Source organism: Loxodonta africana, chromosome 24 (genome assembly GCF_030014295.1).
Source record: "Loxodonta africana isolate mLoxAfr1 chromosome 24, mLoxAfr1.hap2, whole genome shotgun sequence".
In the NCBI taxonomy this organism is placed as follows: domain Eukaryota; kingdom Metazoa; phylum Chordata; class Mammalia; order Proboscidea; family Elephantidae; genus Loxodonta; species Loxodonta africana.
The window spans coordinates 37,510,204-37,577,398 of record NC_087365.1 but is presented as its reverse complement, the minus strand read 5'-3'; the positions used below and the strand labels follow the sequence as shown (position 1 = coordinate 37,577,398).

At 44.8% G+C, this 67,195-nt stretch overlaps 1 protein-coding gene across 2 annotated transcripts; it reads right to left on the bottom strand.

The window, feature by feature from the left end:
• Positions 1-13,743: 13,743 nt before the first annotated feature.
• On the bottom strand, positions 13,744-64,999 carry BPI (bactericidal permeability increasing protein). Of its 2 annotated transcripts, XM_023550243.2 has the most exons (15): positions 63,607-64,997; positions 61,577-61,691; positions 43,175-43,303; positions 41,120-41,281; positions 39,575-39,638; positions 33,874-33,937; positions 32,116-32,207; positions 28,771-28,947; positions 27,649-27,708; positions 26,525-26,692; positions 25,161-25,228; positions 22,350-22,392; positions 17,687-17,750; positions 16,385-16,461; positions 13,744-14,512 (listed from the first exon to the last, which is right to left on the bottom strand). In XM_023550243.2, exons 1-15 carry the CDS (start codon positions 63,713-63,715, stop codon positions 14,471-14,473), a joined length of 1,434 nt encoding a protein of 477 aa, XP_023406011.2. In that variant the 5' UTR covers positions 63,716-64,997; the 3' UTR covers positions 13,744-14,470. The 2 variants fall into 2 exon arrangements, with proteins under 2 accessions (XP_023406011.2, XP_023406010.1); XM_023550242.2 differs by lacking the exon at positions 13,744-14,512 and having other exon boundaries at positions 16,192-16,461; positions 63,607-64,999.
• Positions 65,000-67,195: the final 2,196 nt, after the last annotated feature.

Here is a 67,195-nt window from a genome sequence, read left to right as displayed (position 1 = left end):
CTATTGGTATTTTTTAATTTTAATTTTTTCGTGGGGAGGGGGGGTCCTGGGCATATCCTGTATTGGTAGTACCAACAATCATGAAGATGGCACAGGATTGGGCAATGTTTCATTCTGTTACAGAAAAAGTCATCAGAGTCAGAGCTGACTTAACAGCAACTGATAAAAACAACAAAAAGATAATCAATACAATTTAATTTTGGAAAACAAAATTTATAGTGGGAATTGTGCATAATTCTCAGGGGTTCGCCCCAGCACTCCCTGTGTTTGTGAGATTTGTTCTTTCCCCCACCTCCAGGAAGCCTTCCCTGACTACCACCTCACACATGTCTCTCCTGGATTAGAGAAAGTTTCTCCTCTGAGGTTTTAGAGTCCTGTGCGCTTTTTCCATGGTAGCATCACCACTCTCTGCTTTTTGGTAATTGTGGTCTTTTAAAAATATGTCCACAAATTCTTTGACGCTCCTCCCATCAAAAGGTGAAAGGTGTGTCTCCGCCCCTCAAAACTGAGAGGTCTTTGTGATGATCTCAGCCAATAGAATGTGGCGGGAGTAAAAGAGTGACTTCTGAAGCACAGTCTTAAAGGCATTGGAATTGAGGTTGAGATCAGAACTTTGCATGTTGAATATGGAGAACTGGGCCTCTCTGTACCTCTTTACTGTGCTATTCCTGTCCATGGGGCTGAGGTTTGTCCTTGACTGTCCCACTCACCAGCCTGAGAACTCCTTGGGGGCAGGACTGGGCCTTTCTTATCCTGTGATGCCCCTGCAATCTGGAGAGAGCTGGATGGAAACTGATATTTATTGAGCACTTACTATGTGCCAGGCTCTGCGCTGGTTATGTTACATGTCTCCTCTTGTCCCTGCAACAGCTCTTTAAGGTGGCTATTTTAGTCTCATTTTGAGAAGAAACTGTGGCTCAGAAGGGTGAAGGGATTTTGGCCACAGCCACCCAGCAGGGATTTGAACCCAGGTCTGTGGGATTCCATTCTGAGATGATGGTCAGGGAAGGCCTCTCTGAGGAGGTGACATGCTGAGCTGAGATCCTAAGGATAAGAAGGAGCTGGCCTTTGGAAGAGCCACTCCAGGCTGAGGAAATAGTAAGTACAAAGGCCTGGAGGAAGGAAAGGGCTTGTAGTGTCTGAGGATCAGAAGGGCAGTTCTACTCAAGGGAGGTTTTATCTCCATTTTAGAGATCCAGTATCACAACTCAGAGAGATGATTTGACTTGCCCAAGGTCACATAGTCCTCTGATTCCACAAGGATCCTCTAATCCACCACTCTCCTCTGATGGATGAAAAGGGTAATGCATTAGTCATTTACATCCTGGTGAGAATTAGATTATGACCTCTTTGCCTTGGGAACAGCGAAATAAGAGAAAAATTACCTGCAAAATGGAAATCTAGAAGGAAACAAATGTTTCTCGAACACTTATATTCAAGATACTTTCAAATTTGATTTAAAAATAACAGGTAACATTTATGGAATGCTTTCTATGTACTGGGTATTACAGTAAGCACATTACAGCAAACCTATGAGCCAGGCCTTGTTATGAGGGAAGCCCAGAGAAGTTAATTAAATTTGCCCATGACCTTGGCATTCTGATCCCCTCTACTCCACTCTTTCCCATAACACTTTACACTAGCTAATAAACCAAATAACATACTTTTAAAAAGTCGCTGTTTATAATCTATATCTTCTCACTAGAATGCAAGGACAGGGATTTTTTTTTTTTCCTGTTGTTCTCTGATGATTTGCAAACATCTAGAATAGTGGTCGGAACCTAGTGTGTACTCAATAAATATGTGTTGGCTGAATGAACTTACCCAACACCATACAGCTAGTGGGTGGCAGAGCTGGGATTCCCACCCAGCCCCACATTTTGTAATTCTATACTGATTGCCCAACAATCCTTCCAGAATCTTTAGCCTGTTACACATGTGGAAACTGTACCTAATAAGTTAAATTGACCAAGTCATACAGCCAAAAGGAGGAGGAGGGGAAGGAGGAAAAAAAGGAGGTGGGGCTCAAGTCCAGGTGTTGCTCCCCTGAATGCTGCTCTCTGGGTCACATGCAAGGAGCCTGTGCCTCAGAGCTGTAAAGAGAGGAGGCTGGACCCACTGGACGGCATGGGCACATCCCCAGTGTGCCCAGGGCCATCTGCTTCCCGAGCCCCAGCCTGCTGAGGTAGAGAGGGGTCCCAGGCAGGGCTCTGACTCGGTTAGCCCCTGGCTGGCCATTGGTCCTGGACAAGACTTATCTTGGGCAAGACTTTTCTCCTTTCCGGGCCTCAGCTTCCCTCTCTTAAAACAAGGAGGACAGAGCAGGTAGCTCCGAAGGGTCTGCCAGCTTGGAGGATGGGAGAGGACAGAGAGTAGAAACCTCATAGTGACATGGATGTCACTCTTCCTCAGCAGGGAGGATGTCACTGTCTGGGACTATTTGCAGGGGTGGGGATTTAACACAGCAGTAAACTTCGGACCTTAATGCTGTCCCTGCCAGGGTGCCGTGTGGCACCAGGCCAGGCCTCCACCCCCACAGTTGCCTGCCCCCAGCTCGAAGTTCCTGCTGGTGACCCAGGACCTATCAGAGGCCCCTGGGAGTAGTGTGGCCCCAAAGCTGGCCAGACCCCTGAGCCATCCTCCTACCAGGCTGCCTCTCCACTTCCAGGAAAGCGACAGCTGCCACTGTCCCTGACACCACCCTGTCCTACACCTGTGAAGATGTTCCCTTTTAACAAGAATGGGGTTGAGTGTATTGATTGCAAAAGTGCTGGTTGAAGAGAATTTGGGAAATTCAGAATATGGAAACCACAATACCTGGAATACTGTCCAGCACATAGTGGAAAATTATTGAAAGAATGAACATAAGGCAGAAATGGTTTAACCAAATGTATGGTTAATTAAGAGCATGGATTCTGGAGCCAGGTGTCCTGGGCTTCAATCCTGACTCACTCACTGGGGGCCTTGGGCACTCTGTGACTCAGTTTCCTCATCTGTAAAATGGGGATGATAATAATAACTACCTTCTATGGGTGTTATGAAGGAGCCCTGGTGGTGCAAAGGGTGAAGCACTTGGTTGCTAACTGAAATGTCAGCGGTTCAAATCCAGCAACGGCTCTGCAGCAGAAAGATGGCGGCAGTCTACTTTCGTAGAGAGTACAGCCTAGGATGCCCTACGGGCAGTTCTCCTCTTTCCTACAGGGTCACTGTGACTTGGAATCGACTCAACGGCACACAACAGCAACGGTAACCTGGCTGTTATGAATATTAAATGTATTAATGTTTGTGAAGTGCTTAGAGCTGTGCCTGGCGCATACGAGTGTTAGATAAATACCACCTCTCAGAGGTAACAAAATGTATGGGCACACTTACTTTCAGAAATATTCTCTCTCTATATTCTTGTGATTTTAGTATTCTGTCTTTTAACCTACTGTTGCAGGTTGGGTTCCCTGGGAAGCAGACTCTGATTGCCAGATTAGCATATAAGACGTTTATTAGGGAGTGCTCTTGGGGTCAACAATGTGGGCAAAGGAAGGAGCTGGGCTGCAATGCAGTCTCAACACGGCCCCAGCCAACACCGTGGGGAGCTAGAGAGGGAGGACCAGGAGTAGTGCTGCCCAATCACTCGGATGCAGGCTGCCCAGGAAGGGTGTGACTTGGGCAAGGAGACTTTAAGCTGGGGCAATCCCGTAGGGGCCGACAGGTGAGGGAAATCTGCTGGCCGCACTCCCAGCAGTGGGAGAATTAGACCCGAAGTGGCACATCATAGGGTCTGCCACACCTGCCGTTATGTTGTGCCTGTTTCTCTTACCAAAGAGTTTCCCCCAAAACACAATTTTAAGGCTATGCAATACTCTACTCTGTGATTGTACTTCGATTTCTTTAAAAATTCTCCTACATTGGATTTTTCGTTTTATTTACCTCTATTTATTCATGTACTTAAGGAGCCCTGGTGGCACGAACACTTAAGCACTCAGCTGCTAATTGAAAGATTGGTGATTTAAACCCACCCAGTGGCTCTGCGAGAGAAAGACCTGGTCATCTGCTCCTGTAAAAAATTACAGCCAAGAAAACCCTATGAGGCTGTTCTACTATGTCACATGGGGTCACTGTGAGTCAGAATTGACTTGATGGCACCCAACAACAATAACATTCAGGTACTTAATTAGTCAACAAATATTTACTGAGCAACTACTATGTGCCAGGCACTGTTTTAAGCAGCAAACAGAACAGAGATAGCTGCCTGTGTGCAGCTTATATCCTAGTAGTGAGAGACTAAAAACAAATGCTAAATTCAATGGCAAGAGGTGCTAGGGAGAAAATTATAGAAGAGGGTAAGAAATGTTGGGTATTGTAATTTTAGATAGGGTGCTCTCTTAGTTTGGGTTCTCTAGAGAAACAAAACCAGTAAAGTATATATATAGATATAGATTTATATCAAGGAAATGGCTCACATGATTGTAGAGGCTGGCACGTCCCAAGTCTGTGAGTCAGGATAGAGATTTCTCCTGATGCACATAGCCACAGGGGCTGGCGAACCCAGGATCGGCAAGTTGGAGAGCAGAGCCCTTGTTCACGGGCTATGCGGATGGACGAATCCCAAAGACCGGCAGCCAAGACTGAAGGTAAGCTGCTAGTTCAAGTCCCAAGAACTGGAGATCAGATGAACAGGAGCCAGCTGCAGGATCCAGAATGAACAAAAGCTCACAAGCCTTGCCAGAATATCCATTTATATTCAGTGAAGGGCATACCCCCAAGGAAAATCCCTTTCACCTGATTGTTTACTCACAACAGAACCCATCATGGAGGTGATCACATAATATCAAATCGCATCATGAAAGTGATCACACCATGAAACAACTATCAAATCACCGACAATCACAGTCCAGCCAAGCCAGCACACAACCTTAACCATTAAAGGTGCCCATTCAGAAACTCATTTATTCATTCATTCAATAACTATTTGTTGAGTGCATACAAAATTTGCCAGATAGCTTACTTTTTTATTGGTACTATAAATAATATTTCTGTAAATGTCATACTGCTTAAAACTTTAGTCTCATTACTAAATATCTTCATGGAATGAATCCCTTGAAGTGGAACTATGAGGACAGAGGCAGAAATGTACCATCGTAGCCAAACTCATTTCTAGAAAGGCTGTAACAATTGATACCAACACTAACAATATGAATGTCAGTTTTAATATATCTTCGTCAGCATTGAGACTTCTGCTTAATTAAAATTTTTGTCATTTTGGTAGGTGAAAAAAATAAATCTGTATTAGTTTTCTATCTCTGCAGAACAAATCACCTCCCATTTAGCAGCTTAAAACAACACACACTTATTATCTCACAGTTTCCCTGGGCCAAGAATCCTTGCATTACTAACCTGGGTCCTCTATCATCATAGTGTCAGCTGGGCTACATTCCTGTCTAGAGTCTTGACTGGGGAAGAATTTGCTTCCAGGCTCCCTCAGGTTGTTGGCAGAATTTATTTTCTTGTGTTTGTATGCGTGAGGTCTCATTTTTCTTGCTAACTGTTGACCAAAGGACACTCTTGGCTCCTAGAGGCTGCCCTCAGGTCCTTGCCATGTGGCCCCCTCCTCTCAAAACATGAAAGCTCACTTCTTCAAGACCAGTAGGAGAAGCTCTGAGCTCTGAGAAGGCCTAAGCCCTCTTTCAAAGAGCTCACTATAAGGTCAGGCCCACTCGGAATAGTCTTCCTGTTGATTAACTCAAAATCAATCAATTGGGGACCTTAATTACATCTGCAAAATCCCTTCACTTTTGCCATATAATGTAACATAATCACAGGAGCGATAGCCCATCGCATTCACAGGTCTGCTCACCCTACAAGGGTGAGGGGCATCTTAGAATTTTGCCTACCACAATATCCATTTTTAAAAACTTGTCTTTTGAAATAATTTTAGAGTTAAAGTAGCAAAGATAATACAGAGTTCCCACATGCCTTTCACCTAACAACAGCAAGCCAAACCAGTTACTGTCCAGTAGACTCCAAATCATAAGTTGCAGACTAGAACTACTCTCCACAGGGTTTTCAAGCTGTGACCTTTTAGAAGCAAATTGGCAGATCTGTCTTCCGAGATGCCTCTGGGTGGGCTCAGACCCCCAGTCTTAACCGTTTGCACCACCCAGGGACTCCTGCCCTTCACCTAGTCTCTCCTAATGTTAATATTTAAGTACCCACGGTACAATTGTCAAAGCTAAGCAATTAACCTTGGTGCAATACTAATTATGAAGCTACAGACCTTATTCAATTTTCACCAGTTTTCTCATTAATGTCCTCCTCTGTTCCAGGATCCATTCCAGGATCCCATGTTGCATTTAGTCATTGTGTCTCCTTTCATCTGAGAGTTTCTTAGTATTTCTTTGCCTTTCATGGCATTGACACTTTGATGTCAGTTATTTATAGACACAATTATTTTGAAGAATGTCCTCTGTGCTGATTTTTTTTTCATAATTAGGTTTGTCTGATTTTTTTCTCATAATGAGGTTGGGATAGTACGTTTTTGGCAAGACTATCACAGAAGTGAGGTGTCCTTGGTGCATCACATCAGGGGGTTCACGATGTTACTATGTCTTATTGCTGATAATGTTAACCTTGGTTACTCAGTGAAAGTGACGTCTACCGGGTTTCCCCACTGTAAAGTTACCATTTTTCCTTTGTAGTTAATAAATATCTTAAGACTATACAAATATCCTCTTTCTCCTCAAATTTTGCCCCTGGGTTTTATTATCCATGGGTGGAATTTTACCTGCAAGCGTCATTACCTGATAGTACATAGTGGTGTTTTCATATCTCCCTGCTTCCTTCCATGTTCATTAGTTGGAATTCTTCTGTTAGGAACCGTTCTTTCTCCCCCATATATTTATTTATTTGATGACTTATTGACATCAGTATGGACTCATGGATATTTATTTTATTCCATATGCCTATTGTTTTCATTACTAGCATCTGATAATTCTCTGAATTGGTAGGTGGCTCAAACAGTTTGCACCTGACTACTAACCTAAAGGCTGGGGGTTTGAACTCACCCAGCAGTGCCAAGGAAGAAAGGCCTGGAGATCTGTTTCTGTAAAGATTACAGCCAAGAAAACCCTATGGAGCAGCTCTACTCTGTAGCACATGGGGTTGCCGTGAGTCAGAACCAACTTGACAGCATAGGGTTTGGTTTGGATTGGTTTTTGGTTATTCTCACTCATTTTCTCCTTCCACTCAGCTCTTTGCCCTGGGATGTTGACTCCTACAGATTGCTTGGCCTGGCTCTCTTGCTCACCAGTTTCTGGTAGGGTTCAGCCGAAGGATGTGGGACAGGAGATCAGAAGTCAGGAGGGGAGAGGGGTCAGAACATTTCTTCCTTGCTTTGGGTCATTGTGTTTCTGGTCGCGGCTGTGTTGTTCCTGACAACCCCATGGCTACAGCTCTCAGTGGGCTCTGATATTCTCCTTTCTTTGCCACTTGAAGCTAATCCCTGGGCACCTCAACATCCTTTGTTGGTCTCCTTAAGCCTGCGGCACCTCTATAAACAGCCCCTTAACTCAAATCCTAAGAACAACCTGAGTTGGACTCTGGTTTCCTGCCTGGACTCTGATTGACACAATCAGTAACATTTCTCCTGTGATTATCGGTCTTTTGGAGCAAATGCCATCCTCTTGCAGAAAGCTTTGAATTCTTTCCCAAAGCCTGTGCAAGGTTTTATGGAAGGGACAGTAGACTGCTAAAGATGGAGCTAAAAATACACTGCAATCCATGCTACGGCACCAAGGAAGTCTCGGGGGCAGGAAGGATACCAAGACTTCATAGAAAAGGTGACATCCCAGCTGGATCTTCAAGGTCAAATGAAGGTTTTGCCGAGGAGAGAGAGAGGAGCAGTCCAGGAAGAGGGAAACACAAGAGAATAAAATGTGAAGGGCAGGGAGCAAGCAAGTCTAGGCTGCGCCCCTGGCAGCTGTGTGACGTTGGGCAATCCACACCCCTCTCTGCTCCTCATTTTCTCTCCAATACAGATGAGGGCGTTGGACTAGACAGCATTTCTCAAACTGTGATGTGTATGCAAATCACCCAGGGATCTTGTTTAAATGCAGGCTCTAATTCAGCAGGCCAGAGTGGGGCCTGAGATCCAGCATATCTACCTAGCTCACAGGTGATGCTGATGCTGCCGAGCGGGCATCTAACTTCTAGAACAAGGAACGGTCTCCATCTTCCCACCATGCTCAACAATTCTACAACCGTTAACGCTTACTCTTAATGCAGCCTTCTCTGATGGCGCCCACTCCTGAGAGCATCGGCTCTTGTTGGAAGAGAACGATTTGTTACGAAGGCCCGTGGTTCTGGGTTTCTGTAGGCTACTTTGGAGTTAAGGAGTTGACATTTATGGCAGTTCTCCCCGACCCTCAGCCCCATTACCTCCAGATCTGTCCATACACACACTAACTCTCTCACACATGCACACGAGTAACGTCAGTGAAGACCCAGTGTGGTTTGAGTATTGTGTGTCATCTACTTGGGATGGTAGGAGACCCCTGGAGTGGGGCTGGCCATGTGGATAGACAACCCCTTACCCCAGGGGCCACAGTGAAATCTGAGGGACTTGAGGGCCCTCCCGTACCACCCTCCACCCGCTCATTACCTCTGTAATTGGCAGCATCTAAAATCTCATCAGGAGCCTCATTTCACTGGGTCTTGATGGCTTTGTTAGCTCCGAAGGGTTTCTATTAACATGAAAATTTCTCAACAAGAAGAGATTCTTTAATATTTGTCAGACCTTCTATTATTGAATTCCTTTCCTATAATTCCAGAAGGGCCTTTGTTTTTACAGATGGGGAAACTTAGACCAAGAAAGGGAGAGGGACTGGCCCAGGTCACACAGTGAATCCATCACTAAACCAGAGAGGATAAACCCAGAAGGCTGGCCAGCTGGGGGTTCTGATTTTTCAGTCAGGCCCTTCCAGGCATGCAGAAATGCACCACCCTGGGTCATGCAAACGTGGGTTCAAATCTTAGGTCCTTTTTTCCAATAAATATTTGAGTACCTACTCCACACTAGGCACTGGAATACAGCTGTGGTGAGCCAGATATAGTCTTTACGGAATAGTAAGAAGAACTGGGTTTATTACTATTTAGAGCTAACTTCCATGGATTCCTACTTGTGAGGTCCCAAACCACAGATTTCACACATTTTGATTCTCATAACGGTACCATGAGGTTGTTGTCAGTTGTCTTTGAGTTGATTCTGACTCATGGTGACCCCTGTGTGCGGAGCAGAACCACCCCACAGGGTTTCCAAGGCTGTGGCCTTTCAGAAGCAGATGGCCAGGCCTGTCTTCCGAGGTCCCTCTGGATGAGTTCAAACCTCCAACCTTTTGGCTAGTAGTCGAGCACTTAACCCTTTGTGCCACATGGGGATGTCAGGCACTATTAGCATTCCCACTTTGCAGTTGAGGAAACTGAGGCCCAGAAAGTTAAGTAGATGGCCCAAGGTCACACAGCTTGTAAATAGCACAGCAGGGGTTTAAACTTCAGTGTTTAAATAGCTCACACTCTGAACCACTGTGCCATGAGCTCATCAACTGTGCCACTGATTCCTCCCAAAAACCTCACTCCAGTGAGGTGGCCATGGTTTTTCTCTACTTCGCAGAGGAAGAAATAGCAGACCAGAGAGGTTAACTGACATTTGGAAAATCATGCAGCCCATAAGGGCCTGGGTTGATGTTTGAAACCAGGGCCAGGTTATTCCATAGCCCAAGCTCTGACCACTGGGCTTAGCAACCTTGGGAAGGCCACATAACCTCTCTAAGCCTCGGGCTCCTCATCTGGAAAATAGGACCATGCTGTCCACCTTTGGAGGTTGTCATAAGGATTAAATGAGATAACCGTGTAGAGGTTGGCCCAAGGCAGGGCAGCAATTCCACTCATGGCCACTGATGGTAGGTGACCGAATGGTGAACAAGGCTGTCTCCCTGTGAACCATTTTCCTTTCTCCCCCCATAGGTCCCCACTCCCTCATATTTAACAAGTATGTTTACAAAGCCTAGGTGTTTTCTAAGGCTACAGTCAGCATTTCCAAAAAGGAACCCAGAAGAAGGCAATGCTTAACCCAGAAAGGAAGCTGCTCTAATGGTGAGGTTTTAGGCAGCCTAGAGAAAGCAATTTTTTTTTTTAATTCACTCATTTAAGGAGTTCAGTGGTTTTTAGTACACTCATAGAGCTGTGCGACCATCACCACAATCTAATTTTAGAACATATTTAACACACCAAAAAGAAACCCTCTATACAGGAGCAGTCATTTGGAGCAGGCAATACTAGCCTGAAGGCAGAAGCTGCTCAAATAGTGGTTTTGTAGGCAATTTGGCAGATAATTTGGAGAGCACTGGGGAGTACTCCTCAAACCACAGCTCCCAAACTACTGCTTATTTCTCCACCGTTAAAGAGAGATTCCCGGGACATGGAGTACTTCACTGGCTAGTCTTTAGGGTCAAGAAATAATCGCCATTTTCACTGCTCATGTTTCACTGTCCATTTTTCTCTAAAGATTGGGACAGGGTTGCCTGAATGTTCTGGAAAAAAGAGGGTGGGTGTTGGAGGGGACCAACTACCTCCAAAGTGGATGATGGGAGAGGAAGCGAGAGTGGGAGAAGGCAGCACTATGCCCCATACTTATCAGCGCTGCCAGAGGCGACTTTTAAAACTGTGAATGGGATTGTGTCATTCACCTCCTCAAAGCTCTCCACAGGTTTCAATGATCTTTTGGAACAAAAGCCAGAGTCCTCAATAGCCTTTGAGGCCCCTTGACCTCATCCCCTGCTGTGCTCCCCCTGCCATCTTCCCTCCAGCTTCCTTGGCTTCTTTTCTGTTTCTATTCAGGGCCTCTGCTAGCCTTTGTGTAAATCAGAAAAAGGCTCACCCTCTTGGTGGACAAATTAGAAAAAAGGATTTTATTCCTTCTGCTTGGTGCCTTTTCACAGTGCACAACTTACGTAACTGCACACAGCCATCCTGTCTTGAATATGTTGTTTTTAGTTGCTGTTGAGTTGGCTCTGACTCGCGGTGACCTTATATATAATAGGGCAGAATGTTGCCTGGTCCTGTGCCGTCTTCGTGATTGTTGGCATGTTTGAGCCTGTTGCTGTGGCGATTGTTTCAATCCATCTCATTGAGGGTTTCCCTTGTTTTCCCCGACCCTCTACTTTACCAAACGTCATGTCCTTTTCTAAGGATTGGTCCTTCCTAAGGACCTGGCTTTTATTGTCCATGCAAAGGCATTATTCAACTGTGTGGATCATAACAAATTATGGATAACATTGCAAAGAATGGGAATCCCAGAGCACTTAATTATGCTTATGCGGAACCTGTACGTAGACCAAGAGGCAACGGTTTGAACAGAACAAGGGGACTACTGCGTGGTTTAAAATCAGAAATGGCATGCATCAGGGTTGTATCCTTTCCCCATCCTTATTCAATCTGTATGCTGATCAAATAATCTGAGAAGCTGGACTATGTGGAGAAGAACACAGCATCAGGATTGGAAGAAGATGCATTAATAACCTTCGATATGTAGATGTTACAACCTTGCTTGCTGAAAGTCAAGCAGACTTGAAACACTGATGAAGATCAAAGACTACAGTCTTCAGTATGGATTACACCTCAACATAAAGAAAACAAAAATCCTCACATCATTATGATAAACAGAGAAAAGTTTGAGGTTGTCAAGGATTTCATTTTACTTGGATCTACAATCAACACCCATGGAGGCAGCAATCAAGAAATCAAAAGATGTATTGCATTGGGCAAATCTGCTGCAAAAGACCTCTTTAAAGTGTTAAAAAAGCAAAGATGTTACTTTGAGGACTAAAGTGCACCTGACCTAAGCCATGGTGTTTTCAATTGTCTCATAACCATGTGAAAGCTGGACAATGAATAAGGAAGAATGAAGAATTGATGCCTTTGAATTATGGTATTGGTGAAGAATGTTGAATATACCATGGACTGCCAGAAGAATGAACAAATCTGTCTTGGAAGAGTACAACCAGAATGCTCCTTAGAAGCAAGGATGGTGAGACTTTGTCTCACATACTTTGAACATGTTACCAGGAGGGACCAGTCCCTGGAGAAGGACATCATGCTTGGTAAAGTAGAGGGTCAACAAAAGAGTGGAAGATCATCAATGAGGTGGACTGACACAGTGGCTGCACCAACGAGCTCAAATATAGCTACGATTGAGGATGGCACAGGACTGGGCAATGTTTCATTCTGTTGTACATAGGGTCACTATGAGTCAGAACTGACTCGATGGCACCTAACAACAATGACCTGTCCAAAGTAAGCCAGATGAAGTTTCGCCATCCTCACTTCTAAGGAGTATTTCAGTTTTATTTCTTCTAAGACTGATTTATTCCTTCTTCTGACTGTCCACGGCATATTCAATATTCTTTGCCAACACCATAACTCAAATGCATCAATTCGTCTTCTGTCTTCTTTTTTTCATTGTCTAGCTTTTGACTCATGTCCTGGATATGCCAAGCCCCAGACAGCCAAGCTTTTGGCATCTGGTAGAATGGAAAGAGCGCGGGCTCTGATGACAAGGCGGAAATCTCAGCTCAGCCACTGCCTGCTGTGTGATCAGGGGAAAGTGATTCAATCAAAGGAGTGAACAACCCCCACTTTGGGAGATGGGGAGTACTGTGAGGATTCAATGAGGATTCAACGGGAGTGCTGTGCTTGACTCCTGTGGGGGCTCCATCAATGCCCCTGCCTTCCCGTGTGACCCCGGGGTCTCCACTTCCATTTAACAGAAAATCAGTGATGTTGACAGAAGTGTGTGCATTTTTCTTAAAACAAAAAAATCTTTTCTCATCTTTTCCTCATTTCAAAGGCTTCATTCCATTTTTACCATCACCACCCTTGTTGAACTCTGAATGACAGCAACAGATTCCCAATTTGTGCCCGTCCCCTTCCATCTTGCCCCGTCCAATCCTCTCAGAAGTCACAACGAAATATTTTCAAAACAAAATCTGGTCATGTCATACCATACTTCATCCCCTGCTTCAAACCCTTCAGGTGTGTCATTGTTCATGCTTCTGGTCTCAGCCCAAATGTCAGTGCTCAGAGAGGCCTTCCATGACTCCTCGATCCATGTGAAGTCCAATGCTATTGTTGTTAGTTGCTGTCAAGTCAGGTCTGACTCATGGTGACCTTATGTATAACATAAAGAAATGTTGCCAGGTTCTGTGCTGTCTTTATGATTGTCGGTATGTTTGAGTCCATTGTTGTGGCTAACGTGTCAGTCCATCTCATGGAGGGTTTCCCTTGTTTTTGCTGACCGTCTACTTTACCAAATGTGATGTTCTTTTCTAGCGATTGGTCTTTCCTAGTGATGTGTCTAAAGTAAGTAAGTTGAAGTCTTGCTATCCCCACTTCTAAGAAGCATGGCCTGAGATAGCCCCATCTGATGTTCCATTGTATGAAAAGACCAAAAGACCCCAAGAAAACACACCAAGAGTCCAAGAAAATTCTGAGCTGATGATGTGGGTTCCATGTCAGGGTCTAAAGAGTCATGGAGAAGAGCCAAGAACGTGGCTGAGGCTGAAAGCCCAATGGCCTCTGTCCCCTGGCCGAGTTCTGCTTTGGGCACAATGCTGGGTCAGAAAGCATGGAGCCAAAGTGTGGGGCAAGGAAGACAGGTTGTGCAGGATAGCTGTTGAACAGCATCAGTGTGTGGTAGTGACAAGACCTACAGTCCCAGTGGATTGATGACTACACAGGAGAACAATGGGCTGTGCGGAATTACTGTTCAAAAGTGACACCATGTGGCAGTAATAGGAACAAGAGCCCAGAGAACTGACCCACTCTACAAACTCTGCGTGACATTTGGAAGCAAGACTCATTCCATTTGGACTAAGTAAAACCCAAGCAAGTACTCTTAGTGTAGAATGAGGGGTGTCCTTGAAACGTAGCAATGGGACTTTCTGCGAATGTAGGCTCAAGAGATTAATTACAGAACTAAAAAAGAGGTGATTATATCTGTGTGTCTGTGCTATATATTTGCACTGTAGGCCATACTGATAATAGCCAGTGAGGAAATGAATGAATGGACGCAAAACAAGAAAAAATACTAGCACTCAGAATTCCGCAGGAGGGGAAAAGCCCCAGAAAGTGTTTTTTTTTGGAAGCACAAACAGAAATATTGTGGTTACAACTGAAATTCAGTGGCTGTAGGAAATGTCTGTACGGCTTTAGAGCTTGAAAGAAGCTCACGGTAGCTAAAATATACGCAGTACACTTTTCCAGTGAATGAGGTTCCCTGTGTTTAAATCATCCTTGAATCTGAGTTCAGAGAAGTTTGCAAGGGCCTCTTGGTCAAGGTCTAGAAAGGGACGACTGGAGAAAGATGGCCTGGGCCCCACAGGCCTGTCAGAACAGGCGCTGAAAGCCTCCAGCATCCCTGGCAACTTTAGCTGTAGTACTGAACATCTGCCCCGAACAGCAGGAAACCCTAGGGAGAGATGGGAACACTGTCATCAGCTGGAAGTGCACCTCTTATTTGTCAATGTAGGGGCTGCTGGGCTTTCAAAATGGAAACCTTGGGAGCCTGCCTATTGGGAAGCAGAGAGCCGAGTGAGGCCTGTCTGCTGACAGACAGAAAGGTAGGAGCAGGCGGGGTCTCACCGCTGAAGCCTGCACACCAATGGCTGCCAGTGCCTGCGAATCTGTCAGCAGCTTCCCTGGCAGCTATTTCCCTCTCTGACGTGGAGACCCCTGGGCTGTTCTAGAGTCTTCATTTGTCATCCCTGCCTCATGGTAACTCAAGAGGACACTTGTTCTAATCAAGGCTGCAAAACCATTTCTCTTCGTTCCTTCATGTCCTTCACTCGGAATTTTCAGAAATGAAGAAATTAAATTGTGCCATGAGGTCAAGTTTGTTTTGTTTTTTTAAAAGATGAACTTGGTAAAATTTGGTGAACATGGAAGATACGTTTCCTCTGCTTTCTCAGCTATTTTTCTATAACCTCCTAGATCTATTAGCTCCCTGGTGTAGAGAATTGGGGCTTGATTGTCTGGACTTTGGGGTTGTAGGAGAGTGAGGAATTCTAGCAATGTGGGGGTTTCCCAGGAAGGCAACAGGGTGATCAGCTGAGAAAGCCATCGGCCGAGGTAAGGCACCAATAGTAGGTGATGGTTTTGTTGCAGAGATACCAGCGTCATTGGGACCTGCTGAGTCCAAGAAGCCTCGTAGGGGAGGCATTGAGGCAGCTGGCAGATGCAGGTCAGGAGCTTAGAAGAAATAGGAGGCTGGGTGGCAGAAAAATAGCTGTTAAGCCTAAGGGAATTGACGAGAGTGACCACAGAAAGCTAATTGTGGGGGAAATAAAGAGGCCAGAGAGGAACCCTGGAGAACTCCAGCTGGTAAGGGGCAGGAGAAACCCACAAGGGAGTCTGCAACTGCCCAGTGAGAGAGGTGGGTGGAAAATCAGGAAGGAGTCTTTGAAACTAAGAGAAGAAAGCCTTCCAAGGAAAGGGGTACTGTTATTATAGTTAGCTGCCATTGAGCTGGCCCCCAACTCCTGGAGACCCCATGCACAATGGAAGGAAACACTGCTCGGTCCTGTGCCATCCCCATTATCAGTGTGGATCAGACCTTTGTGATCCATAGGATTTTTATTGGCTGATTTTCAGAAGTAGACTCTCAGGCCTTTCTTCCTAGTCTGTCTTAGTCTGGAAGTTCCTCTGAAACTTGTTCAGAATCATAGCAACACACAAGCCTCCCCTGACAGACAGGTATGGCTGCACATGAGGCTTATTGGCTGGGAATCGAACCTGGGTCTCCTACACGGAAGGTTAGAATTCTACCACTGAACCACCACTGCCCCCAAGGAAAGGGGTAAATGGTGTTAAATGTGGCTTCGAGTTCAGGCTGGGTGAAAGCCAAGAGGAGGTAGTATATCTAAATCTGTCGATATTGACATTTTATACTGCATAGTGCTTTTTTTTTTAGTGCTTAGAATGATACTGGATGCTAAGGGGTGGCATGCAACATCTATTAGTCAAATATTTAAATGCATCCACCTTCTAAAGGGCCTCTCTGGCCACCAAGTCAGTTCTAAGCGCAGTGTGGGAACAATGCAGCCAATGGAGAAAAGCAGAGAGCCTGATTCTGAATGGAACTTCTTTTAATAGCTGTGTGGCCTTAGTCAAGCTATTGAACGTTTCTCAACCTTAGTCTTTCTTCTCTGTTTGCTAACCACATCCCAAGAGGGTTGTACGGGTAGAAAGCACGTGATACAGGGCTCGGCATGGAGAAAGCGTTTTGGCAAGAGGTTGCTATTGTTAGGGAAGATTTGGTGAAAAGAGGCTTTGAGGGACTTACCTGGCGAGGCTGAAGTACCACGTTGGAAAGCTGGATGTGGGCAGGCAGTGGGAGAGGGAAGCCTTCCTTCAGCCTCTCTGCAATGGACACCAATGATGAGGACCCGGGAGGAGAAAGTAGAGGGTGGGGACCTGGAAGAACCAGGGCCAGCAGCCTTCCGGAAGTGACAGCCTGGCTCCATATAGGGATTGGCATGGGCCTACACGCCTGAAAGGAAGGCTTCCCTGCAGGCCGCACCTCCCTCCTATTCACCACACCCTGTGCACCTGGGACCTGGCATTCTTAAGCCCTCTTGGTCTTAAGCCCACGTCTATCCAGGGCCTGTGCGGGCCTCTTCCCCACTCCTGAGAGTGAGTGTGCTGCTGGTGTCCATGGGCTGAGTGGCAGTCAAGGGCAGCTGGAGTGTGGACAGCGGTATGGACAGAGCTTGGGGTATCCACTTGTGTGCTCACAAAGCCCTTTGAAGTTAGGACAAAGCCAGAGATGGATCTTGGCCAGGGGTCAGCCCCTCTCATGCCACCACATTCTGAGGTGGAACTCCAGAGAGCCCAGGAATTCTAAATTCAAACCTGGTCTCCCAGGTCATTATGAAGCTGTATTTGTCCAGGTGGAAGGATAGATCATGTTCCATATAACAATGTTTGGGCTTAATTTATAATTTCTAAATAGCCTTGTCACATGTTTTGTAGGACTCTACTTGTACTCTTGTCCCTGGCTGTGCAAAGGTTAGGGGCAGGCCTGCCTGAAGCTCTTACCAGCTTGGTGATGATAAGCTCTTAGCAGAGGTTAGCAGGAGACTCCCTGGCCCTTCTCTCAGAGTTGGAAAAGACCACAAGCTCTGGCTTCAGAGCTGGAATCAAACCCAGGCTCCACCTCTCACTTGCTCTGTGACCTGGAGTAGGCCACTCTGAGCTTTTATTGGCTCCCAGGACAATTAGAGGTATCAATAATTCCCCATCCTCACAGGGCTATTGTAAGGATGAGAGGAGTTAACAGATGGGCACAGAGTAGAAACTAGACACATGTGGCTTCCCTTTTCCTGTCCCCTTTCTGGGTCAGATGCCAGTTGACGTAAGGGAATCATCTCCAGTACCCACAACCGGGGCCAGGTATTAGATGCCTGTAGGCTAGTTTCCCCACAATTTCCACCTGCTTGGGGCAGTTCTACTTTGTCCTATAGGGTCGCTATGAGTCAGAATCGACTCGACGGCAGTGGTTTTTTGGGGTTTAGGCTAGTCTCCCCACCATTTCCACCTGCTTCCACTAGGACTAAAACTTAATTGTATCTCCAAAGCTCCTTACCATTAACAATGGGAAGCACAAGAAAATGTATCAGATAATTCATGACGGTCTGCAGGGATCCAACCTAAAATCAAGAGGAAAATGGGACCAGTGTCAGGGCATGTGGGATCAGCAATTCTCTGTCCACCTTCCCCTCCCTGTCCCCAATGTCACTCAGCAGCTTCTCCCCACACAGCAGGAAAAACCACTGAGAGATGGAGGCAAGTGATGATGGGAAAGCTGCACCCTGATCAAGGTCATGGAAAGGATCGCTTTTGCTCTAAAGGCTCCAGATGTGACACAAGTTTTAAACTGTAAAGTGCAAGGCAGAGGTAAGGAAGGGCATCATAGTGCATTTAACCTTGAAAACCTTTGTGTGGAAAAATGCATCCTCTCAAGCCCTGTGAGCTAGACGGCAAATTGGTTCAAACTTTGCAAGGGCAATTAAAAAAGAAAAAAACAAACCCATTGCCATCAATTCGATTCCGACTCATAGTGACCCTATAGGACAGAGTAGAACTGCCCCATAGAGTTTCCAAGGAGCACCTGGTGGGTTTGAACTGCTGACCTCTTGGTTAGCAGGCACAGCACTTAGCCACTATGCCACCAGAGTTTCCGCAAAGGCTATTAAAACCAAGCCAAACAAACAAACCAAACCCATGGCCATGGAGCCTATTCTGACTCATAGCAACCCTAGAGGACAGAGTAAAACTGTCACCTAGGGTTTCTAAGGAGTGGCTGGTGGATTTGAACTGCTGACCTTTTGGTTAGCAGCCGAGCTCTTAACTACTGCGCCACCAGAGTTCCTATTCGTACTGACCCTATGTACAACAGACGCAACACTGCCTGGTCCTGTGCCATCCTCACAACTTTTGTCATGCTTGAGCCCATTGTTGTGACCACTGGATCAATCCATCTCTTCCAGGGTCTTCCTCTTTTTTTGCCGACCCTCTATTTTACCAAGCACAATATCCTTCACCAGGGACTGGTGCCTTCTGAAAACATATCTAAAGTATGTGAGACGAACTCTCGCCATCCTCGCTTCTAAGGAGCATTCTGGCTGTACTTTTTCCAAGACAGATTTGTTTGTTCTTCTGGCAGTCCATGGTATATTCAATATTCTTTGCCAATGCCGTAATTCAAAGGCATCAATTCTTCATTCTTCCTTATTCATTTTCCAGCTTTCACATGGATATGAGACAATTGAAAATACTATGGCTTAGGTCAGGTGCACCTTAGTCCTCAAAGTGACATCTTTGCTTTTTAACACTTTAAAGAGATCTTTTGTAGCAGATTTGCCCAATGTGGTACATCTTTTGATTTCTTGACTGCTGCTTCCTTGGGCGTTGATTGTGGATCCAAGTAAAATGAAATCCTTTAGGCAACACTTAATCGAAAGTCTTAAAAATGTGTGTGTCTTCCACTCCTACATATATACATGAAAGTCTTGGAAGCAGGGGCTCAAACAGATACTCGTATACCGATATTCATTGCAACCTTTTTCACAATAGCCAAAAGGTGGAAACAACCCAAGTGTCCAACAACAGATGAATGGGTAGACACAAAGTGGGACATCCATACAATGGAATGTTATTCAGCTATAAAGAAAGATGAAGTTCTGATCAATGCCACTACATGGATGAAACTTGAAAACATTATGCTGGCTGAAGTAAGCCAGGCACAAACGGACAAGTGTTATATGATCTCGCTTATATGAAATATCTAGGATAGGCAAATGCAAGACAGAAAATAGATTAGTGGTTACCAGGGGCTGAGGATGGAGCCCTGGTGGCTTGTGGTTAAAGTGTTCAGCCGCTACTCAAAAGGTCAGCGGCTCAAATTCACCAGCCACTTTGCAGGTGAAAGACGTGGCATTCTGCTTCCATAAAGATCACAGCCTTTGAAACCCTACGGGGCAGTTCAACTCTGTCCTGTAGGGTTGCTATGTGTCTGAATCAACTCCATAGCAATGGGTTAGGGGCTGCGGGCGAGAGGGAAGGGAGAAATGGTGGGTTCTTGCTTAAGGGGTACCGAGTTTCTATTTGGGGTGATAAAAAAAGTTTGGAAATAAAAAATGGTGATGGTTGAACAACATGGTGAATGTCATTAGTGTCACTGAGCTGTACACATAAACATGGTTAAAATGACAAGTTTTGTTATATGTGTATATTTTACCACAATAAAACTTAGAAAAAAAAATGTGTATGCCTTGTGGGCCAGCAAACATATCTCTAAGGAAAACTTACCTAAGGATAAACAAGGAAATGATCTAGGGTGTGGGTAAAAATTGAGATGCAAAGGTGCTTATCAAAGTAATACATTTAATCAAAATTATAAATCAAAAGCAACAAATCCCTGCCCTCCTCCAAAGAGCAACATACATGTTCAACTCTAGGGGAATAGCTTGGGGGAAGCGGTGGCACTTTGGTGTCAGGAAATACTATTATATTAGGTGATACTATTATAGAATTATAATTATCGACTTTTTTTTATGCATAGCAAGTGGTCAGGAAGGATATACTCTAATATATTAACTAAGTGGTAAAAATACAGATGGTTTTTATTCTGCTTGGACAATAATAAAAAAATAAAGTAAAACCCTCAAGATGATTGCTGGTAGGTGTGATATTTACAACTTGTAAATATGCATGTTTTTGTTTCAGGAACAATTGAGTTTCCTTCCCTGGGCTATACTTCCCTGGGTTCATCAAATGTGGTGCCCTTCTTGCCATGAATCCTGGGAATTAACATTTTTTATTTTCTGCAGAAGCAGAAGTTAGTTACCTACTTAGTCCAGCTACCTCGAGAGCCTTGGCAACAATAAATCCGTGGAAATAAAATGAGGTTGCTTTGGGTCTTTCTATTTTTTGCAATGTTATCAGGTGGAAACGACTGGCTGGATTTTCATCAGACTTGGAGGGGCTTTGGGATGGTTTGGCTTTGGAGCTGGTGGCTTACAAGGCACTCACTTGGTGGGGGACTTGTGGAGCATCTCAGTGATCTAAGGAAATGCTTTTCAGAGCAGTAGACGGTTCAACAAGAGGCCCAGTAGTAGGGTTGGCCCATGAATATTAAGATGCCAAAGGCAGAATCAGTGCACAGGCTCCTAACCTATGTCACAAGGGCAGGTGCTCTGAGTGGTGGGTGTTGATGGGCATTTGAGCTGCTGCCCCTATGGGCCACTCAACTAACTACCAGTGCCCCAGGTGAGGGCAGCAGGGGAGTCTCTTTACTGATGGTCAGCAGTGGAATCATCTACCCGGACTGGGTGGTCCCCGCCGCTGTCCTTCCCACCTGCCACTTCCTCATCTCAGTAAAGGTTCCATTCTTCACTCAGCTCTTCTTTTCCCCCCATTTGCCTTTGAGTCAATTCCAACTCGTGGTGACCCCATGTGTGTCAGAGTAGAACTGAACTCCACAGGGTTTTCAGCGGCTGATTTTTTTGGAAGTAGATCACCAGGTCTGTCTTCCAAGGCACATTTGAGTGGACTCAAACTTCCACCCTTTAGGTTAGCAGCCGAATGCTTAACCGTTTGGACCACCCAGGGGCTCCTACTCAACTGCTCAAGTTGAAAACCTAGGAGTCATTCTTGTTTCCCTTTCCCCTCACCACACACATCAAATCCCTCACCAAGTTCTGCCTAGTTCTGTTTCAAAATATGTCTCTATTATCCCCATCTTTCTCCTTCTTCCCGCATCATCTCTCACCTGGTCCCCACTGGTCTCCCTGGTCTGACTCTTGTCCCCTATATTTCATTCCCCCTACAGCAGCCAGAGGGCCCTGTTATAAAGATGTCTATCTGACCGTCTTGAGCCCTGCATGAAACAGTTCCCTGGCTTCTCACTGCCCTTGAAACACAACCTGCCCTCCCATCCCCTGGTCCAGAAGGCCCATGCCAGCCTCTCTGGCTGCATCCCCTTCTCCACCCCTTCCTTGCTCTGCTCTGGGCACACTAGCTTCCCTTCTGCTCCTCAAACATGCCAAGTTCATTTCTTCCACAGGGTCTTTGCCCCTGCTATTTTCCTTCTGACTGAAAATGATCTTCACCTGCTGGTTCCTTCTCATCCTTCAGGACTTAGCTCGAATATCACCTCCTTAGAAAGGCCTTTATTAATCACACCATCTAACTCTCAACTCTTCCCATCACTTGCTCTCTCACCCCTATTTTGTTTCTTCATAGCATTGGTCATGACTGAAATGATCTTTATTTCTGTTTGTCTTCCACCACCATGTAAGGCTCAGAGAAGAGGTTGATTCCCTGTCTTAGTTATCCATATCCCTTGGAACAGTGCTTGGCACTTAATAGGTGCTCAATAAAGTAATTAACTTGTTCATTCCACAAACATTTGTTAACACAGATTTTTTGCCCTGGATCATGCACATTTAATCTTATGTAAACTTCACCACATTAACTCAGGTGGAAGGGATATCTCGGATTTATGGGGAAAGTCTGAAGTTCAGAGAGGGGAAGTAACTTGCCCAGTGCCACACACAAAATGCGTAGAGCATAGATTCCAGCACAGTTCTCTCTGCCCCCAAAGCAACTCCTACCATTATTCACATGTGAATTATATTCAAATTAATCAGTGGCCTGCTAAAATTATGCCAGGAGCTTGGAGTGGCCCACAAGACAGTCCCCCCAAGGTCAAGGAAGGAAGGAACCACCAAGAGCCTCAGACTCACCGAGAAGAAGCCAACATCTGAGTGCTTCAGTTCCAAGCGCAGGCTGTGGGAAAGGGAGGGGGAGATTGAGACCACCATTGTCCTGACCTGTACAAGATCCCAGTTGCTGGCTGCAGGACCAGGCGGGAGAATGGGCCTGTTCCGGTGGACAACAGCTGGTTTTTCGGCATAGTATGCCTGCCCCCTTCCTCTGTTCATAGCTTCCTGACTTTTCCTTTGAGGGAGCCACCTATTTCCCACTCTTGAGCCACATTGTTTGAGTGCTGCTTATCCCACTCTGAGCTCTAGACCTGGAAAAAGGGCATAGTTCACCTCCCTTGCCACAGTGATTGTGTTAAGGATAGACCTGTGACCCATGCTGGCCCAATAAGAGTTGACCCCAGTACTTCCACTGGAATGAGGTATTCTCTTTTCTCCAGGAAAATTAGAAAGCTGCTGGTGGCCATTTTGCCACCACTTGGTGACAGCCTGCCAGGCAATGAAGCCAGTACAGAGGATAGCAGAGCCAAGAGATGAAGAGAGTCAGATTCCCAGTGACATCATTTGAGCACCTGGATCCACCCTTGCCTAAAATCTTTGGGCGTCTCAGTTACCTGAGCCAATAAATTCTCTCCCCTTTACAATTTTTTATGACATTTTATAGAGTTCCAAGAGCAAGGGTGAAATATGTGGCTGTTTATTGAACCCCTATCATTCTTTATGCTGGGTGCTTTATGCCATTGAATTCCTGCAGTGCCCCAAGAAGCAAAAGCCATCACATTCCCATTTTACAGATGAGGCAACTGACAGAGAGATCAAGCCACCTGCCCATGGTCACACAGCTAATGACTAGCAAAGCAGGATTTCAAACACAGGTTTCCCTGATGCCAAAGTCCTTGCCTTTAGTGTCTGACAAAGCTTGAAGATTTGCTCTGGTTCACCAAGAGTTGGGAGCCTTAGGACCCCTGCCCTCTGGATTCTCAACCCTCACCCACCCTTGCACATTTCAGTATGTCTGTCCTCAGCCTGAAAACCCTGGTGGTGCAGTGGTTAAGTACTACAGCTGCTAACCAAAAGGTCGGCAGTTCAAATCCACCAGATGCTCTTTGGAAACTCTATGGGGCGGTTGTACTCTGTCCTATAGGGTTGCTATGAATCAGAGTCGACTCAGTGGCAACAGGCTTCGTTTTGGTTTTGGGCCTCAGCCAACACCCAGCTGTATCCTCTCTGGCTTCTCCACTTGAGAGGCCCACAGGTGTTTCAAGGAAAATTAAAACCACATGTTTCCAGGAGAAATGAGCAGCATGTAAACCTCAGGAGCTGATCTCAAGGTGAAGAAGGACAGCGCTGCGCCAGAAACAGCAGGAACGTGGGTCAAGGTGCAATTTAAACAGTGTGGCCATGGCGAAGAGCCAGACACCCAGGTCTAGATGTCAGGGTCATCACATCTACTCTCTGAGTGTCGGCCTCTCTCTGTATCTTTGTGAGTCTCCTCTCTGTCCCCCTCTCCCTCCCTTCCTCCCTTTTTAATTTAATTTGTGTATGTGAAAATACCCATAATAAAACATATACCACTACAACAATTTCTACGTGTACAACTCAGTGACATCAGTTACATTCTTCAAGTTGTGCCACCTTTCTCAACAACTTTTTCCCAACTATTTCACCATCTCTAACACAATCTCACTACCCCCTAAGCTTCTCATCTATCCTTTTGAGTTGCTGTCATCAATTTGATCCATAAAGATAATTCTTAAAGAGTATAATGCTTGATGTAGATATTCTTTTCTAATTAGGCTAAACAATTACTTGGTTCAAAGATGACTTCAGGGGATAGTTTTGTTTCAAGGTTTAAAGATTTCCTCAGGGTAATAGTTGGCGGGGGGTCCTCCCTCCCTGTATGTCTCTCTGTCTTCCTGTGTCTCTCCACCTGTCTCTCTCTATTACTCTCTCCCTCTCTGTCTCTTTTCCTATTTCTTCCCTCCTTCTCTTCCTCCTTCCCTCTTTTTGTCTCTTTCTGTGTCTCTCCATTTGTCTGTCTCTCTTTCTCTATGTCTCTCCCTCCACTTCCTTATTTTCCTTTTTCTGTTCATCTCTCTTTCTCTTTCCCTCTTGCTTACTGAGCATTTATCACACCCCCAGAAGTGCTCTAAACACTTCACGCATATCCACACCTCACTTAGTCCTCATGATGATGCTGTTGATAAAGAGCAATCATGTGACTGTCAGGGAAACTAAAGCTGGGCAGATTTGGTGCTTGCTGAGGTGAGCTGGGCTCAGGTGCAGAGCCGCCTCACACCCGAACCCACACTCCCCACCACAGCCTCCACTGCCAGGATTCAGACCCGCATCACTTGGGTTCCAAACTCTTCCAGTAGGTGCAGGATGACTAAGTCCCAAGGATGGGATGTGAAGAAGTTGAAGGAGGGTTTCCAAGTGGCAAGGAAGGCCAGGAACGTGGAGCAGCTGGGAGCTGCGGTGGTCAGTGTGAAGTGGGGTCATCACTCTGTCACTTTCCAGCCAGGAGAGTTTGCCTGCGACTGGAAGATTCCCCAGGATGCAGGACTCCAGTGCAAAAACTGAGACACTTCCAGGCAAACTGATATGATTGGCCACCATGTGACATGTGACTTTGTGCAAGTCACTTCATCTCAGCATCAGTTTCACTATTTGCAAAATGGGGATAATTGTGCCTATCTGGCATCGTTTGAGGCTTCAATGTGATGGGTGAGCAGGAGCACAATGGCACAGAGCGTGGCACACTGTAGGGCTTTTGCTATCACGTGGGCACCAAGAACAGCAGGGCAGCCCCTCCTCCACAGGCTCACTTACCTGTTCATCATTAGCTCTCCAGTCAGCCTGTCGGAACTGGCACCAGCCGCCACGGAAATCTTCATGCTCTGCAGAGCAACAACCCAGAAGGTGAAATCGCTTACCCAGGAGCCAGGAGCTCTCAAGGCTTCCAAACTTCTGTGCGCCCCTGTCCACAAGGCCCGCATCACACAGGCTCAGCAGAGCAGCCCACACTGCTGGGCGAGACCCACAGAACCCATGGCGCAAGGAGTCCTCTTGCTTTGATGTTGCTGACAAGTCCTGGACTGTTAGCCAACTACGGTTTTCTCCTCCCTGTTCCCAGGATCATTTTAGAGTTCTCTGGTCACTTCCTGGAGGGGATCTTTGAGATGGACTGAGGTCAGCCCCAATCTTTTCATTCATTTATTCATTCAACAAGTGTTTATTGAGTCAGAAAACAGAGGTTCCCTCCTCAGCGTTGCTGCTCATTGTCTGCATGATCTTGGGCCAGTAACTCCCACAGGACCCATTTTATCTGCAAAGTGGGGATAATGGGTCTCGGTCCCAGACTCAGGCCTGCATGCATCACGCGGAAAGGCGATACCTCGTGGTGGGAAAGAAGGGCTGGACCACACCCCTATTGGTCATTGGGGGTGCTCCCAAGTGTTTGTGGGATGATGAAATGAGCAAATGAATGAAGGTACAGATCCACAGTGGAATGAAACTTGAATAAATAAAAGGCTAGACAAATATATGAATGAATGAATGAATGAACAAAGATATGCCTGGATGAATGGATGAATAAATGAACAAATACAAAAACGAATGATTGATTGAACAAAGGTGTAAGTGAATGGATAAGTGAATAACTGAATAATAAATTCATGTCTGAACCAGAAACAGTGTAGCATATTCCAAGTCGGAATAATTGAATGAATTAATAGTTGAATGAATAAATGGATAAATGCATGAACAAATACACAAAAGAATGAATGATCAAAGATATACATGAATGAATAAATGAATGAATGATCTAATGAATGATTGAATGATCAAAGATATGAGTGAACAAATAAATGCATATATGGATTGGAAATAGAAAATATTTCAAGTCAATGATGGAGTGAATAATGAACAGTTTAAAAATCGAGTGAATGAATGAAAAATTGAGTGGGTGAATAATTGAATGAACAAGTAAACAAGTACACAAATGAAGACTGAAAGAATGAATGCCTGTGGGAGCCAGGGGCAGTTGAATAATACGGTAGCTCAGGCCTGAATCTGGGCAGGATTCACACCTGGGCTTTCTGACTCTAAGGATGGTGTTCTCAGTGTTACCCTGGGCTCCCTGGCTGCCTGGGAATGGGGCTCACCTCATCTGCCCATATCTGGGAAGAGCTTACCAAGCCAAGCAGGAAGAGGGGGGCCAGAGAAGAGTTGGGGAAGACGACAAAGGTCTGGGCCTCCAGTTCAGGGACGAGGGTGAGGCCACTGGGGTCCACGGTGAGGTGTGGTGGGGAGGAGAGGGACAGGAGGAACTGCACCTTCATGTTCGGGAACCTCCTGGTCACCTGCAGCCCCCAGCGAGGACAACCAAAAACAGAGGTAGTTTTTATTAAGTGTTTCCAAATCCTATCAGGTCCTGCCCCTGCATAGACACCTCCAATGTCTTACCATTGTTCCTAGACTAAAAATGCGAATGGCTGTCAACCTGGCACCTGGCGCCCTGCCAACCTCACCCCATGCCTCTCCCATTTGCCCGCCACATGCAACTCCTTTCTCTTCCTTAAACAAGACAAGCTCTCTTCCTGTTGAAGATCCTTTGCACTCTGTTCCCTCTCCCTGAATGCTCTTCCCCACATTCCTCCCAAGTTTGGCTCTTCGGGTCTAAGCTCAACTGTCACTGCTCAGAAAGCAGTAGTGGCTTTAAAAAGGGGAACTGAGGAAGGCCTTTTGGTGATCCGGCCATATCTGCTAGCCTCCAGCTCTCCACCAGGTAAACTCCCAGCCAGAGTGAAAAATAATGTGATTGTTATACAAATTAGGCTTGAAGGCAATTCCCCCAGCCCCGCTACCAACCACCTCCCTCAATGTCTCCTATACAGAAATTTCTGGAGGTGCCACCACCAGAGAGGCCTAAAGCGACCTTATCAAACTGTTGGTTTCACGGTCACAGTCTGCTGTTCTTTTTTATTGTTTTCTGTATGTGAATAATATTTCTTTCTTTCTGCTGGGCTGTGAGCTCCAGGAGGGCAGAGACCTGGTCTGTTCTGTTGGGTGCCCAGCACAGGGCCTCGAGCACATGACGGGCACGCAACAAATATTTTTTGGATGGATGAGCCCCCAGGGTCTACACTTACACCTGGCCAGCTGGGTGCTTGGAACCTGTCTCTGTATGGGCGAGAGGCTGCATGAAGCTATTGCCACCCTCTCAGGGTGGGCTGCTCTAGATCTGGGGTTGGGGAAGGCTCATCAGGTAGCTCAGCAGAGCCCAGCCCACCTCAGCACCCCCAGGCCCTTTTCTTACCTGAGGTATGAGGGTTTCAAACAATTTGGTTGTCAATCGGAATCTGGATTCCTTTGAAATCTGTAGGAAGAGAAGAAAAAAGGATCTTGGGGGATTGTTATAGGTGCCCCTCCCCCCGGCAGATTCTGCATGGGTGGTGAAAGACTGAATACACAAAAGGACAATGGCCAGACCACAGATGACAACAGAACTCTGACCCACAACCACTGCTACAACCAGCCCAGAATGGTCAGGCCCTGCTCAGTAGCTGCCAGCTTCTCTACTTTTTGTCCCTGAGAAAGCCAAATATGCTCCTCGAACCAATCACATAAGATGCCCACTTCTAGTTAGCCCACCTCCAGCTCCCCAGGCCAACAGCCTCCAATCAGAGCACACCTGAAGCTTCCTCTCTTTCACTGTAAAGCTTCCCCTCTCCCTGCCTGCCTTTGAATCTCTGTCAAACAAGTGAGGGTGCTGACTCCCTTGCTCTGAATTAATAGCCCCTGTTTGTTCTCATTTGGGTGGTCTGTGTTTACTTCTACAGGGGATGTGGGGTGCTCAGCCTTCCTTGGGCACCCTGCAGGGATGGAGGACCTGGCATCTCTTCCAGGAGCCCCCTAGGATGAACCCATGAAGTTTGTGACCATGTTGGAATCAGGCTGTACCTACAGTCTGGAAAGGATGGCTATTTCCTCATTTTACAGATGGGTAAACTGAGGCTTAGAGTGGGACTCGACCATTACTATGTGACAGAGACAATAGAGGAGGATGACAATGGTGGTATGATTATAGAGTCTGGCGTAGGACAGGTATTCAGTCAACGTTAGCCGTTGCTTTTGTGATTTGGTGGGTATTTCCTGCATGCTACGTGTGTGCCGAGGGCTTCTCACGCACTAATATCGCATTTAATCCTCATTACATCCTTTTGAGGAAGATGCTGTTACTGGCATCTTACAGACAAGAAAACTGAGGCCTCGCGAGGTTGAGTCACCCAGCAGGAGAGTGGTGGGCCAGTATTCGAACTCAGGGCTGGTTGGCTCATCATTGTCATCACCCCCAGTAAGAAGAAGTTCTCGAGTCCAGGAGGTCTGCTGGACTCTGAGTCCAGCGCTCCTCCCACCCCCAACCCCAGCCCGGCCTCACCTTCTCATCCGTGAGCATCAGCTTCAGGACCCCAGCTGCTTGGTACACAAGCCCAGCAGTGTTGAAGAAGTAATCCGAGATACCCAGGTACACCATGCGGTCGTGTTCAGTGGGAAACGCTGCCACTGATGGGGAAATGGGCGATGGGATGCGGTTGGTCCGACTGAAAAATTCTCCCTGGGGTGGAAGTAACAGAGTGAGCCTGAGAACCTTTCAAGGGTAATAATTCTGCATGCCCATCCCAGGAAAAAAATGGGGTGAGGAACCAACAATTCATTCACAGCGGAAAAAGCAATGGCCGGAATCTAACAACAATATCACCTAAAGCAACAAATGCCTCCTACGTGCTAGTTTCTAAGCATCTTTCAGCCAACCCTGTGAGGTAGGTGTAATTAGGCTCATTTTACAGGCACAGAGAGGCTAAGTGACTTTTCCAAGGTCACACAGCTGGTAAATGGCAAAGCCAGGAATTGAACCCAGGCACCCAGAAATTCTTAACCACTCCATTGGCTCAGCCTCAGACACCCTATTAGAAGGACAAAGAAGTTCTGTTTTGCTTTTTCGTCTATCGAATTAGAAGATTTTTAAAAGAGAGAGGTAAACCATCTTGAGGGTGTGTGTTTTAAAACGATGCGATCCAGTTTTTGGTGAAAGTGTTCATACGCTGCTGGGGAGATGTAAATTTATATGTTTCCGAAGAGCAATTTAGCAACATGCTGCAAGAGGTGATCATTTGTTTAGCTACAAAATTGTTGAGTCAAAAAAAAGCAAATTGTAGATAGATACATATGGTACGATACCATTTATGTAAAATTTAAAGACCCATAAAACGATACTATGTAAGAATTACTGACATACATAGATATGTAGCAAAGACGCGCAAGAAGGACACACGTCATTGTCATCACTGTGGTTACCAGGGGTGGGGGGCAGGTCTTAGACAGGGGTGTCCAAGGGGGCATAAGGTACTTATATGACATTTTATTTGAAAACCAAAAACAGAAGCAAATATAACAAGATGGTAACATTTGTTAAATCTGGGTGGTGACTACATCGGAGCGTGTAATATTCTCTGCATCTTTGAATCAACTCATCATTTAAAATCAAAGAAGACGACATCCGATATTATAGAATATCATACTCTTAAAAGATAGACTTACAGGGTTGACATGAGTTGGAATTGGCAACTGGTGGCTGGTATGGACCAACCAAGAACCATCTCCAGTCAATATTATTAGGTAAGAAAAGCAGGTGGAAGAACAGTGTATATTTATTCACGTACACAGTGTTATCAGTAACATCTAGATGGGTTTTCATGTATGTGTTCGTGAATGCTTAAAACCAAGGGACTAGAATGCTAATACAGCCCATGCTTGCCTCTGGACAGGAGCCCAGGAGGTAGGGAGAAGGGGCAAATGGGACCTTCCTATTTTGCCAAGGATAATTATGATGTGTTGTTTCAGTCTTTTACTTTGTGATACCACTTAGATTTTTTTTTTTAAGCACATTGTTTGGCCCAGCAATTCTGTTCAAGAATGGACAGAGATACAGCTACACTGATGTTAACTGCAGCTCTAGTTCCGTTTGGAAAAAAATGAAAAGAGCCTAAACGTCCCAGGAGGGGACACTGTTCACCACTCACCAAAAGACTGACAGCGGTAAAACGGCTGCAAGAGAGCGTTTCATGGACAGGTGGGAAAGATACTCACATTACATTTTAAGTTGTAAAACAGTACGTATACTATAACTCATTGGGTGAAGGTATTTGTTTCCACATTTCTATGTGTATTTTGTGGGTGTGTAAGGGGAATCTACTTGTGTGTTGATAGTGCTTCTCTCTGGGATGTAAGGTGTGGTTAATGTTTTCTTACCTTTCTTCCCTCCCTACTTTCTTTCCTATTTATTTATTTCTCTTCTTTTCTGGAGTTTCTATGTTTTCTTTTCTTTTTTACATCTAATGTGTTTTGGTTTTGAGTTCATTTATTTGATTACATGGGCGGAGACTACAACCATGAACTAAGCCAACTTGGTCCCTGCTTCCTGGGAGCTCCCCCTCTAGTTGGGAGACCATGAGCAAACAAGTAAACGGTAAACAAGCAAGCAAATCGCCAATCGTGGAATGAATTCCAAGGACTGGGGACCTACTCTAGCTGGGGTGGTGGGGAAGGTCGCTCTGGGAGTGACATCTGAGCAGAGACCATCTGGAGTATAAGAAGAAGGCAGTGGAGTAGGGTGGGCATTAGGAGGGAACAGAGTTCCAGGTAGAGGGAACAATAAGGACAAAGGCCCTGAGGTAGGAACAAGCATGCTATGCTTGAGGAAGTGCAAGGCCAGTGTGTCTGGTTGTGGGGTGGAGAGTAAGGGGGAGAGTGGTATGAGATGAAACACTATCCCTTCTTCCATCCATCCACATTCCATTCTTCCTTCCTTCATCCGTCCACCAACCCTCCGTCCCTTTCTCCCTCTTTCCTTCTCTGTCTCCCTTCCTTATTCCTTCCCTCTTTCCCTTTATCCACCCTCCATCCATCCATCCATGTATTCATCCACCTCCATCCACCCTCCATTCCTCCGCCCATCCATCATCCCCCCTCCCTTCCTCCCTTCTTCCTTCCCATCCTTTCTTCTTCCCTCCTTCCCTTTCTCCCTCCCTCCACCCAACCACCCACCTGTCCATCCACCCACCCGTCCACCCACCCGTCCGTCCGTCCATCTGTCCGTCTGTCCGTCCGTCCACCCACCCATACTTCCTCCTTCCTTCCCTGCAGCCAACAAAAATTTGCTGAATACCTGCAATGTGCCAAACATAGTTCTAGGTACTGCACATACTACTGTATGGACACAGTAGTGAGCAAAGCAATCACAGCCACTTCTCTCTCATTCTAGTGAGGGAGATAGGTTTGAGACTCTGCAGGCGTGCACATGTCTGTGTGTGTGTGAGTGTGTGTGTGTGCACGCATGTGCGCACATTAGTAGTAAGTGCTACTGAGGAAAAGAAAGGAGAGCATGGGGAAAGAGGAGGGAACTATTTCAGTGAGAGTGATCAGGAAAGACCTCTCTGGGGAGGTGACATTTAAGCAAAGACTTGAAGGAGGCAAGCGAGGGCTGTGCAGGATATCTGAGAAGAGCACCCAGGTAGAGGGAGCAAGCATCCTGGGCTAAAGAATGGCAAGGAGGCCAGTATGACAGGAATGGGGAGAGGCTGGAAGTGGGGTGTAGGTCAGGGCAGAGACGAGGTGAGGGGGATGGGCGGAAACCACTGTTAGATTTGTTTCCAAGGATGCTGGGGAGCCTGGGAGAGTCTGAAGTAAAGGTATGAAGGTACATAATTAGTGGTATAAGCCTCACCTTCGCCTGTAAGTCCAAGCTGTCAGCTGTGGCAATCGGAGGTGCCACCATCGAGTAATCGATCGCAGCCACAGCATCTATGTTGGAATTCACTAAAAAGAAAGAAGATAGATCGTGAGCTGGCTGTCCGTGGCAACATCCCTGGGGTTGGATGCTGGACCAGAAACTGCAGTGCCAGCTCCATTCCCAGCTCCTCCAGGGAGCCCTCCCTGAGTTCTCCTTAAAGGAAAATGATGCTACACCGCATATTCGCAGATATCATCTCATTCTCTTCTTCCAACAGCCCTGAGATGAGCACAGGGTCGAGGGAACAGACAGACAAACCTGGACTTGATCGAACTCAGCCCCTCACCAGCTACGTGACCTTGAACGAGTCCCTTTACTTCTCTGAGCATCTCTGTCATCTGTAGAATGGGGTAACACTAGCAACCTCATAGACACTGGGAGGATTAAATGAGAAGGTATATGCCAAACACCCTGTACCTGGCAGGAGCTCAAAGGTCAGGAGGGATCATTGTTAGCAGTGGTGACATCCCAGGTTGAGCCCAGCCTGACTCAGGTCTCAATTGCTTGTTTCCCAGCAGTAACCAATGAGAACTGAATAAATACCAGGTCCCTCCCTTAGTGCTTCCTTTCCACGTCAAACCGAAAAACCAAACCAGTAGCTGTCAATTGACTCTGACTCATGGCAACCCCATGGGTGTCAGAGTAGAACTGTGCTCCATAGGGTTTTCAATGGTCGTGACCTTTCAGAAGCAGATAGCCAGGCCTTTCTTCTGAGGCACCTCTGGGTGGGTTTAAATCACCATCCTTTCGGTTAGTAGCTGAGTGCTTAACTGTGCCACCCAGGGACTCATCCTTCCCATATTAGAAGGGAAGAAACTGAGGCACAGAAACGACAAGTTTTCCAAGGTGACACAGCTAAAGTGACAAGACTGGTACTCAAACCAAAATCATTTTCCTGCCTGGCAAGGCCAAACTTTAGACACTAGAGCGGCATTGAGCATGTACAGGATGGGCCCCTGCTCCTGGAGAGCCTGGGGATGGTCTCTGCAGGAAGAACATGCATCTCAAGTGGGCCGGGAGCATGTATTCACCACGTACATCAGGCTCTGTGGGGAGGCTGCCCAAGTAGCAGTGTGGGGCCCAGGCTCTTCAGTAAGAAAACCTGGATTTGGATCTTGCTTCTGCCCTTTACTGGTTTTGTGATCTTGCACAAATCATGGATCTTCTCTGGGCCTCAGTTTCCTCATGTGTAAAATGGGGAGAACAACGCCTACCTCAGCAGTGTTGGAAGGCCAAAAGGAGACCATTCCACTGAGTACCTGGCACATAGAGAGCACGCAGCCAGGGGGAGCTCTCCCCCAAGCTCGTCCCAGTTTACTAAGCATTTGGGAGCAGGGAGGTTGTCCCAGTTTTAAGGATGTGGAAATTGAAGCCCAGAGACAAGAAGTGACCAGCTTCAGGTCTCAGGCCAGTCATGGGGCTTTGGCCTTAGAGAGCCAGCAGTATTGGGGTGTTGGCCTCTGCAAGGGAGGGGCATGTTTTCTATTTCGATTCTGGACCTACCACAGGACTTGGCCCAATAGGAATCCAATGCCAGCTGCCATTTGAAGAGAGCTTGCTCTACCAATCCCTACTCGATTCCAGGCCTGTATGGGAAACTGCTGACTCCATCACACCCATCACACCTGCCCTGCTTCCCCTGACCCCTCCTCCTTCTATCCCCTCCCTCTTTGACCCCCACCCAGCCCTCACCTGGCAGAGTGTTGAAATAAGGTTGCAGCTTAGAGGACACAGCTTCGGCCACTTTCTCACAGATCTGGGGAGAAGAAGTGATCATTGAGGGCTTCCCGTAGTGGAAAACATCCCTCATGAATAATGGTAAGATATGCTTTGCTTTCCTTAAATGTCTCCTTGAAAATCATGTAGCTAATCAAGTTTCCCTTTTCTCTTTGGCCACCAGGAAGCTCAGAACCGAACATGCCATTTGAAAATAGTAATTGTATATGACTGCATGACTTGATGACTTGCACATCTGCATTCTGTCCCCTACTCTGCTCTGGAACTTCCCTGATGGGTATTTATGTTTTCTATTTTCTAATGTGGGTTTATTTCATTTATCTGCTTGTTTTTACTGTCTCAGGTCTCTTGTGGAATGAGGCAGTAAAAAAACAATAAATGTGAGGTGGTCAGTGGTCAGCTTTCCCCTTTCCGTGCTGCCCCTGGAGCGGAGCGCAGGCCCTCTGTTCAAGTCTGGGTGGGCGCCCTCACCTCTGCAGTGTACCACCAGAGAAGCCCTCCCTGACCCCGTCCCCACATCACCCCCAGGGGTACAAGCAGCACTGGTCTAAGAAGACCTAGGTCACATGCCGACTTTGCCAGTAAGGAACTTCCTCCATTTCTCTAGACCTCCATTTCCTTGTCTATAAAATGGACTGTGGCAGGTGATATTTCCCATTCTGCTTGCTCTTCTGTATGTGACCTTGCCACACCTTCATCCAGAAGTGAAGTGTGAATCTCCCCGTGAATCTGGGCAGGCTTATGACTTGCTTGTAACCAGGAGAATGTGGCAGAAGTAAGAGTGTGTAACTTCAGAAGCAAGGTCATAAAAGGCTATGTGTCTTCTGCCTTGGTCTCTTGAACGCTCATTCTCTGGTTGCACCCTCTTGGAACCCAGCCACTAGGGTGTGAGAAGCCGAGCCACAGAGGCCATGGGAATTTGCTCCGGTCAGTAGTCCCAGCTGAGCACAGCCTTCAAGTCATCCAGCCCAGGCAGACACATGAGAGAGGAACCTTCCAGGTGATTCTAGCCCTGAGCTTTTGAGTTTTTCCAAATGAGGCCCCAGACATCATGGAGGAGAGAGAAGCTAAGCCATCTCTGCTGTGGCTGCTTAGTTTCAGATCCCACGGAACCCACGAGCATTGTAAAATGGCAGTTGTTTTATGACACTAAATTTGGGGCTGTTTGTTTTGAAGCGATGGATAGCTGGAACATAGGATTAAAATGAGAGCTGTCCCTAACTTGAAGAGATTGGGGCTTGGGGTAGTGGTCAGATAAGCCCTCTCCTCACCCTCCAGATGTTGGATGAACAGCCTCCACCTCGTTAATCCAACTGAGTCTCTTGAGTCCTTGCTTTCTTGACTGTTGGACAGCTCCTGGCATGGTGACCACCCTCTCTTTCTAGAAATGGTCCTTCTAGAGCCCTATAACCAAAGACTCTTCGGGCTTTCCTCCTATCTCTCTGGTCACTCTTCCTCAGACATCCTTTGGGAACTCCTCTGCCTTCATGTAAATGTGGGCACTCCTCAAGCCTTTCTTGGCTCCCTACTCCTTCCACTCTGAGCCTTCTCCCTGAACCATTTCATGCACACCTGTGTCCCCCTGTAGCAGATGCTGTTGGCGCCCCATCCTAATCCACATGGCCCTCCCGGAAGTCACCTACAGCTGGTGTGAACAATTCCCCTACACACCATGACTTCTTGCCCTCAGCTCCTGCATCTCCCTGCCCGAGGGCTTTCTGTAGCTGCCTGACCAGAGCTGCTCAGAGGTGCCAAGGAGTTAAAACCCCCCAGAAACAGTCTTCAACTGAAGGGGGGGTAAGAGTTGGTGGATAAATACTCCCAGCTTTCTTCCCCCTTTTGGGACAATTTGAGGTGTGTTCCACACAGTTCCTCTGAGAATCCCCAGCAGGCTGGAGCCCCAGTTGCCCACAGCAGTACCCCTTCATTAATGCGCGTTTCCTGTCTCCTCTCCCCACGCCCCCACTGGGATGCCTGATTTCTCCTCTAAGTAAACCACTTACACCCAAATCTTAGTCTCGGCTTCTGCCCCGGGGGAAGTCGCCTCCACTGCTCCCAATATGCAGCCAACACCCAGACCATGGTTTGCAGCCCAGACCTATACCCTGAGCCTGGGGGCCTAGCTGCCTCCTAGACAATGTCCCTGCCCCTATGTGTGCCCCAGGCCTCCCAAGGCCAGCTCCCAAACCAAACTCCTCAGGATCTTACTGCTCCTTGGGGTTGGACCCACCATCTGTCCAGAGGTCAGCCTCCAAACTCCCCTCCCCCTTCTTCTCCATGGCCCGTTATTTTATCAGGGAAGGGAGGGAAATAGAAAGGGACAGAGGAAAAAGAAAAAAAGGATGTAGAAGGAAGGAATGAGGCAGGGAGAAGGAGAAAGGAAGGAAGGAACAGAGGGGGAGGAAAGTTGGTTTCTCTGGAGTGTATTTCTGTCACATCAGACTCTGGGTCACAAGAGGACCCAGAATGTCATTCCCTGAGGAGTCTGTGCCTCTTCTCCAAGTGGCCCAGGGGTGGGAGGAACAACAACCAGGTAGTCTGGGCTACCACCCTCCAGTGCCACTCACCCATCAGGGCCACCAGAGGGCTCCAAACTACAGCAAATCACAGCTGGGAGCTCTGGCTCTTTCCCCTTTTCCTGCCTCCCCCATATACACCTTACATAGATTCAGGCTCTTCCTTTCCCCAGATACCAAGCCTGGAATTTGCATTCCTTGGGAGCAGACTCCTGAGCTCACTCCTCTCCATTTCCAGTCCCTGCTGGCATCATGGATGCCCTGATATCTCATTCTAAACAGTATCTTGTTATGATTAAGAGCTTTGCCTCTGGGGTAAGGTGGCTTGGGTTTGAATTCCAGCACAATTACTTCCTCTCCGTGCCTCAGTTTGCTCATCTGTAAAATGGAGATATTCATGACATCCCGTCTTATAGGGGTTTTGTGTGGATTAAATGCTAAAATCCACGTGGAGTTCATAGCATAGTGTCATGTGTACTCTACTGCCATGGAGAGTACCACAGCATAGTACTGTGCATGTGTAAGCCATCATCATCCTTGCCATCATCCTTACCATCGTCACCATTGTTACAGTTATCATCCTCTTCCTCCTCCTCCTCACTATCGTCATCATCACGTTGCCTGCATTATCTCATTAGTCGTCACAGCACCCTTGTAAAGAAGGTATTGTTATTAGGTGCCTTCAAGTTGGTTCCGACTCGTAGCGACCTCATAACAAAACTAAACTCTGGTCCTGTGCCATCCTCACAATCATTGCTATGTTTGAGGCCATTGTTGCAGCCACTGTGTCAATCTATCTCTTTGAAGCTCTTCCTCTTTTTTGCTGACTGTCTTAGGCTGAGTTCTCTAGAGAAGCAAAACCAGTAAAGCATATAAATGTATCTATAGAGAGAGATTTCTATCAAGGAAACAGCTCGCACTGTTGTAGAGGCTGGAACGTCCAAGTCTGTGGGGTTAGGATAGAGGTGTCTCCTGATTCAGGTAGTCACAGCGGCTGGCTGGCGAATCCAAGATTGGCAGGTCAAAGAACAGGCCTCTTGCTCACAGCCTGTTAAGACTGACGAATCCCAAGTTCAGGTACGCTGGTAGCTCATGTCCCAAGGACTGGAGGTCAGACGAACAGGAGACAGCCGCAGGATCCAGGGTGAGCAAAAAGTCAGAGCATCTGCTTATATTTGGATGCAGGCCACATGCCCAAAAAAAGCTCCCTTTCAAATGATTGGCTACTCACAGTAGATCCCATCAAGGGAGTGATCACATATAAACACTAAAAACTGTGGCCCAACCAAGTTGGCACACAATCTTAACCATCACACTGACAATCTACTTTACCAAGCATGATGTCCTTCTCCAGGGACTGGTCCCTCTTGGTAACATGTGCAAAGCACGTGAGACAAAGTCTTGCCATCCTTGCTTCTAAGGAACATTCTGGCTGTACTTCTTCCAAGGCAGATTTGTTTGTCCGTCTGGCAGTTCATGGTATATTCAATATTCTTCACCAACACCATAATTCAAATGCATTAAAGTGTTAATGTTCCCATTTTACAGATGGTGAAACTGAGGTTCAGAAAAAATCAAGTAATTTGTTTAAGATCACACAGCTGGTTAAGCCAGCCGTGGAGGCAGAACTAAAACCCCAGGGGTTCTGACCCCAAAACCCATTCTTTCATCCACTGGGTTATGCAGCTTATCAATGATGCACTGATTTTTAGAAACTTTTGACGGAGTGCTTTCAGATAGATTATTTCGTTTGATTGTCTCCTTACCCATATTTTCAGCACTATTGACTGGGAAACCAACGTTTCCTGCCTAGAAGACTATATGAGCCTCCTCCATGGTCTTCATGTCCCCACTTTTGGCCCCTCAGGTCATTCTCATAACATTCAAGAAAATTGTTCCAGCCTCCTCTAAAGTGAGACCAGAAGAACTAGATGGTGCCCAGCTACCACTACGGGCCACTCTAACCTAGATTGCAATAGAAGGTCCCAGTTAGAATGGGTGAAAAATGTAGAACAAAACCCAAATTCTTAAAAAAGACCAGACTTACTGGTCTGGTAGAGACTGGAGGAACCCCTGAGACTATTGCCCTAAGATAACCTTCGAACTGGAAATTGAAGACACTCCTGGAGGTCACTTAGCCAAATAATAGTCTGGCCTATAAAATAAACAATAACACCCCTGAGGAATGTGCTCTGTAGAATACTCAACGTTACGGGGCCGGCAGGGCAGTGTTTGCTCAAAAGCAAGGATGAGAAGACAGGGAGGGGCAGGGAAGCCAGACAAATGGAAATGGGGAATCCAGGGAGGAAATGGGGAGAATGCTGTCAAGTCGCGAGGATCGCAAGCAATGTCACAGAACAATTTGTGTATGACATGTTAATGGGAAAACTAATTTGCTATGTAAACTTTCACCTAGAGCACAGTAAAAATATTCAAAAAATAATTTAAGAAATTCAATGTCACATAACAAAAAATGAAAATTGTTCTAAACCACAAATCTGGTCAGGTCACCCCCCTTGCCTAGAATTTTCAGTGACTCCCCATTGCCCTCTTGAGAAAGCCCAAGCTCACTGTTTTTGGAAGCTTTCTCTGTAAGATAGGCTCAGGTGATTTTCAGACAGTAATGTTTTATAAATGGAAAACCAGACCAATTAATGGTCCTTTTTCTCAGCTGAAGAAACTGTCTTGTGGGGTTCAGGGTATGAGCAGGGTCAAGGAACACTGGCTGGTGCCGCCTCTCATACCAGTTCCAGCTTCAAGGAATGGGTTACAATGGGGGTTTGGCCAAAGTCTAGCCTGACAACTTCATCAGTTGCATGTTTTCTGGGTGGGGACCAGAAAGGGGGGAGGATTTCAGGTGTAGTGGGGTGGAGGAAGACGGCCAGCAAGGCTGAAGGAGGCTGTGGAAAGGGAGGGTTGGCAGGGACAGACTGGGGAAGAGCCAAGATGGCTCAAGTAGACAAGGTGGACAGGTTGCTGTGGGCTGTGTGATGTGACCCCCTTCTCAGTCTCTCAGTGGAATCATTAGTAAAGTATCCATGACTGACTTTTACAGCCAGGTTTGTGGTTTCAAAGCATGAGGGCAGACATGAAGGGCCCCTCCTGTTCTGACCCTTGATGAGACTCCCAGACCCACTTACCTTCTTGTTCATGAAATTTCGGAGCCAAGACTCAATTTTTTTGTGGAAGAGTTTGATCAGCCACCTGGAGAGGGACACGTGAGGGGGCATGCATGAGGCTTCCCAGGTGCCCCTGGGATGAGTCTAAAGGCTGCCTCCTCTGCCATCCTCCCTCCTCCAAATAGACCTAGGCACACTCATCCCTGGGCTCCAGCTACACACACCCCACTAGGCACTTCTCACCGTGTGTAAGGTGACCTGTTTATGGAGTCATTCCCTCAATAGCTGCAGGGCCTTTGCCCGAGTCTCAGCTTCATTCCTCACCTCCCTCCCAGGCACTGGCACTCCAACCACACTGGCCTGTCATGGCCTCTTGTGTCCTGTACTTCTTCCCACTACAGGGCCTTTACACATGCTCCTTCCCCTGCCTGAAATGCTGCCTGTCTCCAACATCTACATACTTCACTCCTGCTTATTCTTCTCAACTCAATTCAAATGTCATTTCCTCAAAGAAAGACTGAGCAGCCTCTAGATTCGGTCAGATCTCCCTGTTTTATATTCTCGCAGTACCTTGTATCTCTTCTTAGTTCTTACCTCCTTTTGTAATTTTCCATGAGCCATTCATTAATGCAATGACTGGTTAATGTCTGCTTTCCCCATTGGGCTGGAAACTTCAAGAGAACAGGGACTGGGTGGCTAAGAGTCTGGGGCAAGATGGTGTTGGATTTGAATCCCTCCTTAACACTCACTAGCTATGGAAACAGTTTATTTCCTATCCTTTCTGTGCCTGTGTTTTCTCCCCTGAAAATGGAATAATAATAGACCAATTTCATAGAATCCTTGTGTGGTTTCAATAAGATAATATATGTGCTTAAAACAGTGCTTGGCACAGAGTAAGCCTCCAATCTGTGTTAGCTATTCCTAAATTTTTATTGGTCACTGTTGTTTTCTGAGCACTTTGCACAAGCCTGGTGCATAGCTTGTTGTTGTTGTTGTTATTAGGTGCCATCAACTTGACTTTAGACTCAGAGTGACACAATGTGACAGAGTAGAACTGCCCTATGGGATTTTCTAGCCTGTCATTTTTATGGGAGCAGATCTCCAGGTCTTTTCTCCTGTGGAGCCACTGGGTGGGTTCGAACAACCAACCTTTTGGTTAGCAGCCAAACTCTTAATCACTGCACCACCAGGGCTCCTTTGGTGAATAGCAGGGTCTCAGATATTTGTTGAATGAAGGAATGGATGAATGTGTTCAGATTTGCGAGGAGGATTTTATAATTTAGCACGTATAAAATGCTTTGCACAGAGGCTGGGGCATAGTACATGCCCAGTAAAGTCTGCTGAATGCATTTGAATGAATAAGTTACACCTGGAGTCAGGGACAGTGTCAGCTCATCCGTGCTCCACTCCCACCCCCCAGTCCCTCACCGAGGCCTCCGAACAAGCCCTGGCATGGAGGCGGTGCTCTGGGTGTACGTTCTGAATGCAGGCAGGATAGGGACAGTTCTCCTCAAGGTCCCTCCCCTGTCTCCAGCCCCAGGAGATCATATCCCAAGCCGATCATACCCCACTCTGCTGCCTGAGACCTTTATGTGCACACTGTTGATGCTGCTCCTGCAACTGGAACTGGCAACGGTGGCACGCCCTGAGTTGGGGTTACTGCCCAGCTTCAGATCAGCCGAGATGGAGACGCCCTGCACGCTCAGGTCGAAGTTGCCGCTAATTTTGCTGAAGGGAGATGAAGAGAAGTGACTGAGAGCAAGCACTTCATTATTTATTATTCCCCACTGTCACTCAAACTTCACACCAAGGCCAGAAGGTATGTGCTGTTATTATCCCCCCTTCAGGTGAGAAGGTAAAGCTCAGAGAGGGGAGGCGGCTTGCCCAAAGTCACACAGTAGCTGAAAGCTAGAGTCAGGGTTCCACCTGAAGTCTGAACCCACGTCTGCCTGGCAGAACCCTGCTCTTAACCCTTACCTTTAGACTCCTGTTGCTGTGTGGCTTTGTGTAATACGTTTCTTAACGTCTCTGAGCTTCAGTTTCCTCACCCAGACCCTGGACCAGCAGTGGGACACCTGAATGTCAGTCTCAGCTTTGTCACTAAGCTGGGTGCTTTGGAGCCAATTAATTAATTGATGTCTTAATTAGATGGGATTAGTAATTCCCCCCTCAGAGATGAAGTGAGGTTTGGGTAAGACAGTGGACAGAAATCTAATTTGTCAACTCTTCTATCATGTGATGAAGTATAGGTCTGTGTGTGTGTGATCAATAAGTAAAATGGTAGATGCTAAAGAGCCCAGGTGAAGCATTAAGCAATTCTTGTTGTGGGGAGGGTGCAGACACAGTAATCCTTGTAAAGGAGGGTAGATTCATGCCCCTCTCCTCATCCAAGGTGCCCTCTCTTAGATCCCCACAAAGAAGAAGTTGCTAACGTGACCGGTCAGCCTGGGCCACTATTACTAGTGGGCAGGGTGCCTGTGGTGAGAGCCCAGTACTTAGATCAGAGTTGTGGGAGACTGGATTATCAGTCATGATTTTTTATCCTTCTCTGCATCCACACAAATGCCATGGCCCATGATAGGTGGAGTGTGTGTCTCCGCCCTTTCACTTTGGGTTGGGCCACGTGACTTGCTCCGGCCAATGGGCATATGGGTAGAAGTCACCAATGGGCACATGGGTAGAAGGCACCATAGGTCAGTTCCGAGCCTAGGCCTTATGAGGGTCTGCATGTTTCTGCAAGCCCTTTTTTGAACCTCTGCAATCACTGGAGAAGAATATGCCTTGGGTAGCTCTCTGGTTCGGGGAAGAGGATGAGATACACTTGGAACAGAGCCACTGCAGCTGAGCCAAACCTAGATCAGCTGAACCCCAGCCAACCCACAGACATGTAAATGATCATACAGAATTGGTGTGTTAAGTCACTGAGTTTGGGATGATTTATTATAAAGAAACAGCTCATCGATGTTGTTGTTATTGTGAGCCATTGAGGTGATTCTGACTCTCGGCAATCCCAAGTGACAGAGTAGGACTGCCCCATACGGTTTCCTAGGCTGTAATCTTTATGGGAGCAGATCACCAGTTCTTTTCTCCCCAGGAGCCCCTGGGGAGTTTGACTAGCTGACCTTTCAGTTAGCAGCCAAGCACTTAACCATTGTGGCACCAAGGCTCCTTAGCTAACTGATACCAAAACCAAACCAAACGAAACTCATTGATGTCAAGTTGATTCTGACTCACAGCGAGTATATAGGACAGAGTAGAACTGCCCCACAGGGTTTCCAAGGAGTGGCTGGTGGATTCTAACTGCCGACATTTAGCTAGCAACCACAGCTCTTAACCACTACACCACTAAGGCTCTTTGTCTTCCATCCTAAGCCCCATGCTCCAACTCAGTCTTGCCAGAGTCCTGCATTGAGGTATCAGGCAAATGCTTAGCTATTAATCAAGGATTGTGTTGACTCTTCTGATGTAGAAAATTCCCTAATTCCCTCAAGACCCCTGTGGGGATGAGTGGTGACAGGCAAAGGAAAATTTGGGCATTCTTAGGACCTTAGCTTTTATCCCTTCCGAATATCCCCCAAGAGCTCACCCATACACCCGATAGCCCTGAGCAGGGAAACGTACATGAAACGCTTTCGTGCCTTCGCTTTTCCACTGATCTTGATGTTAGCATCGCTGATGGAGAGTTTAAGGCCCACATTGGGCACTGGTGTTATCCGGGAACTGGGCAGCTGGAAACTGCGGATAACTATGCTGCAAAGGCAAAGACGAAATGTTCAGTCAGCCTCCTGGGCGACCACATGAGGACAACTCAGTTAAAGCAGACTCTTCCTCCCACCCCCATCCCCAGTCCTCCACTTCACCCATCTCAGGAGGACCCAGGAGCTAGGAGGGTGGCCTTGGGAACTCTGTGGGCAGTGGGTGGAGTGGCTAGGACTTTGAAGTTAAAGAAATCTGTGTTTGAATCTTACTCTTCCACTTACTAGTGTGTGACCGTGGCAGATTAGTGAATCACTCTGAGCCTCAGTTTCCTCGTTTGTAAAAAGGGGACAATATCCTCTATCTTGCAGGATGTGTGGCACTCAATGAAAATAACAAATTTATCCCATTGACTACAAGCTCTACAAAGGCATGGAATGTGTCTTTTTTTTTTTTTTCACTCTTGTAGCTCCATAGCCTGCTGTACCAGATACATAGCAGGTGGTCAAAAATATTTGTTGAGTGAATGGGGTGTACAATTTTGTACAGGACATTTGTGAATGTTCTGCCCAGCATCCATGCCCCTTTCTCGTGAGAACAGTACTGCTATTTTACTTTGGGGGAGCCCCTCCCCATGTCTGTTCCATGTCACTTCAAAAAAAACTGACTTCACCTCCACCTCCAGGGAGTGGAACTTTGGACCTAGTCTTAAACTAATTTGTGTATTCTAATCCCCTGGCCACAGTAATTGGCTCAGGGGTGTGTACATAACCTAAGAGGGACCAATCAGGGTGAGTCTTAGGACTTTTGCTTTAGTGTCAAGGAAAAGGCACTCTCCTCCCATGGGACTGGGAATGCTGAAGAGATAAAGCAAGAGATGCTGGTGACTATCTTGTCCCTTGACAGGACAACATATCTGAGAATTGGGCTTCCCCAAGGAAGAGAGTCTCATATGAGTCGGAATTGACTCGATGGCACTGATTGGTTGGTTGGTTGGTTGAAGGAAGAGAGAAACAGGGTTCGATGACATCATTTGCGCCAGGCTTGAGCTGAACCTGAACCCAGGCTACTACAGCAACTTTTCAGTCATATAAGCCAATAAATTCTGGCTTAGGCCATTTTGGATTAGGTTTTTTTTTTTTTTTTTGTCTCTGAAACCACCCCAAACCCTAAATGATAAATGGGTTAGCACAGAATTTTGGAGTTCATGACTCTACCCTGGGAGTCCCAGCAAGTGCCTGAAAGACAGTGTTTGTGGCTTCCCCCAAGCTAACCTTGGGGACTGTATTCCCTTGGGATGGTATGAGCACTAGCTTTGGGATCCTAAACTCTCAGGGTTTAGGTGTTTGAAGCTCTACAATTCTAGATGTTAATGGCCCCGGAAACCAGACGAAACCAATTACTGTCGAGTTAATGCTGACTCATGGCAACCCCATGTGTGTCAGAGTAGAACTGTGCTCCACTGGGTTTTCAATGGCTGAATTTTTATAACTGGAAAACCAGGCATTTCTTCCAAGGTACCTCTAGGTGGACTTGAACCACCAACCTTTCTTTTTAAATAATGTTTTATTTTTTGGTGAAAATTTACATAGCAAGTTAGGTTCCTATTTAACAATTTTCATACAAAGGGTTCAGTGACATTAGTTACATTTATCACAACGTGTCGATATTCTCTTTAATTGTGTTCTGTTTGTTCCATTTCCAGTACTCTAATTTCTCTGCCCCCTTATCTTCTTATCTTTGCTTTTGAGTAACTGTTGACCTTTTCATCTCATACTGATGGCACCGTTATTATGGACAGTATCCTTTATTTTGTGTGCCACTCTGCTGTTTCACAAAAAGGTGATCTCAGGAGATAGCCTTAGTTCTAGATTTAAATAGTGTCTTGGAACAATAGTCTCAGGAGTCCTCTGTTCTCTACTGTTTCAGTTTGTCTGGCTTTTTAAAAATTTTATTTTAATGAGAATTTGAGTTCTGTTTTACTTTTTTCTCTCATCCTATCTGGGGCCACCTATTGTGACCCTGGTCAGAACAATCAGTGGTGGTTGCTGGACACCATCTAGTTCTTCTGGTCTCAGGGTAGATGAGGTTGTGGCTTGGGCAGACTTGTTTCTTTTCTGAGCTTTTGGTTACCTTCTTACTGTTTTGCTCCTGGTGAGTGGAGACCCATAGTTGTGTCTTAGATGGCCACTTGCAAGTTTTACGATCCCAGATGCTGCTCACTTTATGAGCATATTTGTGTCTTCAATGAATATATGTGCCTGCATCTACATATTTGTATTTACATGTACCTATGTACATACCATACCTACCTGTACCAATATGCCTATACTCATCTATATGTGCTCAAACACTCGTTTTTACTTTGGCTGTTCTGTGCTCATTACATCCACATTTGGTGCTACTTTTACCATCACATATATACATGCATAATAAACAAATAAATGAATAAGTAAAATAACAAGTCTCTACGTTCTAAAGCATACTTTCCCCTCCCCCTCCTCTCCGTGGTAACCACCAGTGAACACTGGTCTCTCTGTATATATCTATTCTTGTCTTCTTATAAAAGAGGAATCATACAATATTTGTCCTTATATTCCTGACTTACTTCACTCAGCATTATGTCCTCCAGGTCCATCGATGTTACGTTTCAAGGCCTCACAATAGTTCTTCATGGTTGTGTAGTATTCCGCTGTATATACCGCAATTTTCTTATCCACTCATCTTTTGATGAGCACTTGGTTTGTTTCCATATATTTGCTATTGTGAATAGAGCAGTAATGAACATAGGTGTGCATATGTCTGTTCATGTCATTAATTTTAAGTCTCTAGGAGTCAGAATCAACTGTACAGCAATAATTTTTTGAGGGGGTATATAACTAGGAGTGGGATTGCTGGATCATAAAAAAGATCATAGGATGGCTCTATTTCTAGTTTTTTTGAGAAAGCGCCATACTGTTTTCCATAGTGGTTATACCATTTTACAGTCCCACCAGCAATGCATAAGGTTTCCAGTCTTCTCACATCCTCACCAACATTTGTTGTTATCTGTTTTTTGTTTTTTTTTTAATCAGTGCCATTTTAACCATGGTAAGATGGTATCTCATTGTAGTTTTGATTTGCATCTTTCTAATGACTAATGATCGTGGACATCTTTTCATGTTCGCTGGCTGCCTGGATGTCCTCTTTGGTGAAGGTTTACCAATTTTTTGATTGTGTTGTTTATCTTTCTGTTGCTGAGTTGTTGCAGTTTCCACAAATTTTAGAGATTAGACCCTTATCCTATAAGCCATTTCTGAGGATTTTTTCCTAGTCTGTAGGCTGTGTATTTACTCTTTTAGTAAAGTCTTTTGATGAGCATAAGTTTTTTAAATTTTTATGAGGTCCTATCTATTTTGTCTTCTTCTATTCATGTATTTGTTGTTATGTTTGTTATCCTATTTTTACAGAAGATTAGCTACCATAGTTTTCTCTCTAAGTTTTCTTACAGGAATTTTATGGTTTTAGGTTTAACATTTAGATCTTTGATCCATTTTGCATTATTTTTGTGTATGGTGTGAGGAATGGGTCTTGTTTCATTTTTCTGCCAGTAGATATCCATTTTTGCCAGCACCATTTATTAAAGAGATTGTACCTGCCCCATTCAATGAAATTTGACCCCTTGTCAAAAATCAGTTGTCCATAGATGGCTGGGCTTATTGAGTTCTCAATTCTATTTCACTGGCTTATGTGTCTGTCATTGAAGCAATACCAGGCCGTTTTGATTACAGTGGCTGTATGGAATGTTTTGATGTTGGGGAGTGTGAGGCCTCCTGCTTTGTTCTTTTTCTTCAATATTGCTTTGGCTATTCAGAGGTTCTTTCCTTTTCATATGAAGTTGGTCATTAGTTTTTCCATTTCAGTAAAGATGTTGTTGGGATTTGTAAAGGGATTACATTGTATCTGTGGATTGCTTTAGGTAGAATTGACATTTTCACTATATTGTTTTCCAATGATGTATTGCACTGAGGAAATCTGCTGCAAAAGACCTCATTAAAGTGTTAAAAAGCAAAGATGTCACTCTGAGGACTAAGGTGCACCTGACCCATGCCATGGCATTTTCAATTGCCTCATATGCATGTGAAAGCTGGACAATGAATAAGGAAGACCAAAGAATTGATGCGTTTGTTGGTGAAGAATATTGACTATATCCTTGACTGCCAGAAGAATGAACAAATCTGTCTTGGAAGCAGTACAGCCAGAATGATCCTTAGAAGTGAGCATGGCGAGATTTCATCTCACATACTTTGGACATGTTATCAGGAGAGACCAGTCCCTGGAGGAAAGACATTGTGCTTGGTAGAATGTCAGTGAAAAAAAGGAAGACCCTCAACGAGATGGATTGACACAGCGATTGCAACAATGGGCCCAAGCATAACAATGATCATGAGGATGGTGCAGGACCGGGCGGTGTTTTGTTCTATCGTACATAGGGCTGCTATGGGTCGGAACCAACTCGATGGCACCTAACAAGAACAAGTCTTCCTATCCATGAGTATGGGAGGTGTTTCCATTTTTGTAAGTCTCTTGTAGTAGTGTTTTACAATTTTCATTGTATAAGTTTTTTATGCCCCTGGTTAGGTTAATTCCTAGGTATTTTATCTATTTGGGGGCTATTTTAAATGGTATTTTCTTGAGTAGTCTTTGTTAGTATAGAGGAACCCAACTGATTTTTGTGTGCTGATCTTTTACCCTGCAATGTTGTTAAATTCTTCTATTAGTGTCAGCACTTTTCCTGTGGAATCTTCAGGGTCTTCTATGCATAGGATAGTGTCACCTGCAAATATAGTTTTACTTCTTGCAGTCTATTAAATTTGTCATTATGCTCTTCTCTAATCTTCTTAAGTTTCTGTAATGCTTTGACTCTATGTTGCTTGGCTTGTTCTGCGTTTTGCCTGAAATCCTTCCTGATCTCTTGAAGAGTTCTGTATATTAATCTTTTGTATTCCAGGAAGTTTTCTTCATCCAAAAGATTTCTTGATTCTTTGTCTTGGGAGCTTGCTGAAACCATCACAGTCAGCCTGTCTATGTGATTTGATATTGAGTTGTCTCCGAGCAATCAATAAGTTATTGTTTTTGTTTATTTTATGTTTGTTTACCGTGTCCTAGCTTCTTGTTTTGTTTTGATATGCTCAAATAGGCTGCTCAAGTGAGCTAGTTTGGTTATTGGTGCCTTTGAAGCTCTAAAGTCCTTCACCATGTGGTTAGAGCTGTTACTAGGTATATGAGCCCAGGAATCCGTTTACTTTTCTTGTATGGATTCAGCTCAAGTGTCCAGGTCATCCTAAGTAAAGAAGCTGTTTCTGTTCCCAGTTTAGAGGAGCTGGCAGATTACTTTTTCCCTGTTTGTTAATTTGTTCTTTCTCCAGGTCTGGGAGAATGGCTCAGGTGCACAACAGGTCCTACTTCCAGCCCAGGGAAGCTGACTAGGGACCTGGTGCCAAACAGGGAGGGGTCAGGAAAATGGGAGAGAGTTTTTTCCCCCAAAAGGGTGTTTTTTGGTCTGTGAGGTAGTTTAGATGCTTGTGCTTATCTTTTGTTGAGAGCACCACTTTTTGCTGTTTCTGGAGGCCTGAGTGGACTCTCCACTGCTGGGTCCTTCCTGATGTGGAAAATGTGTCCCGAATGCCACTGCTTGCCTCACCACACTCACGCCAGCGGATCCAGCCTGCTGGGTGCTGGTTCCCGCTAAGTCAGGTCTGGCAACTTCTCACTGCTTCTGAACCATCTCTCCCTCCCCTGGCTGCTCAGTCCAGTTCCTCGACTTTGCCTTTGATGTTCAGGGCTACTAGATTATCAATAATTGATTCACTCACTTTTTTAGGTCTTTGTTGTAAGAGGGACCACAGGAAGTAGATAACTACTCAACCATCTTGACCCTTCCTGAGATAGTTTTACTTCTTCCTTTCTGATCTGGATACCTTTTATTTCTTTTTCTTGTCTTATTGCTCCGGCTAGGACTTCCAGTACAATGTTGAATAAGAGTGGTGATAATGGGCATCCTTGTCTCATTCTCGATCTTAAAGGGAAGGCTCTTAGCCTTTCTGTGTTAAGTTTAATGTAAGCCACTGGTTTTGCATATATGCCCTTAATTATGTTGAGAAATTTCCCTTCTATTCCTATTTTGCTGAGAGTTTTTATTAGGAAAGGGTGTTGAATTTTATTGAATGCCTTTTCTGCATCAATTTGTATGATCATATGGTTCTTTTCCTTTGTTTTATTTATGTGGTGGATTACATTGATTAATTTTCTAATGTTGAACCACTCTTGTAATCCTGGTATGAATCCCACTTAATCATGGTATGTGATTTTTCTGATATGTTGCTAAAGTTTGTTGGCTAGAATTTTGTTGAAAATATTTACATCTATGTTCATAAGGGATGTTGGTCTGTGGTTTTTGTGTGTGTGTGTGTGTGTGTGATGTCTTTGCCTGGTTTAAAAAGCCTGGTTTAGGCATCAACTTTATGCTGGCCTCATAGGAAGAGTTTAGTAGTGTTCCTTCCTTGTCTATATTTCTGAAGAGATTGAGTAGGATTGGTGTCAGCTCTTCTCTGGATATTTGGTAGAATTCTCCAGTGTAGCCATCTGGTCTTGGGCTTTTATTTTTGTTGGCGTTTTTTTAATGGCACTTTCGATCTCTTCTTTCATAATGGGTCTGTTTAAATGTTCTACCTCTGTTTGTGTTAGTTTGGGTAGTGTGATCATTAGGGTTGTGTGTCAACTTGGCTGGGCCATGATTATCAGTGGTTTGGCAGTTATGATGTAGTTTGGCAGTCATATGATGATGTGACACGATGACATTTGATATAATGTAATCACCTCCATGACAGAATCTGCTGTTAGTAGCCGATCAACTGAAAGGGAGTTTCCTTGGGCGTGTGGTCTGCATTGAATATAAGTGGACATTCCTGCAAGGCTTGTGGGATTTTGCTTGCTCTGGATCCTGCAACTGGCTCCTGTTTGTCTGACCTCCAGTTCTTGGGACTTGAGCTAAAAGCTTACCTGTGGTCTTGCCTGCTGATCTTGGGATTTGTCAGTCTTTGCAGACTGTGAGCAAGAGCCCTGCTGTCTGACCCACCAATCTTGGGTTTTCCAGCCCCTGTGGCTATGTGAATCAGGAGAAGCCTCAAGCCTGACCCACAGATCTGGGATATTTCAGCCTCTACAACCACGTGAGCCATTTCCTTTATACAAAGCTCTCTATACAGATATTTATGGAAACCCTGGTGGCATAGTGGTTAAGTGCTATGGCTGTTAACCAAGAGGTTGGCAGTTCAAATCTGCCAGGCGCTCCTTGGAAACTCTATGGGGCAGTTCTACTCTGTCTCATAGGGCCACTATGAGTTGGAATAGATGCAAGGGCAGTGGGTTTGTTTTTTTGGTTTATATAGATATTTATATGATTTACTGGTTTTGCTTCTCTAGAGAACCCAGCGTAAGACAGGTAGATAGTATGTTTCTAGGAATTTATTCATTTCATCTAGATTTTCAAATTTGTTAAAGTACTTTTTTTGTAGTAATCAGTTACAATCTTCTTTATAACTGTTAAATCAGTTGTAAAGTCACCAATTTAATTTCTTAATTTGGTTATTTGTCTCTTCTTTTTTTTTTTTTTTTAGTCTAGCCAGTGGTTTACCTATTTTATTAATCCTTTCAAAGAACAAACGTCTGGTTTTGTGATTCTTTCTATTTTTTTCTATTTTGTTTATTTCTGCCCTGATCTTTATTATTTCCTTTTTTTTTTTGGTAGCTTTTGGTTTTTTTCTCTTCCTTTTCTATTTGTTCAAGTTGTTTGTTTAAGTTAATGATTTTGGGTCTTCTTTTTTAGTATAGATATTTATTGCTATGAATTTCCCCTTGAGTACTGCTTTTACTGTGTCCCAAATGTTTTGATACGTTGTTTTTATTTCTAGGAATTTTTAATTTTGCCTGTGATCCAGTAGTTTTTTAGTAGTGTATTATTTAGTTTCCATGTATTTACTTATTTATTTTCCTTATTTTTCCTGTTGTTGATTTCTAGCTTCATACCATATGGTCAGAAAAAATACTTTGCGTGATTTCAATCTTTTTAAATTTGTTGAGACTTTTTTGTGTTCTAGCATATGGTCTAGTCTGGAAAATGATCCATGTGCACTGCAGAAGAATGTGTATCGTTCTGATGTTTGCTGGAGTGTATCTGTTTCATGTATTTTGGTGCATTGCAGTTAGGTGCATACATATCTATAATTGCTATGTCTTCTTGCTGGATTGACCCTTTTATTATTACGTAATGTCCTCCTTTATCTCTCGTAATAGATTTTGAGTTGAGTCTGTTTTATCTGATATCAGTATGGTCATCCCTGCTCTTTTTTGTTTACTAGTCACATGGAATATTTTTCTCCATCCTTTTATTTTCAGCCTGTTTGTGTCCTTATGTCTAAGGTGTGTTTCTTGTACACAGCAAAAGGATGGATCATTTTTTTTTTTTTAATCCATTCTGCCACTCTCTGCCTTTTGCATGGGGTATTTAGACCATTTACATTTATGATTATTACTGAAAATGAACTGTCTACCTCAGTCATTTTGCTATTTGTTTTTTGAATGCTCCGTATCTTCTTTGTTTTTTAATTTTAATTTTTCTGTTTTTGTTTGTATTTGGCTGCTTTCTTGTGATGAACTATTTTGCTATCTTCCTTCTTTTCCTCTGCATATTTTTTCTTGGTGATTTCTTAGTGATTACCACATATATTACATTATGCAACTTACAGCTGCAACTACATTTAACATGAACAACAGTTAGCCTACAACCTTAACATAATAAATCTATTTCTGATATGCTCCTCCCTCCACCATTTCTGTTGGTGTGTCTCCATTAACATCAATATACAACCTGTACTTGATAAGCTCACTTTGTACTTATTTCTTACAAAGTTGATGTTTTATTGTTTACAGGGTTTTATTATTGAGTTTATTCCCTGAAAATATCATATACTTGGTCTTTACAATTGCCCTTGTTGTTGCATTTTTGGAGATCTCTCTCTTATTTTTTCCCTTGTATAGATATGAGAATTTATCTAATCCTCTTGCCTTTCCATTTTGAGTACTACTTTGAGTAATATTTGCAAAGCTGGTCTGGTAGTGGCAAATCCCCAGAGCTTCCATTTGTGTGGACATGTCTTGATTTCCCCCTCATTTTTGAATGACAAATTTGATAGGTAAATAATTCTGGGTTGGTAATTGTTTCATTCAGTATTTTATATATGTCACTCCACTGTCTTCTGGCCTCAAGAGTTTCTGGGGAGAAATCTAAACTGATTCTTATGAGAGACCATTGGTATGTTACATTGTGTTCCTCAAACTTCTCTTCTTGTGTTTGGTTTTAACCCCCTCCGCCCCGAGGTCTGAGCTGCCATTACCGACTGGCTCCCTCAACGTCACTTTTTTGTTTGTTTTCAAGAATGTTATTTAAAAAAAAAAAAGAATGTTATTAGGGAGGCCCAAAAGAGTAAGTAAAACAGATACAAACATCAATACTGGAATCCTAAGCATCAAATGAAGGAATAAAGAACTCGATCAAGCACCGAATGAAATAAGAAACTAACAGAGAACAGAGAATGAGGAGTGCTACAGAGTGGAGGTCCTCAACCAGTTAACTCAGCATGGATTCGCCATCTTGGACTACAGTCACCAAGGAACACAGACAGGGAGTATGGGAAGGCAGCTTCATGGAGCTCCCAACAGGAAACAGAGCATCCAGTAACCAGGAATACAAGCTTTCCTCCCCTCATCCTTTTTACCTCTACGTGGCCTCTGCCGCTTTCCAACGGGCCACAGTTGCTCAACCAGAGAGACGCTATCTCATTGCTGCCTGGATCCACCCTGCCCCACTGACTGGCTCCCTCAGCAACATTTCTTTGGGGGAGAGTTATTGGGGTTTTTTTTGGCTTTTTCTTGTTCCTTCTCTCTCCCTTCCTTCCTTTCCTTTATCTCACCCAGCTAACTCTGTGTGCTGTCCCCTCCCCTTCTTGATGGGCTGTGCCACAACACTCGGCTAGAAAGCAACCAGTGCACAGCCTCCTCAGGTCCATGCCACCCCCACCAGCAGGTTCCGTCAGTTCCATTTATTTATTTATTTGGCTTCTTCTCTCTCTCTCTCCCTTCCTTTCTTTTCTCCTGCCCACCTAGCCCCATGAGCTGCCCCTGCCCCTTCTCAATGGACAGTATTGCACCATGTGACTAGAGAGCCACTGGCCATTGGCAGTGGCCTCCTCAGGTTCGTGCCACCCTCACTGGTCAGCTCCTTCAGTGCCATTTTTTTTTGTCTGTTTCTTCTTTCTCTATCCCTTCCTTCCTTTTCTTTCTCCCACCCACCAAGCCCTTTGTGCCATCCCTGCCCCTTCTTGATGGGCCGTGCAGTACTGCTTGGCTAGAAAGTCACCAGTGCATGGTTTTTGTTTCTTCTCTCCCTCTCTTCCTTTCTTTCCTGTCTCCTGTCCACCTAGCCCTGTGCACTGTCCCTGCTCCTTTCCCAAAGGGCCTTACTGCACCACTCAGCTAGAGAGCCATCAGCACATGGCCTCCTTGGGTCTGTGCTACCCTCACCAATTGGCTCCCTCAGCGCCATATTTTTTTAGTTTGTTTGCTTCCCCCCCCCCGTTCCTTCTCTCTCTCTCCCTTCCTTTCCTTTATCCTGCCCGCCAAACCCTGTGTGCCACCCATGCGCCTTCTCGAAGGGCCATGCTACACTGCTTGCCTAGAGAGTTACTGGCACACAGCCCCCCCATGCCTGAGCTGCCATCGCCGACTGACTCCCTCAACACTTTTTGTTTGTTTTTCTTCTTCTTTTTTTTGTCATTGTTTCACCTCTTTCTCTCTCTGTCTTTCTACCTTCCTTCCTTTCCTTTCTCCCACCCACCTAGCCCCCCCTCTTCTCAATGGGCTGTGCTGTACCACTGGGCTGGATCGCCTCTGGCATACAGCCTCCCCAGGCCTGTGCCAGCCACAGGCTGGCTCTCTCAGTGTTATATTTTTTATTTTTCTTTATCTTTCCCCTTCTCCCTCCCCCTTTCCACCTAGGTCCTGCACTGTCTCTGCCCCTTCCTGATGGGCTGTGCCACACCATCTGGCAAGAGAGACATATAGCTCACCACCACCCCAATTCCATCCTGCCCCCAATAGCTAGCTCCCCCATTGTTTTTGTTTTTGTTTGTTTCTTCTCTCTCTTTCCCTTCTTGTCTCCCCCCCCCCGCCCACCTAGCCCCATGTGCTGCTTACACCCCTTCTAGACAGGCTGAGCCACATCACTTGGCTAGGAAGCCACCAGCGTCTGTCATGCTCCCACCTGACTTTTTATTTCTTTTTTACATCTTTTTTAAAATTTGGTTCTGTTTCTCTCTCTTCTTTGTCATACACTTAGTTCCACACATCACATCCTCTCCCTTCTCTCCTGCCTATCTGCACAGAACATTGAGCATCACTCTCCCAAGCGGCACCAGCACAGATACCCAGACCCCTGGACTCCATCCTGAACTGTCACCTGGCCCCATCTGTCAGCCCCAGTTTGTGCTGCAAATGACCCCCCCTCCCCTCGCTCCCCTCCGCTGGACCTGCACTGCTGTACCATAGCTGAGTGACCGGCCATGCTCACCTGGACAAGTTGGTGAGAAGTATCATGTCCACAGCTGAGTAAGCAACAAAACAAGCCTAGCCTACCTGCCCAGACATAACCAAATAAAAACAAAAAAGCAGGATGAAACAAACAAACCTACAATCAATAAATCAAGAAAATAATTCCTGAGTGTCCTGGAGACAGCAGACACTAACAAAACATATTAAAAACAAAACAGGACAGTATGACTCTAGAAAGCAACCACAATAAAACACCAGATGACCTCCTGGTAGAAGGAAAAGGCACTGGAACTACCTAACAGGGAATTCAAAACTCTAAAATTTGAGGCTTTCCAAGAGACTGGAAAGAGAGGAAGGAAAAAATAGACAAAAGCATGGAAAATGCAGACAAAATTAGGGAAAACACAGACAATGCAATGGAAGAATTCAGGAAAACAATACAGGAACAAAATGTTAAAATAAATAAGCAAATAGAAAATCATACAAAAACAGCAATTAGAAATCCAAAAGATAAACAACAAGATTTCAGAAATAGTGCAATAGAAAGTTTTAGGAGCAAATTTGAAACAATGGAAGATAGGATCAGTGAAAATGAAGACAAATCCTTGGCTACCACTTTGTTTGAGGAAAAATCAGAGAAAAGAATGAAGAAAAAAGAAGAAACCCTGAGAATAATGTGGGAATACAACCAAAAGCAAAAATTTGCCTGTAATCAGAGTTCCAGAAAAATGGGAGAAAACAGAAAACACAGAGAGGGTCACTGAAATATTTGCTGACAGAAAACGTCCCTAATATCATGAAAGATGAAAAGCTGACCATCCAAGAAGCTCAATGAACCCTATAAGAATAGACCCCAAAAGAAAATCACCAAGACATATTATAATCACACTAGCTAAAACCAAAGACAAAGAAAAAATTCTGAGAGCAGCTCAAGAAAAACAAAAAGTCACATAGGGGAAACAATAAGACTAAGCTCTGATTACTTGGCAGAAACCATGCAGGCAAGAAGGCAATGGGATAACATATATAAAATCTTGAAAGAAAAAAGTTGCCAGTCAAGAGGTAATATATCCTGCAAATTTCTCACTCAAATATGACGACAGAATCAAGACATTTCCAGATAAGCAGAAATTAAGGAGATGTGTAAAAACAAAACCAAACTTACAAGAATGATTAAAGGGAGTCCTTTGGTTAGAGAACTAACAACATCAGACAACAACCTCAATGTAGGACACAGGGCAGCACCAGCTAGATATCAACCAAGGTAATGAACTCTCAAGGGTAAAACAAAACTAAAAAGTATACAAGAGGACAAAAGAGGGAATAAACAGGTGTAAAACTTTCCAATGGAGAGGAAGTCAAGGCAATATCAAGTAATAAAAGACTGGTTTAAACTTAGGAAGCTAGGAGCAAATTTCAACGTAACCACAAAGAAAGTTAACAAATCTACCCATCAAAATAAAGAAGAAAAACAAAGCATCAATAAACACAACATGTACAAAAACAAAAGAAAGAAACAAACAAAAAACACAAACAAAATGAATTCAGCACAGGAGAGTAAGAGGAACAAAGAAAACTTCAGCATCCCCCCCCCAAAAAAAGCACTACAAAATGACAGCAACAAACTCACACATATCAATAATCACACTGAATATAAATGGCTTAAATGCACCCATAAAGAGACAGAGAGTGAAAGAATGGATTTAAAAGAAAGAAAGAAAAAAAAAAAACAAAAAAACATCAATATGCTGTCCACAAGAGACACACCTTAGAAACAAATACAAAAATATATTAAAAATTCAAAGGATGGGAGAAAAAAATCAAGCAAATAGCAATCAAAAAAGAGCAGGAGTGGCAGTGCTAATCTCAGATAAAATAGACTTTAAAACAAAATCCACCATAAAAGACAAGGAAGGACATTAAAGAATGATAAAGGGACAATCCACCATGAGGACATAACCATAATAAATATCTACACACCCAATGATGAAGCTCTGAAATACATTAAAAAAAAAAAAAAAACAACTCTAACAGCACTGAAAAGAGAAACTGACAGTTCCACAATAATAGTAGGAGACTTCAACACACCACTGTCGATAAAGGACAGAACATCTAGAAAGAAACTCAACAAAGATACAGAAGATCTAATGGCCACAATCAACCAACTTGACCCTCAAGCTCATACCTAGAACACTCCACCCAACAGCAGCGAAGTACACATTCTTTTCCAACACACATGGATGATTCTCCAGAATAGACCACATCTTAAGCCACAAAGCAACCCTCAACAAAATCAAAACATTGAGATAATACAGAGCATATTCTGCGATCACAATGCCATAAAAGTGGAAATTAATAACAGGAAAAAAAATCAAATACATGGAAACCAAATAACACCTTGCTTAAAAACCACTTGGTAATAGAAGAAATCAAAGATGGAATCAAAATAAAATAAATAAAAATAAAGAAATAAATAAAATAGAGAACAGAAAAACAATAGAAAGAATCAACAAAACCAAAAGTTGGTTCTTTGAAAGAATCAATAAAATAGACAAACTATTGGCCAAATTAAGGAAAGAAAAACAGGAGAGGATGCAAATAACCCAAATAAGAAATGAAATGGAGGACATTACAACAGACCCAACTGAAATATAAAGGATCATAGCAAACAGAGTATTATGAAAACTATATTTCAACAAATTTGAAAACCTGTAGGAAATGGACAAATTTCTAGAAACATACTACCTAACCAAACTAACACAAACTGAGGTTGAAAATCTGAACAGACCATAACTAGAGGAGAGATTGAAAAGGTAATGAAAAAAAAACTCCCAGCCAAAAAAAAAAAAAAAAAAAAAGCCCTGGCCCAGATAGCTTTGCTGGAGAATTCTACTAAACATTCAGGTAAGAGCTTGTACCAATACTACCCAAACTATTTCAGAACATAGAAAAGGGTGGGCTACTTTTGAATTAATTCTATGAAGCCAGCATAACTCTGATAACAAAACCAGGCAAAGGCACTAAAAAAAAAAAGTTACAAGCCAATATCACTCATGAATATAGATGCAAAAATTCTCAACAATATTCTAGCCAATAGAATTCAGCATCATTAAAAAAAAGCACAGCACGACCAAGTGGGATTCATACCAGGTATGCAAGGATGGTTCAACATCAGAAAAACAATTAACGTAATCCACCTCATAAACAAAAGAATCACACGATCATCTCAATCGATGCAGAAAAGGCACTTGACAAAGTCCAGCACAGATTCCTGATAAAAACTCTCAATAAAATAGGTATCAAAGGGAAATTCCTCAATATAATAAAATGCATCTATACAAAACCAACAGTCAATATCATTCTTTTTTTTTTTTTTTTGGCCAACATCATTCTTAATGGAAAGAGGCTGAAAATATTCCCCCTGAGAACAGAAATAAGACATGGATGCCCTTTATCACCACTCCTATTTAACATTGTGCTGAAAGTCCTAGCTACAGCAATAAGGCAAGAAAAAGAAATCCAAATTGGATGCTATCCCTATTTGCAGATGATATAATACTATACATAAAGCATGCAAAAGACTCCACAAGAAAGCCACTGGAACTAATAGAAAGATTCAGCAGAGTAGCAGGATACAAGATAAACATACAAACATCAATTGGATTCCTATACACTAATAAAGGGAACTATGAAAAGGAAGTCAGAAAAGCAATACCATTTATAAAAGCCCCTAAAGAAAAAAAGAAACTTAGGAATAAATCTAACCAGGGACATAAAAGACCTATACAAAGAAAACTACAAAATGCTACTGCAAGAAACCAAAAGAGACCTACATAAATGGAACAACATACCATGCTCATGGATAGGTAGCCTCAACATTGTGAAAATTTCAATTCTACCCAATGCAATCTACAAATACAATGCAATCCCGATCCAAATACCAGCAGCATTCTTTAATGAGATGGAAAAACTAATCATTAACGTTTTATGGGAAGGAAAGAGGCTCTGGATATGTAAAGTACTATTGAAGAAGAAGAATAAAGTAGGAGGACTCACACTACCTGACTTTAGAACCTACTATACAGCTACAGTAGTCAGAACAGCCTGGTACTGGTACAACGACACACATATTGACCAATGGAACCGAATTGACAATCCAGATATAAATCCATCCACCTATGGTCACCGATCTCCAATAAAGGCCCGAAGTCTGCTAAATGGGGGAAAAGACAGTCTTCTTAACAAACGGTGCTGGCAAAACTGGATGTCCATCTGAAAAAAAAAGAAACAGGACCCATTCCTCACACCATACACAAAAACGAATTCAAAATGGACCAAAGACCTAAATATGAAGCCAAAAACTATAAAGATCACAGAAGAAAAAAATAGGGTCAACACTAGAGGCCCTAATACACAGCATAAATAAGATAGGAACCATACCTAACAATATACAAACACCAGAAGATAAGCAGATAACTGGGATCTTCTAAAAATTAAACACTCATGCTCATCAAAGGACTTCACCAAAGGAGTAAAAAGAGAACTTACAGACTGGGAAAAAAAAAATTGGCTATGACAAATCCAACAAAGGTCTAATCTCCAAAACGTATAGGTAAATCCAACATCTCCACAACAAAAAGACAACCCAATTTAAAAATGGGCAAAGGATATGAACACTTACTTCATCAAAAAAGACATTCAGATGGCTAACAGCACATGAGGAAATGCTCGTGATCTGCAGACATTAGAAAAATGCAAATCTAAACTTCAATGACATACTGTCTCACCCTGACATTACTGGCACCAATAAGAAAAAAAAAAAACAGAAAATAACAAATGTTGGGGAGGATAGGGGGAGATTGGAACTCTGATGCAGTGCTGGTGGAGATGTAAAATGGTACAACCATTCTGGAAAATGATAAGGCACCTCCTTAGAAAGCTAGAAATAGAAATGTGATATGAACCGGCAATCCCACTCCTGGGAGTATATCCTAGAGGAATAAGATCCATCACACGAGTAGATATATGCACACCCATGTTTATTGCAGCGTTATTCACAATAGCAAAAAAGATGGAAACAATTTAAGTGCCCATCAACACTGAATGGATAAACAAACTGTGGTACACACCCAGTGGAATACTACACAACAGTAAAGAACAACGATGAATTTGTGAAACATCTCACAACACAGATGAATCTGGAGGGCATTATGCGAGTGAAATAAGTCAGTCACAAAAGGACAAATATTGCATGAGACCACTATTATAAAAACTCATGAAAAGGTTTACACACAGAAAGAAAAAAATCTTTGATGGTTACGAGGGCGGGGAGGGGTGGGGAGGTAAAAACACTAACTAGACAATAGTCAAGTAGTAAATTTGGTGAAGGGTAAGACAATACACGATACTGGGGAAGTCAGCACAACTTGATCAAGGCAAAGTCATGGAAGCTTCATAGACACATCTGAACTCCCTGAGGGACTGAATTACTGGGTTGAGGGCTGGGAACCATGGTTTCAGGTGACATCGAGCTCGGTTGCCATAACATAGTTTATAAAGAAAATGCTCTACATCCTACTTTGGTGAGTAGTTTCTGGGGTCTTAAAAGCTTGTGAGCGGCCATCTAAGATACTCCACTGGTCTCACTCCGTCTGGAGCAAGAGAGAATGAAGAAAACCAAAGACACAAGGAAAAGATTAGTCCAAAGGACTAATGGACCACAACTACCACAGCCTCCACCAGACTGAGTCCAGCACAATTAAATGGTGCCACTACCTCCACCGAGTGTTCTGACAGGAATCAAAATAGAGGGTCCTGGACGGAGCTGGAGAAAAATGTAGGACAAAATTCTAACTCACAAAAAAAGATCAGGCTTACTGGTCTGACAGAGACTGGAGAAACCCCAAGACCGTGGCCCCCTGGATACCCTGTTAGTTAACTCAGTACTGAAGTCACTCCTGAGGTTCACCCTTCAGCCAAAGATTAGATAGGCCTAATCTAAACAAGAGTAGATGGGCACACCAGCCCAGGGGCAAGGATGGAGAGATATGAAGAGACAGGAAAGTTGCTAATGGGGAACCCAAGGTTGAGAAGGTGAGAGTGTTGACAGGTCATGGGGTTGGCAACCAATGTCACAAAACAATATGTGTATTAATTGTTTAATGAGAAACTAATTTGCTCTGTAAGCCTTCATCTAAAGCACAATAAAAATAGATTAATTAAATTCAGACTTACACAAAACTGATTTCTATGAAGAGTTCAATCTTTTTAGAAGAATTATTCCTTAAGGATTATAAAAAAAGAGTATCATCTCTAGATGTACTAAAATTTATATTTTGAGATAATGTATCAGAATTGTCACAACCTATAAAACACTCTTAACAACTCCATTAACCATTGCATCTGCAGAACAAACTTTCTGAAAATTAAAAATTTGGGTCTTTGTTACCATGACTCATTAAGAGTGACTGATATCACTTTCATTTATATAAATTGAAAATGAAGTTACTAAAAGTATAAATTTTGATGATTTAATAATTTGTACAAAAGCAAGTCATACAAACTTATGATTCGTTAATTTATCAAATATTAATAAAGAACCATTTGTTATATAAAATTGACACAAAATATTAATACCCTACAAGTCCCACATATTGAGAATTGAACACTGACAGGCCTCACCTGTATAAGCTATAATGCACTTTTCCAAAAGGATTCAACTTAACGCCGTCTGAGATATCGGGGATCTTGAGCTTCTCCAACTCCTTCTGCAGCTTGGCGACTCCCTTCTGGCAGGCTGAGAGGAGAAAGTAGAAGGGTGACAGTCAGAGCACAGCAAGGAACCTGGAACATCAGGTCAGGGCAGGCTCCGGGCCCTTGGCCTTGTCCATAGCAGAGGCACCCAGGGTGCTGCCTTTGAGATGGGATTGGAGGGGCCTAAAACAGGAGTCATCTTAAGTTTTCTGTAAAGGGATAAACAGTAAATATTTTCAGCTTCATAGGTCATACCGACTCTGCTGCCATAGACAATACCTAAATAAATGAGCATGGCTATGTTCCAATAAAACTTTATTGGTGGCACTGCAGTTTGAATTTCATGTCATTTTCATGTATTGTGACATACTATTTTTCTTTTGATTTTTCCAATCATTTAAAAATGGAAAAACCATTCCTAGCTCATGGGTCATACAAAAGCATGTGGTGGGCCAGATTTGGCCCGTGGGCTGTAGTTTGCCAACCTCTGGTCTAAAATATCACAGCCCAAACACCCAGTCAGGCATCCTACAAGGTTTACTGAATACTGATTCCATGCTTGGCACTGTGCTATGTCCTCGCTGTGCTATGTTCCCCCCCACCCCCAGGCCCTCTGGCTTTTGGTCCTCTCTTTACAGAACCTTTGCAAATGCTGTTCCCCCTGCCTAGGAAACCTTCCCTCCCATCTTCACCTGGTCAGCTCCTGGTCAGCTCAACCATCACTACCTCAGGGAACATTCCGGACCCAGTAAAAAAAAAAAATGTAGACTAGAGTAAACTCTCTGATTGTCATTCTCGTGACGCTGTGGATTTCTCCTTCAGGATACCTGTTATATTTGTAGTTATACGTCTACTCATATTGTTTTTTCACTAATGTCTCTATCTCCTATTAGATGGAAGCTCCCCTCTTTATCAGGACCTTCAATAGAGGCCTTCCTCAGGTACCTCTACTAAAGCCTCCTTATCAGAAGGGAAGGCGAGACCTCCAAGATTACTTCTTCCCACTCTGACTTGGTACTTTTTCACTCCTAGCCCTTTTCCCACACCCTCCCTCTTGCTCTGGGGCCCATAAAACTGGAGAAACCTTTTGTTCAGGGCTCCCTCAGCAGTGAGACAGGTCTCTACATCAGCTCTGATCCACGTGCCCCTCACTGGGAAGGGTACTGGGGTACCTTTCCTGGGAAAACATGGAACACGGAGGAGCTGGTGCCTTCTCTGGTTTCACCCCTTGCTTATACTATTGCAGTAAATGATTAAAGGCTTGATCATTACTTCCACTTTGGCTGTTGTCTTAATTGACTACTGGGACACCTGGCAACTGAGCTCAGCACCCCCAGCTCAGCTAACTGACAAGTCCCTCCCAGGGCTGTAGCGAGGACTAAATGAGAGCCCTCAGGCCAGTGCAGGGCAGTGGTGGCCGTTTCATTCCACTCTCTCCTCTATCTGAGCCTGGATGAGTGGCCTGGGACCTTCTTTGGGTCACCCACTAGGTAATGGGCACAACATGGCTGCCTGGCTTCTGCACTCGGGAAGACCACTAAGAAAGATCTTCCAGACGCTCGTCCCACCTGTCCAGCCTCCTTATGGGTCCTGAGCTCTGTTCATGCTGAGAGTGAGACAGGGATCTAGAGGAAAATGTCAGGACTACAAACTGGCTTTGAAAGGAAGAGAAGGATCCAAATTTGGGAGTTGGGTAGAGGGAGGGAGGGAGGAGACCAAGAGGACCCTCAAGGATCTAAGCACTGGACTTGGAGTCCTTCAGTGCTCCAATTCCAGCTCTGCCACTTCCCAGCAGTGTGACCTTGCCTCAGTTTCTTCATATATAAAATGGGGGTAAGAGGGCCTACCTTGCAGAGCTGTGAGCATGCCATGTACCAGATTTAGAGGGCTGGCACGCAGTAAGTACTTAATAAGTGCATCACAGGGGTGGGAAGGGAGGGAGGAAGGCATCCAATTACCGTAGTCAAGGCCCTTCTGGGTGATCCTGGCCACAAAGCCGGGGTTGATGGCTGCTACCACGGCTGTACCCACTGCAACTAGCATCACCAGGGCTGCCCATCTGGCCATGTCCTCGTCCTCCAGAGCTGTCAAAGCCTTGGGGCCTCAGAGGGGAACCAGGACCTATAAAGGAGTCAGCTGGGGAAACACAATGCAGCCAAATATAGAAAGAAGGAAGGAACCAGGACGGAATTTCGGGCTGCGGTTCCCCATTATGGTTGGGGCTGTAGCCCCAGAGGCAGCGATGCACACATTTGTCTGTGTGTGTGTGTGTGTGTGTGTGTAGTTTGGGACCCCGGGCTCATTCCCCTCCCTAAGTACCCTCTCCTCTGAACCCCACGCAAATCCCCCCATCTCAGAACTTCATTAAACTATGTGGTGAGTAGGTCAGTGTTCATTATAGTATTCTTTCTACTGAAAGACTGAATACACAAAAGACAAAGACCAGATCACATACAAAAATAGCAACCAGCCCAGGCAGTCAAACTACTACCTGCAGCTACCAGTCCAGGAAGCCAGATGACAACCCCTAGAATAATGAGCACCAAATGGCCAGGACTTGATTAATAATTAACAGCATCTTTCGTTTTTGCCACCGCTTCCAACTTACGACAAAAGAAAGAAAGCCAAATATGCTCCCCAAACCAATTATATGGAGCTAACTAGAACCCCACTTCTTGTTAGCCTAACTCCAGCTTCTCCATGCCAACAGCTTCCCATGAGAGCACACCTGAAGCCTTCCCCCTCCTCACCCCACCCCCCCTTTTTTTTTTTTTTGCTATAAAGCTTTCCCAGTCCCCGCCAAAGCCACTATCAGGCTGCCTCCCTTGCCATAGCAAGCTCTGAATAAATAGCCTTTGTTTTCATTTGGGTGTTATTTATCTATTTTCACACTATTTTTTTTTCATTTTTTTTTTAAATTGTGCTTTAAGTGAGAGTTTACAATTAAGTCAGTTTCTTATACAAAAACTTATACAACACATTGTTATGTGACCCCAGTTGTTCTCCCTACAACATGACAGCACACTCCTCCTCTCCACCCTGTATTTTCCCATGTCCATTCCACCAGCTCCTGTCCCCCTCTACCTTCTCTTCTGGCCTCCAGGCAGAGGCTGCTCACATAGTCTCTCATGTGTCTACTTGAGCTAAGAAGCTCACTCACCAGTATCATTTCATGACTCATAAAAAAACCAAAGCAAACCCAGTGCCATCAAGTCAATTCCAACTCATAGCGAGCCTATAGGACAGAGTAGAACTGCCCCATAGAGTTTCCAAGGAGCGCCTGGCGGATACGAACTGCCCACCCTTTTGTTAGCAGCTGTAGCACTTAACCACTATGCCACCAGGGTTTCCTTATGTCTCATAGTCCAGTCTAATCTTTGCCTGAAAAGCTGGCTTCAGGAATGGTTTTAATTTTGGGCTAACAGAGAGTCCAGGGGCTATGACCTCAGGGGTCCCTCTAGCCTCAGTCAGACCATTAAGTCTGGTCTTTTTACCAGAATTCGAGGTCTGCATCCCATGTTTCTCCTGCTCCATCAGGGATTCTCTGTTGTCCACACTACTTTTGATTTCTTAAAGGAGCCCTGGTTGCACAGTGGTTAAGCACTCAGCTGCTAACTGAAACGTTGGCAGTTCAAATCCACCAGTTGCTCCTGGGAAACTCTATGGGGCAGCATTCAATCTTTCACCATTAAGTGTGATATTAGATGTGGATTTTTCGTACCCATTGCCATCAAGTTGATTCTGACTCATAACAACCCTATAGGACAGAGTAGAACTGCCCCATAGGGTTTCCAAGGCGGTGGGAACCCCACTGTACAGCCAGCGGGGTTTCCCTGGTGATGAGAGGAGGGGCGGGGAGGCGGAGGCGGTGGCTGCTTCTCTCCCACTGGGTCCTCATCAGCCCCCTGGCGCCCTGCCTCACCGGCTCTGATTTTATGAAAGTCTAATGAAGCCCTGAGAGTGTGAGTGTGAGACCTCCTGTGTCGTTTTTTTCTTCTTCTTCTTCTTTTTCTTCCTTCTCCTAGTCTGTTTCTAAAAAAGTTCTCCTTCCTAACCCATCCGCAACACCTCAACAACTGGAATTCTTCTGCTTGCTTAATGACGACAGGAGCTATGTCCAGAGCACCTTCCACGTGCCAGATGCTGTACGTGTGTTTTCTCCAAGCCAAACGCAACCCGTGAGGGAGGACAGATTAGTCTCAGTTTTGGAGATGAGGAAACTGAGGCACAGAGCTATTAAATCACTTTTAGGGTCACATGGCCTTATGTGTGCAGAGAAGACTTCTTGTCCCCTGCCTGGGGCAGTTCCAGGGGGGCTTATCGCTCTCCATCCTCACCCCAATTCTACCTTCCTTCAAGTGACCCAAGCCCCCAGCCAGTCAGATGTTTGTACAAGGAAGGTGGCTCTAAGTAGCAGCCCACACACATAGGACGATGACTCGTCATAAAATTAGAGTTTTGAAAAATTATCTCGCACATTTTTGAACACCTCCAGCTCTAATTACCCCAAGTGCCTAAGTCCCCCAGGCCCGACCTGATGGTGCATCTAGGAGGGTGGCAGGCAGGGAAGGCGCACTGAGGTGAAACGCACATGGTGATGACTTACGTTGCCATAAAATCAGAACCTTAGAAACAGCTGACAAGCTCTGAACAAGCCACCCCCACTGGCTTCTCCCTGATGGCTCATGCTCAGCCAGAATCAGACATGTCCCATGTCTCATCCCCCCTTTCAGCACTGTGATGGCCAGACCTTGAACTCTAAGCTTGTAGCTTAACCTTGCTAAGCCTGAGTTTACTCATTTGTCTCCAAACTCCATCCTGGCACAGGTCCTTCGTTAGACCAAGATGCTCAGGTGTTTCCATGAGGCCATCCTTGAGGTTAATGAGACCCCATAAGACCTTCCCCCTCTGCTTCTTGATTCTCAATCCCCTCCCTCCTTCACCTACTTCAAGGCTACCTCTTCCACGTGTCTGGCTTCCAGTATGGGTTGTCAGTCATTCTGTGCCCCTGCATTAGCGAAGCAGGTGTAGGAAGGGGCTCCAGGTGGGTCCTGAGGGTGAAGAGGAGGAGGAGAATAGGTCTCATGGAGATCTATGCATCTAAAAGACCATTTGACATTTCAAACCACGAAGATAATCTCTCGATAGAGTCTCCCTTACCTTGTTATCTTAAAAGGGTGTCTTTCCTTCCCAGCCTTGAGTCTTATAATAAAAAGGCCCGTTTGAGTACCCAGCCCCTGGAGGATACAGATTCCAAAAGGAGCAGTGTGGGGTAGATCTTTCTGACTGCATTATTTTTATTTATTACTGAAATTCCAGAGAGGGACCCAAGACATATTCAACAGTGAATAAATGAAAGGAGAGTCTTTAGAGACTGAGAAGGACAAGCTCAGCCTGGCAATCCCAGTAGGCTTCCAGGAGGAGGTGAGATTTGAGCCAGGTCCCGGGTTGGGCCGATGCAGGGAGGGTTGCTTCCAAAGAGCAGTTTTGGGGAAGGGCAGCAGGCTGAGGGAAAGGAGAAGAAAAATCTAAGTGTCTGTCCTCGGG

Excerpts from the sequence above, each read along its gene's own strand:
- BPI (XM_023550242.2), bottom strand. The coding sequence starts at position 63,715 with ATGGCCAGATGGGCAGCCCTGGTGATGCTAGTTGCAGTGGGTACAGCC. Across the intron at positions 17,751-22,349 it reads CAGATGTTGGCTTCTTCTCG|GTTGGATCCCTGCAGACCGT; the intron begins GTGAGTCTGAGG and ends TCTTGATTTTAG. Across the intron at positions 16,462-17,686 it reads TGTGCTTCCCATTGTTAATG|AGAGGCTGAAGGAAGGCTTC; the intron begins GTAAGGAGCTTT and ends TGTCCATTGCAG.